Source organism: Cyanistes caeruleus, chromosome 3, assembly GCF_971803275.1.
Source record: "Cyanistes caeruleus chromosome 3, bCyaCae1.hap1.1, whole genome shotgun sequence".
NCBI classification, from domain to species: domain Eukaryota; kingdom Metazoa; phylum Chordata; class Aves; order Passeriformes; family Paridae; genus Cyanistes; species Cyanistes caeruleus.
Window position 1 is genome coordinate 43,993,180 of NC_141703.1, and position 72,089 is coordinate 44,065,268.

The window sequence follows — 72,089 nt, forward strand, 5'->3', positions numbered from 1 at the left end:
GTTTTGGAGTTGACGGGAGAATTTGTTTTAATGAAAATGAAGGGAAAAGACTGTATTTGCTTCAGAATAAAAATCTAGCAGTACTGTAAAAATTAGCTCTTTGTTGTTTTAGCATACTAAAGGATATGGCAATTTTTCCAATGCTAAGCAAAATAATTCAGGGTGCTGCAGATGTGGCTTCTGTGAGATGAAACTAGTAGTTGTTCCAGTGTCAGGCATAGACAGAGGCACTTTCAGATGAATCCAAGATGGACCCATCACTGGACAAAGCTGAGCTCATCGGTGACATTTGAGGCACTTCTGTGAGAGAATATTTAAGAAAGGCTAAAACCTGCTGTGCAACAGAAGCCAGAAGAGAGGAGTGAGCAAATATAAAAGAAACAGCCCTGCAGGCACCCAGGCCAGATAAAAAACTGGAGGAGGTACCCTAAGGGAAGAGCCAAGACTGAGCTGTAATCCTAGGAAATTGCCATGGTGTGACAGATATCCACACTGCAGTTCATGGGGACTCCATGCCAGAACAGGTCGATGTGCCCTGAAAGAAGCTGCAGCTCACAGAGAGTCCAAGCAAGAGAATAAAGTTATAAATTTGCAATAAAAATAATTTTCCTAAGTCAAGTTGGTTTTGCATATAATGATAGCTGGTGAATAATCTCCCTGTCATTATCTTCACTCATGAGATTTCCATTGTACTTTTTCATATTCAACTCAGGAAGTGAGTGATAGGGTAGCTTTGTTGGCATCTTGCCTTCAGACAGGATCAATCCACCCCAAAGTTCTTTGTAAAGGACCCATTTAATATTTGCCTCTCACTACTGACTACCAACAATCAAAAAATTACTTACTTTAATTGGATGTCTTTCTCATGATTGAAATTAGGTGAGTTAAAGAACAGCTTTAATCTATTCTCTGAAAATTGCAGACACTGCAATGGTGATCTCTTATTTAGAAACACTTCTGTCTGATAATCTAAAACTTAAAAAAAAACACCAAAACCACACAGGAAGTCTTTTTCATAGACAAAAAAACAGTCTGCTGATATTTCACAGAAGCATTACAGACAAAGTACAAACAGCTGGTGTCACAGGCATGCTTAAAGAAGATGGTGGAAATGTGCAAATGTTCCACAGTAATACTGACAAACTGTTGCCAAGGGATGCTTGTTGTTTTTTATGTAAGCTTTTGCGTAAAATATTAATTTATTTGTATTCTATGCTTTTGATTAGACTTTTAACCATTATGTCCTTTAGGTTATTAGTAAATGCTCTATATTTTTCAGAAAAACAAAATCAGTATGAGGAGTAAAGGTTTGTAAAAAAATGTTTTATGGGAAAAGACTGATCAAAATGAGATACAGAATTAGATCATAACTCTATTGACTGTAGAGTTCAAAGGGATGTTTTTAGATCAGTTTGCAAAATGAAAGTTTGCACATGTAAACAATATGTCACTCTGTTTCTTTGCTATTCAGATTTATTACCATTCATAAGCCTAAAATTACATTAAACCAAATGTAGTCTACTGCAAACTCAGGACATCTTAATGTGACTCTGCTTTTCTTTTCTGGAAAAGGCCATAACTCTACATTTTCTGTAGCTCTCACTTCTTGTGTGATGGAAAATAATGCAGTATTTTGTTGTAGGGTTTTAGTTAATTCTTGACTTCAAAATTGTTTCAACATTTGTTTTGAACAGTCAATATAATAGATTCCCCAGATTCTTCAGCTGATAGAAGTTTTAGGATCATTTCTGCAATCAGAAGTGGAAAAAAAAAGATAAACCTATACAAAACTATCCTACAATGTAATAGCTGCTTCTGGAAATATGAAATGCTTTTTAATAACTTCTGAGGTCATCAAATGGTATGCATTTTTTCACTTTGTGATAGAATAACACAGGATCAAAAAATAGCTTATTTAAATAATTAATTAATTAATAATTTAATAATTTGCTAGTTAATAGCAAAACAAGATCAAAAGAGAGCAGTGTTTTAATATTATTATGATTATGTATTATTATATTACATGGTTTGACAACAACAGAAGGCTCCAGCCATTACTGAATCTCTATTGAACTCTCTCTCCTGGAAAGAAGGAGCTTTTACTCTGCAATGAATATGAAGGTGACAAAGATACATGTCTGTGAGGGTGGCTTCTTCTCCAGGATAATTGAAGCTTCCAGGAGATTTCTTCTCTCGAGTGACTTTGGAACACCCAAAAAAATGGATTTATGAGTAATGAATACTAGTCTAAGATGACTCTGAAATAGATTTTGTTAAGGATTAATCATTAAAAGATGATTAACAAAAAATGGGATTCACATTCTCTCAAATTCTTCAAACTGTCTTTTTTGTAGGGTGTCACTCATACTGTACTTTACCCGAACTCCTGTCTGATGTTTTGCATCCATGTTCATACCTCCCTTACAGCAGCATGGAAGAAAGCACTAAATAAATCATCAGACAGGCCAAGCAAGAATTTAAAATCAGTTCCCATAGCTCTTGGGAATCCATGGGACAGTGGAAAACATTAATTTTTAACTCTTCCACTGGATATCAACAACAGAATTTTTACTGAATTCCTTCCTGCTTTTGTGTTCCAGTCATACACAAAATGAAATCTATTCTTTTTCTCAGCAGTTATTGCATTTGGAATTCATTATGTTTACCTTAAAATACCTAAGGCTACCCATTTTGTCCTTATCATTCTCTTAGCTCCCTCTGTCTGTAACAGAGATGAAAGATATCTGGGTCTTCCCATGCTTCCTTACTCCCCACAAACAAACACCCTCTCCCTTGGGATTGTCTCTGATGTGATTTCTGATTCTTATCTGTGTGTCTCTGATTCTTATCTAAGATAAGAACAGGAGGTGGAAATTTCAGGAGGCACTGTCTGGATGCTCACATCATGAATACATTCTGGAGGTAGGTGAGCCATGATGATTTCAATTGACTTTGGAACATATTGGCCTGCAAAAAGGTATAAAATGCTGCTGGAGACTGGGCCAACCAGGCAAATTGGTCTCCAGAGATGGCAGGCAGCTTCCACCTGAGCGCATTTCCCCCTGCCCTGACAGAAATGCTTGCAAGGTACATCCAACCCAAAGATGGAGAATACTCACTTTTGGACATGTGAGTAAAAGCACTAAGATTTGGTTCCATATAGAGATAAAATCCTAAAGTAGCCAGGTAGGTGCTTTGCTGCTTTGTAACTGGGAATTCTATAAAGCCAAAGGCTGCAAACCTGTATTTTTTTTCTAGTGAAACCTACATATATGATATACTGTATTAACAGTATTTAGATATCTTATTTGCAAAAGATCTAATCATAATCATCCACAAAAACAGAGCCATATTTCTTGTGCCTCAATGAGAGCTTTATCTCCACTACTCTGCTACACTGTACGGGGTATGAAAAGGACATTTGGTGGAAGTATTTTCTTCCTACACTATCTGTGAAAGAAGACTGGTAAGGTAAGAGCCTTCACTGTTATATGCCCAATGTCAAGCTGAAAAACAATGTTCCTGTGAACCTATAGGTGCTACACACCTTGGAGTAATATATTTGGGGTTAATTAAATTAACTTGGGGTAATTTAATTTTGGTGATTTCTTAGTGGCATTTTCCTCTGGGATCTTAAAACATCAGCATTAGCTCAGTGTGTTAAGTTGAATATCAAAGTCTTAATTCCATACCTGGATGTATGACAGTTTTCTTTCCTGTGATACTATGCAACTTGGCTATATATATGGCATGATAAAGAAGACAAACTGTAAGGGTTGAAGATTTTAAAATCCAAATGACCAGCTTATGACAACCCATAAAAATGTACTTGGGACATTACTTCAATGTCTAATATATACATTGAGAAGATAAATTGAGAAATGTACCTCAGATACATAATTTTTGAAAATTTAAAAAAAATACGTAAATATCTTATAGACAAAATATTTTATTTTTATATGTACAAATTTCTATTTTTATCACCTTTTATAAAAGGTTGTAAATATTTAATAAAAATGAGTGAAGATATGAAATGCTGTTAAATCATGACCTTGTGTTGGTGTGGCTAAGGTAAAAAGGTGCTAATAAAATGATCTAAATAAAAGGATATATGCACACAACTGACAATTTTAATGAGCCTTACCATCTGGAGAGAAAATATCTGCATCTTCATTGGAGGGTGATCTATTGACAAAGTTTATACTGTTAAAAAATACAGATCTAAATAGAAAACACTGTGACTAAATTTGACAAGCTGACTCAAAAATAAATATTTAATTGGAGAATTATCTATTAATCAATTAATCAATTTGGTTTATTTATTTATTTATTTAAGTCCTTCTGCTAAATTAAAGTAGTTCTTTCCTAGACTTTTACTTCTGCATCTGTTAACCAAAATGTTAATGTGTATTCATCACATAAATACAGGCAAAAGAAAGTGTCAGGTAGCTTTTCCAACCTATCCATCAATGGTCTAATATAATCTTTATTTAAAACTTACAAAAAGTAAGTCTGCAGCAATTAGGAAGAGAAGTGTTTCTCGACAGCCCTTTTTCATTGGGTGAAATTAATTCTACACATAGGACCAAGGTCTTACTTAATTCCTGAAACAAGCCATAAATTGGATGATTGTGTAAATTAGGATTGGATCTGATTAACTAAAGATTACTGAGTTATCTCATTGCTCACTGTAAGATATGCTTTCCTTCCCCTTTGGGCTTGCATTTTTTAGTGTGAAAACATAAATAATGGATATAGGGCTTTCATTTGTTTGTTTGTTTTACAGAAAAAAGCCCAAGCAATAACAATAGCATTAGAATTACACCATCACCTAAATTACATTTAAGTTTCACAGCTTCTAAAACCTGTTGGTGATGCTAATACTGTGTGCTCTTTTAAAGTCCCATATAAATCAAGATGTTATAAATTTTAAAATAGAAGTCACTGATCCTCTCTGAGTTTTTTATTGTCTTATCTGTCCTCCATCTCATGCTTTATCCTTGAAGCTATCTAGGGCAGGAATTGCTTTATACAGCTCCTAACACAAATGGTGGTGTGATCTATGCTTTGAGGTGCAAGTGAGATGGAGATGCAGTTCTGCTATGTTGATAGTTGGGAGACAGGAAAGAATTTCCTGCATTTTTGCTCATATTTCTGAAATTATGATAATCTCTAGGTATTAGTGAAATATAAAGAGATACATTGCCACTCTACATATCTCATGAAATCAAGGCATCATAGGACCCATTTTCTCAGAAGCAGGGGATGAAATGGATCTTTAAATCAAGTTGGGTTTTTTTATATGTATCCCCTCTGTTTTGTATTTCTCCCCAAGAAAGTTTGATACAGACTACTTTTTTCCTAAACAGTGGAATTATTTAAATGCCTTCCCAAATGTGTTATATATTATTTTCTACAGCTATAAATTAAATATTTCTACAGCCTATTCACTTACATTTAAATTGCCTTTGTCTTACTTGCCTAAAGTACAAAAGCTATGCATATTTACATGTTTTTACTTTAATTTTACTCATACATTCCATTGGAGATTTCTGGACAAACTATTTGAACCTACAAACATAATTTAAAAGTGTGTTCGATTTTTGACTGCCAGTGTTGTTTACTTTTTGACATATAGCCTGTGGAAAATCTAGTCCTAAAGACAAAATAGATAGCTGCTGAAACAGAAAACCACATTTTTCTTTCAGTTTCTTTGATTTTTCTGTATCACAAACTCAAATTTCTTGTTTAAAGCATCTATTTTTTAGTTTATGTTTGAAAGGTAATTATTACTATCTAATAAGGAAAATCTCAGAGATTTAAAAAAAAAAAAACACAGGAAAATAATAACTATTTTACTATGCTAATAACTTAATAGCACTTGAGTATAATATACTGAAGACCTTCAAAAGCTTTTGCACACCTCATTTTTCTCTCTCAGAGTGGATATGTCATATATTTTCTGTGAGTATCTGTTTTTTCTTCCATAAGAGTTTAATTTTCTTTGAAAGCTTGGCTTAGTTTTCCCTGGTTTGGCTTACTTCATGCTTTTTAGCTGGTTTAGCAATCTCATATGTCACCTGTCTCCTGTAAGGAAAGCCTAAAAACATTGGGGTTCTTCAGACTGGAAAAATCTTATTGTTACATCTCATCATTAACTATAGCATATAAACCTAATCTAGATTCTACATAAATCTGTTGTAGAGAGTTAGCTGTTTTAGGATGGAAATACATTTCAGGTTCATGTTAATGATACAAATATAGGTAAGTCAGTAGACCTCTACATGGTGCTCCCTTTTTCTTTTGGTTTCATAGATAAAAGCCTTATCAGTGAGAGATAAAAACAATTCTTTGTACTCTACCAAATGCATTCTTTCTTATTCATGAAAATACTTATCTTCTACCTAATTCAGTACTACCACTGCTATGAAAGTCCAGGGTGTAGTTCTTAGTATCTTACTTTTACCTAAATGATAGTAACAATAAAAAAAAATATTTCCACCTATATCTTGGGCATTAGATCTTCACCCATTTCTAAATCTCCCTAAGGGAAAATAAAATTGTGATTACAGGAATATTACACTAAATTAATTTAAAAACAATAAAGACTTAAAACAGTGGGAGGAGGAAATGAAGAGCCTGCTTGTCAGCATGTTGATTTAAGATTTGAGTAAACTCAAACAGGACGTTAAGAAATGAAGATCAGTCAAGCATATTATAGCATTAAACAATAACATCATTAATGTGTGCTTGAAACACATAGCAATGACAGAATTTCATGAAACAGAAAAGATTTAAGTTGTATTTGTTGAAATTTTGGAAATTAAAAGAATGAAAAAATAAAGATAAATTATTTTAAGAACTTTGTGGCCATTAGAACTGTTTCTTGACATTAGATTCTGGACATTAGGAAGAATTTAATGAAACATTGGAACAGACTTCCTAGAAAGGTGTTTGATGCTCCAAGCCTGTCAGTGTTTAAAAGGCATTTGGACAATGTTCTTAATAACATTATTTAAATTTATCTGCCTAGAATTGGTCAGGCAATTGGACTTGAGAGTCAGTTTTGGTTCCTTTCAACCAAAGGAACCTATTCTATTCTATTCTATTCTATTCTATTCTATTCTATTCTATTCTATTCTATTCTATTCTATTCTATTCTATTCTATTCTATTCTATTCTATTCTGAATTAGGAAGTGGGGCAGGAGAAAGTTCTTAAAACCCACAAGACTTCCTTTCAGAACACATAAACTGACTATTTAAAATAATTTCAATGTAAATCAGCAGCTTACTGCAGATAAATCTCATCACTATAGGTATTTTTTTCTGGGTTAGGGACATTGTGGACCTCTTGAGAAAATATTTAAAGCTGAACTGAATTGAGGGGCTTTTTCAGGTTGTTGAAGTACTAGTTTTTTTTAAGAAAATAGGTGTTTTAGGGAACAATGTGAGAAACATGGGTTTTAGAAATATTTTAGTGATAGAAGTTACTAGATAGAAGTATAAGAAATCTATTAGAATAATAAAAGTGATTCTAATAATAGGAATTACTATTGGTTCATCATTTCCCTGTGACATGAAGAACCAAGAGATACAGTCTAATTCTTCTCTCCTAGAGAACTGGCTCAGTGCTTCACAGCAGCTATTCCTGAATTATACAGATATCAATGAATTATGAATCAAATCATGACACAAAGTAATGTATTAAATAGTTGTGAAAAGATCATTTGAAACACTCTATTCTTACCAATAAAAGGCAGCATACCCTAGAGAAACTAAATACATGTGGTAATTGTGAAAGTTTGGTTAGAAAAGGATACTATCATCTAAATTTTTCCCCCTGCTTAAGCAGCCTTATGGCAGAAGGGCTATTGTTTCTGATGATTGTTATCACACGTCAGACAGAAGTAGCATGGTAGCTACAGATCTATTCTCTTGTTCACGTGACGATATTAGAAACTGCAGGAAAGAAAAAAGAAAAACATAATGTGTCATTCTCCTCCTCTACCAGATTTAAAATTCTTTGAAAGAGTCCAAGTGATGACATATGATGTTAAGAAACTTTTTCTTTTTCTCTTTTTTTTCTTTTTCTTTTTCTTTTTCTTTTTCTTTTTCTTTTTCTTTTTCTTTTTCTTTTTCTTTTTCTTTTTCTTTATCTTTTTCTTTTTCTTTTTCATTATTATCCAAGTACTATTCACAAAACTTTCCCATTGTCATAGCTTCTAATTTCCATGGAAAGTATCAGTCAAGCACTTTCTAATCTTATATCAAGGAAGGATATCAAATTCATAATGGAAACTGATGACATTTGATATAAGCCTGCATTCAGCATAAGTGAAACTTCAATTATTTTCATAAAATTTGAAGAATATTCACATATTTTATATTATCTGTCCCTCTTGTGTGAAAAAGCCCTTTTATTGAAAAGTGTAATTTCAAAAAGATCCTTTTAGCAAAATCCATACTTCTCAAGAGAAAGGTTTTTTTCTTGATGTATTTCTTGTATTAAAAAACACTTTTCCTGGTAACTACACTTGTAAGTAAATAGAAGGCTAAAAAATTCAGTGAAACAGTAGTACCAACAAAACACCTGACAGAAGTTACATTCATTTCCTACTTTTAGATGGATAATTCCATATTCTAAAAAATTTCACACTTTACTGAGGCAAATATTAATTGATTCAACCAGCATCTCTACTGTGCATTCATCCTCAAAGAGGTAGATTGGAAAATGATTGAGATTAATTCCCTTGAAGATTACAGAATCTAGCAACTCTCTACTTTCTAGCTCCCAGGGAATAAGCCTTACATTTAGACAGTTATATAAGTTGCTTGAAGTCAGTCTGTGTGACTAAACTATATGTAATAAAAATCTTTAAGCAACTAACTAACAGCCCAAACAAAACAAAACTGAGAGACAAATAAAAAAACCACACCAAAACAAAACAAGAAAAAAAGACACCCCCTACAAACTTTTGACTATTTTTCAGATGGAAATAATATGTAAGAATTATATAGATAGGAGGATTCTGAGATAACTGGAGGAAACAGAATTCTGCCTAAAATGCAATGCTTTAATACCAGTAAATATTATATATGAATTATTGATTTGAGTCTAAAATAATGAATCCTACAGTCTTCAACAGGCATATTTCCATTTCACTGAAAAAGATTACATAAGAACTGATCATAAAGTCATCAGAATTAGAGGTTAATAAGGTATAGCTAAATTAATCTGTCACAGCAAAATAATTCTATATTCTTGTCTAGAAAAACCTTTCCAATGCTTCCTACTCTGTTTAAAAAATAATGACATGTTGCTGATTCTGATAATCACATTTCCACTGTCAAACACAAAATTACTAGAATACATGCGATATTCACATCAGGTTGTTAAAACTATGTGCATTTCTCCTAATGTATGTACAGAAATAAAAATGTGTCCTATTACTACCGATTATACTAGAATTACAGAGTGGTTTTAATTGGAGTATTTTTTTTTTCTTAATGAGAACTTCTGTTTCCTCTTTTCTGCTAAAAATCAGTTCAGTAACTTCAGAGATATTTCTACTGCCATAGTAGTTTCACATTTCAAGACTTGCTAACATATTGTCCTGCTCCTTCCACTTCTTTAAGTCTGTTATACTTACCTTTTATTCTTTTTGTAAATCAAGACTACCAGGGCAGCCAGTCATTGCTGCTATTCAATTTACCAATGCTTTTAGCAAAATTAAATTCTTAAATTACAATTTGATTTATGTGTGCTTTGAACATCAGACAATTAAGTGCTCTGGAAAGTAAACTGATACAACTGATTAAAGGGTGGGATTTTGTCTAGGTAAAACCATCAATAGTACTGGAAAAGGCTTAGTAAGTTTCACAGGGGAACATCTTAAATGTCAGCATTCTGAAATTAGATCTAAGAAACTATCTGAAACAGTCATGCCATATCAAAGTTAAATGTTTCAGTGTTCCCTCATTGCCCAGAAGTTTCTCAAGAAAGACCATAAATATTTTAAGACATCATTTTGGATGAGGTAGCTTAAATGTATGTCAGGTGATGGTATCATGATAGCAGCACCAAGGCACATTGTTACAAAGAGTTTATCAACAGAATGATCAACAGAAAATCAAAAATTAATTCAAAATATTTCTGATTATTATACACACTTCAAAATAGTTCTCTATTTAGTTGAGATAGACATGCTACCATTCATGAAAGATGTACTTCAAATACAGTTAAAAATATTGATTTTTCCCCTCCAATAATTTCATAGTTTTAGCAGTCTTTTCTCATGACAGTGCTTGGAGTTGCAGAAATAAATAATAATTTAAAAAAATAAATGCTGGGTTGTAGCATTTTTGGCAGCCAGTGTGTTTGAGGTTTTTTGGGTTTGTTTTTTTGTTTTGTTTTTTTTTTTTTTAATAGTACTAGATTGTATGAAACAGCAGAAATAGCAGACCATTTTCTTGTTTTGTTTTGAGAATGTGGATATGTTTGTGCACACATGTGTGTGCAAGTGTGGGAGAAAGGTGGGAGAAAGATGGGAGAAAGATGTAACAAGTTGTATCACCAGGGGGCTTTTTTTTCTCCAATCTCCATAGTGACTGACAGCTAGTTATTTTAACAGATTCTAAGGAGCACTGGTCTTCACAAGTTTAATATATCTCACACACCAGGGAAGGCATTTTACTGTGCGTATGGCAGTTCTGACAATTCCTTGAGATACTATTCTGTTGAGAGCAGACCACTTTTAATGCATGCAATGCCAGACAAGAATAGCTCTGTAGCCCAGATTTTAATATACTTGAGTCTTAGACAGCAAAAATAATCCCCAATATACTGGCTACTATGTGAAAAACAGATTGTGATTTCCCCAAGTGTTTTCTTGGTTTAAAATTGAAAACTTAGAAAGAAAAATTGCTTCCTATTTATTGACTGAAGCTTTGTTACTGAAAAAAACACCTGGAACTTTTGGTTTGGTACTTAGAGTTATTCAGAGCTGTTACAGTACTGAAGTCTCCAAAAATGGTGTCTTTATTAATATTCACATCTATTTGCTATTCTGTGATGTGAATAAAAGCAATAGAATTAGAAAAGGAAAATAACCATTCTTCTCCTGAAAGAAATTTAAGACCCTTTCATGCCTTTAGTTCAAAGTTAAATGTTCAGGTTCAATTAAAAAATAATTTTATTTGCAGAATGAATCTCCTGAGAACAGTCTATTCTACTTAATATGATTTTATGTACTGAACTACTCTAGTTTTAAAGCAAGAAGGAAGTAAACTCATGCATTAAGTTTAGACCATCACTGCATGACGTGAATTACCTCATAAAAGTTCAAATAAAGTCATTCTGGATCTATGACTCTGAGCAGATCACATAGATCTGAACAAAGAATTTTCAATGTGATTAGTGTAAATCACACTTTCCATTTACAATCAAATATAGGGAATAGAAATCTGTAATCACAAAAACCCATACAGCTCATGGTAAGTAGATATGAAAGCTTCAGAATATAATAAAAATTCACAAACCATTTTTACTTCAGAGCAGTTTCATTTCTAACTATACATTGCCTACAGTGCCTCTGCTTAGAACACTGGGAAAGCCTATATTCTCTATAGGCCTGCAATCTTAATAAGATCAGATTTTCTTTTTATTTTGCAATGGATAACTTGCAAAGGGACTGTGAATAAGAATGTTTTAGGACAGCCAGGCAAAAAATCAAACTGCTACACTCACCTAAAAGAGAAAGAACTTCGTTAGAACCTCTATTCAAAACAATTCAGCATTCATTAATCCATGCAATGCAACAAGCCCAACAGACAGAAGAACAGAAAGCTCAAACTATATATGATATGTCAATCAACCACAAAGTGTAGAGGTGAGAGGAAAATTACTTTCTTAATTAGAACTAATTAGATAGTCAAATCTATAAATAAAGCAGCTTTTATAAAGGAAATAACTTGATAATTTTAAAGAAAAAATTTCCCATGTACTGATAATGAGAAGTTTGGAGGGCTGGTACAATTTGAAATATTTTGTAACATATATGCAATTCCTATTACAGATGGAAAGCTTTATAATCATCAAAAGTGTCATAGAAAGATGCAATATGCAGCAAAGACTTGATGCTCTATTAATCTCAGAAAAGTTGTAGAGAAGTGTTTTTCAGCACACTGTTAACACTTTCTAATAATGATCAAAATTGTAATACCACGTTTTCCAAATGCTCTGAATTTTCCTGCTAGTTAGGTCAATTTTCCTACATAAGCTGCTGTATATGTAATATTAAAAGGAGAGTACAAATCTCTAGGTGTAATTGCATATGCAACTTTTGATTTTTGATGTAGACTTTGACATCTGAATTTGTACATAATGTGTATATATGAAAGTTGGCGTATAGGTTGTGTAACCAAAAATATGAGCATAAAATTGTCAACACTTTTTTTTCCATCCAAATTATCATCCATATGCCTAATATATTTTCCTTTTATCTTCCTCCAGGCTTCAGGCTAAATTTGGTACTGCTTGGCAGATACCAACAAATGTGTGAAAGCAATAGAAACATTGTGTAATAACGACAAGAGAACAAAGCTATTGAAATAGTTATTTAGAGCATTCTTCCAGAGAATAAAAGATCCTTAATTAGCAACTATCAGGATATTGCTTTGCTAGAGATCATATATTTTGTCTTTTAATGCAGGTCATCATGGAATAATTTTGACATTCAGTGCAAAAATATCTTAATAGATGCGTTTACATTATAAAAACCAAACCGAAACAAAAAGCTCTTCTTAAAAGACAGACCTGATCCTGGCAGAATGAAAAGCTCAGAAACCCTTTCATATTTGACTACTACTAAAAAAATAAAAATAATTGCATTCCTTCAGAATGATAATGCATTGTTTTCTAAAGAATCTGTAGTAGTGAAAACATTATGATGAAGAAGCATCTCTGTAGTACCTGCTTAGATAAGGTAAACCTGTAAGAAAATATTACTCCTGATAGTATTAATATTTTTAAATGGCTGTTGGGGTTTTGGGGTCATTCTGCATTATATGTAGCTATACAGAAAAAGAGCCCTTCAGAATCTGAACTCCATTATGCTTTGAAATTTTATGTCTGCTGTATGTAACCTCTGTGTCAGTTGCTTTTGAGCCATGTTGTATGCTAAATGAGTGACAATAACCCCAATCAGGTTTCTCAGATGTAGAATATAAACTTAATTTAAAGGTATATTTTTACTATTCTGAAGTGCCTAACCTCAAGAATCAGACGAATGTACCCTGGACACATCTTTTGCACACCCTTTTACTCTGTCTGATCTAAATCAGGAGCAGACATAAACATCAACGGAGTTCACCAGTGCAAGACTTGTGGAGAAATCAAGGCCGCAGCTTGCATACAATTCTTCACAGGAAATCATTATGCACATCATTTGTAGGTTACACAACTTGGACATTAAGGGGGTTTTAGCACAAAAAGTTTAGGCCACTATTTTGTTGCAATCCTATAAGAAAAAACAGTGTGGAAACCTATACATGGGGAATTTTTTTCAATGTGTGTACTTATACATATACATTATATATATACATATATACATATATACGTATATACGTATATATATACACATATATACATATATATGTCTATATACATATATATATACATATATATATATATATATATACACAGACCAAAGTTAAAACATACTCATGGCTAATCACATTTTGATTTAAGTAAAACAAGTTACTAAAGTTACAGGAGCTATGTGTACATAATCAAGGACTAACACTTCGTATAATAAGAATAGTCAATGTTACTACTAATTCAGTTTTCTCTGTTATGTCCATCCTGTACTCCATCCTTGAAAACCAGTGGTCACTGTGTATAAACTAAGTATTCATACAGTTTATGATTGTACTAAGTTGACGATATCTCTAATGTCACTAGGCATACAATTATAAATGCTTTTCCCTCCAATCAATACCAACTTTCAGCCATTTCAGTAGGTTTTCAGCATGTCTGCTCGTTGTCTCTCTCTAATCCTACCTTGAAGCAGTTTTTTAAGCATGAGCTTCTCATTGGTGCTGTGATACCAAGTCCCAGCTAATCTTTAACTGAGGCCAAAAGAGTGGGCAGTAAGTGGCAGAACCCTTGTGATTCAATGCATGCCACGATGAAAGGTACCTGACATAGCAGACCTTCTTTGAGAGGGAGGAGAACAGACAGCAGGGAGAGGAAGATAGAAAGAAATGCCATCTCAGGCTTCTGAAACCTTGAAAGAAATGAACACCCTGCTGATGTCTTTAATAGTTCATAACAACAGCTGTCTTCCACTTGTGAATGTTTCCTATGATGTGGCGCTTCCTCATATGACATTCTTCAGTTCCATCTACCTCCTGTATTGCTTCACGCCTCACTGCACCACAGGAGGCATCATATTGCAAAAAATTCTTCTCTTGTGAAGTGCCTAAACACCACAGGAATAGTTTTTCTCTGTCAGAATGAAAGGAATCTTCATTGCATATTGCAGGTTTGGGATTTCTTTGGTTTTTTGTTTATGTTGTTTTTTTCCTTTGTTTCATTTGTTTGTTTTTTCCCCAAAAATATACCAGTAACCCTGAAAACTATCTGACACTGTAAACAGAAACTAACATTGAAACAGAACTCAGTTAAATTGCCACATGAATTACGGTAGCACTTGGCTGCATGATTTAGATCTAATGTGCTTTTAAGTACATGAGACTTTTATATACATATATGAGCATACATAGATGTCACTTACACCTATGATGCTGTTTAAATGAAAATGAAAAGTAAACACAGAAATGTGTGCCTATAATTATAAAGTTATGTATATATGATGTTATTTAATTTTTGTAATTCTCAGTCTTTAATACTGAAAACACATATTGTATCAATCTAAAGACAATCTTTGGATTATTCTGTTAAGTATCTCACTGCATTTCAGAGGTATTTTTTGATGTCTGCTTTCTTTACTGTTCATTGAAGGATAACGTACAAGGTGTTAGAGAGAAATACATGAACCAATTTTATGATCTCAAAAGCTCCAGTGACTACTGAGAAGGAATTTTTCCCATTTCATCAAACAATCAAAAACTGAAGGCTCAGTCCTGCAAATGCTTAGACATATGAAGAATTTTACACCTATTAGTAGCTCCTGGTAATATTATTAAATTTCTGGAAGTTAAATTTTTCAGAGCATGCAGATATAAATAAGAGCAATATACTAACTATTAAAAGTATTTTTTTTGCTATAGATATGCTCTTTAATAATACATTCTATTTGACAATAACCCATTTAAAAACACTCTATGAAAAAAAATTGCTTGGGGTTTTTTTTTTGAATATGACATTTTAAAAATCTATTAAAATAAATCTTAAAGTATTATTCAATTATATAAATTATTTCAAACCCTAAACAACATAATGCATTGGTAAAAAATCCATTGCCATAGCTTGCAATTAGGAGATGGCCGTGCATTAAAACGTGCATTTTATAATCTTAATTACTCTGATATACTAGTTAAACTTTAGAGTATAAAGCAGAACATTCTGTAAGATAGCATTCAGCTGTTTCCAACAGTCTAGATCAACCATTTGTTTATTACAGATTCTGTCAGGATTTGTTGGGTTTTTTTTTCAAAAAATGGTGACACATGTTCAGATGTTGAGGCTTTTGAAAAAGGCTTTAGTTCAATATAAAACTAGATCAGTGGAATGGCTCTCTTTTTATTTTAGTCAAAGTCATGTTTTGTTTGTCAGGAAGATTTTTGTTTACCAAATCCTAAAACAAGTTTGAAAAATAGTACTTTCCCAGGACGTCGATTGGGTTTTATATTGAGCATGTTCACAAAACCGAAAAAAAAGAAGAGGTATATTTACCTCACTTTCTAATACAAAGGTGGTACTTCCTATAATGGTTACAGATATGCCAATAAAAACATGTTTAATGGAAATTAATGAACAGTATTGTAGCACCCAGTAAAGTCTTACAAAATATTTATTAGTGAAGAAATACAATACAAAAGATTTTAAAGGTCAGATCCTACAATGCTTTGCTGAGCAAGGTGGAAGTCAGAAAAGAATGCAGAATCTGACACTAGCTAATTTATTTCTGTTATGAGACGGATGTGTGGTCTCTGTATTGCATTAGTCATTTAGGCCCAGATACTTAAAGGCATAAAACTTTATAATAAATTTTCTTTTTAGTAACTGTTATTTAGCCCTTTATTTTTTATATATACATATATATGTACATATATATATGTATTAAATAATTTGAAGTTTACAGAAGACATTGAAAATTTCTTTCCTTAGCAAAAGTGCACAGATTTCTTTGGGTGTTTGGACTGCAAAAACAGGCCTTAGGGAAGATCTAGCAGGAAACCTATTAAGTGACCATGAGATCACACACTAATCCTACCCTTAGGATAAAACCTAATCCTATCTTTTGACTGAAGTGCTAAATTCCTCCTGGCCTGTCATCAGCACTTGCATAATTACTTTTCTTAGGTTTGGGTATGTGTGTCTAAAAGTGACTGTGCAATATCAAGCTTAATATTCCAATAGCTCCAAGTCCAGGCACCAGATTTCACATCCTTATCTACTTCATTGTCTTTTTTCTTACACTCATCAATGACTCACTCTTTGTGAAGATAGTTTAACCCCTAATTTAACTCATTATGTTAAATTTCTATATTGTAACCTATGTTTTTGACATAATAATGACTTAATAAGAAGTATTAAGAATGTAATACTGTTATTGAAAGCACATACAAAAGAAAACAAAAGTAATTGGCTGCTAACTTCAGTGGTAGTCTTCCATATCTCTCTGTACCTTTCTGAAACTGTTCTGCCAAATTACTTTCACTTATGTCAAATTCTCACTGGAGATGTGAGATTTCTAGCCAGAAAGGTAAATATGGAAACATGGCACTTGTTCATTCCACATAGATTTAGTAACTTGCATATTTCAAGGTTCTAATTGTTAGAAAAGTTTGTAAAAGACTGTGTTTCTATGAGAGGATGACATTTAGATCTACTGATGAATTACATTCTGAGAGTGCTTTCTGCCATGTATTCAAAACTACTTGAAAGCCACAATTTTATGTAACAGATGCATACAATATGCTGTTATTTCTTAGGAAATCCCTTTTCTAAGCCACCTGAAAAATTTTTTGCTCAGGGATGACCCAGGGTACACTCTTTTTTATACAGGTACAGTATGAAAAAGAGAACATTATTTAAAAAGTGGTATTACATATATTTTGGGCTTTCTTTTTTGGGGGGCTTTTTTGGTGTTTATTCTTTGGGTTTTTTGTTGATTTTTTTGGGGGGGCATGGGTCTTTTTTTGTTGTTTTAATAAGGTAAATATATTATTCAAATTAATGATACAGAGAATTTCTGTCTGGTCAATAATGCAAAGATTTATCTTCTGTGATTTTGCTGGCAGATTTAGTAAATATTTATTGAGTAAGACTAGAAGGATTCAGCAAGACTAGAATTGAATTTATTTAGCTCTGTAATCTCAATTTATTTTTTTTTTAATACACAGCACGTGTATTTATCTGATTCAAAGACCTCAGTTGCTACATATTCTACTAGATAATTTCTGATGTTTAGTTATTCTTTGAGCTGCTTCTTTTTCAGTCCCATCTGAAAGCCTCTAACTAGAGACAAACAAAACAGTCCAAGAGCTATTTTTTCTGCTTTGATAAATAGCAATAATTTTTAAAATGTTAAATAATATAATTATTTTCTCATTCACCAATATAAATAATTTAGAAAAAAGTGCTGGGTGAAAAAGAATTCAGGCCTTTTCATAGTATTGCAGCTACCTGCATTAGTTCTCACGTGTATTTTTGTTTGGATCTATGTATGCTGTTTAATGGTTTTGTAGCTGAAAAATTTTATATGAAAGATACTTTAATTAAAAATAAAGAAAAATATCAGAATATGTGGTACAATGCTTAATTTCTACTGGAATTTCAGTTATATAAACATCAAATCGTGTCCTCCACATATCACAGCAACCAGCTCAATATGTAAATTGAACAAATATGGAAACATACACAAAATTCTGATAATAATATCAGGCTTTTTCAGGTAGAAATTAAAAACTAATCAGCAAAAGGATCCAATAATTATAGAATATTACTGGTACATCCATGTTATATTTTTCTGAAATTACTGCACCAAAATCATGCAAATCTGAACTCCAAAGTATGTGTACACAACTTATTAGTAATGCAAGCTGCATCAGTCATCAGACTTACTGGAACTAATGTTCAGATCTTCAGAAAAAAAAAATGCAAAAAATCTGTTTGGATGAAGACTCAAACAGAAATCTTAATCAAAATCAGTGCTATTAACACTAATATTGATTTGGACCATGTACCGCTTTAAAATCATACTTTTTTAAAAATTTGCAATCTGTATATGGTAATATTCACTTCCTGTCTTAAACCGCTGGGAGTATTGCTGTGTAAGTTGAACAGTTACACATTTTAGTAGCAGAAATGATGTTTGAATGCAGCTTTTATTAGCTTCCTAAGTACCCAGTGCTGTTCCCATTGGCAGTGCTCCCATTGACTTCAGTCAGGGCAGGAACAGGCCCTAATTTTGTAAGGCACTTTAGGATCCTTTGGGAAGAAAGGTGTTAGAAGAATACAAGCCATAATTATCAATTAATTGTCAACAAAGCACTCTCACAAATATCTCCCATGGTCACAGAACAACATATCTTAATTTCATATTTCAGTTTGCTTGTAGCAATTTTAATGCTGATACTGGATTTTTTTAAATTTTGATGCCTGTGTATTGGAAAAAAAAAACCACAACCAACCAACCAAACAAACAAACAAACAAAAAAACCCCACAATTTTTCTAAGATTAAATAAAATAATACCTGTCTCTCTTCTGACTGTGCTGCCCTATCTACAGCTAAAACATCCTTTTAATATAAGAATATGACATCAAGGGTTGAAAAGCTGTACATAACTAAAAAAATGCTTACCAGTTTAAGTTTTAGTGATAGTCTATGTATCAAATGCCCTATGTTCTGTATGTTTTTACTTCTGCATCTCTCAATTTAGACAGTTCAATTGAAATCTTTGATTTAACTTCTGGTAATAGAAATACCTGCTTTAAGAGTCTCTGTCCTGAGAATAGTTGTCTCCTTCTCAGTATTAGTAAACAACTTTGACAATGTTAATCTTTTTAATATTTAAAATGCAGAGATAAATATAAATTGACCATATTCTCAAAACACAAACTCACTAAAATGAGCTCCCTTTTAATCACTGTGGTCATTTAACTTGTTTTAACATGGAGAGGCCCAAGGCCTCTTAGCAATTGTTCACTCACCTCCTAAAAACCCTCTGAGTCCCAAAAATAGATATGACCTGATTTTTTCTGAGCTTAATGAAAACAATAACAACAATAAAAAAACTATTCTTATTGAAGTATTTGAATGACAGCTATTTAACATCTTTATAATTCATTCAAATCCTGCAATCTCTATTGAAGTAAAAAAAAAAACCCACCCCATTTTAGAAGACAAGACAAAAGGAAGACATTCAGAACCTATAGCTACCAATATTTTATATATATACCTTTTATATATAGTTCAAATATCTGAATAAATAAAAACATTCATTAAGCCTCCTAGTACCTTTCTGTCATTAGGCTTAAACATTATTATCAGTAACCTTTTCAAGCCAGCAACATTCAACTGAAAACAAAAAGTAAACACTTCAGAAACTGAAGTAGTTTCAGGTTTGAAGGTCCTCAGATCTTTTCAAACATATCAAAATGTTCTCAGATACAAACACCTAATTGTATATTTTCTGTGTGAGTAAATCCAGAAAAGACCTTTTCATAGGAAGAAAATGCTTTAGCAACAGTAATCATAATCCTAAAGTTTTTAGAAACATTTCCTTCTCCATTAGACAAACTAGAACTCAGATTAAGTATTGGTATAAGTCTGTATGTGTCAGACATATTTAAATTCAGAATTCCAAACATAAAAGTATGTATCACAAAAAATCCTGATTGAACCCAATGGGACAACTCACATCAATCAAATTTTCACATGTGGAAGGAGTCAGAAAATCAAAATCTATTTTGGAAATTTTGTCTTCATTGCCCCAGGAAACTATTAAATGGTTTTCTGTCTGGGTTATGAAGTAATACTGAGTTTTGATTAAGTGAACAAAGTGAACATATGTGAGGCCTTACATTGAAACACAGACCTGGAGACAAGGGCACCTAAGTCTAAGACAAACATAAAAGAAAACAGTTTCACTATGTAACTATAGATTAAAATTACATAGAATCAATCAGACCAAAGATGGGAATTTTTTTGGTATTTAACCATAGATTATTATATAGAGCAGTAAGTAATTCTCAAACTACTACACAGCAAATGAGTACTTTAACATGACAGAAAAATAAATCTGAGTTATTTGATCATAAGATAAAAAAGATAAATAGTATGAAGATAGACTGATGAGATGGGGTTTTTCTTCCTCCATAATTAAAACTCTGATCCTAACTAAATCTAACAAAAACTTCTTAGTAATCCAAAAAGTCTTAAGAAATATTTAATTACAGATAACACTAGGTATATAAAATATACTGAAAATTATAGAACACATTCATTGTAAAAAATGTGTGGATGAAAAAATATTGCCCATCATAAAGACATTCAATTATACTTCTAAAACCCATTGAATTTAGAATCATTATCTTAACTACTTCTCATATTTTTAGAAAAAACTTTTTGCAAGAGAGTAGTAACTTTTTATTCTTTAGGAAAAAGTATTCTTAAGGAAGAATTAATGTACATGTTAGTACAATATGCATTAGTAGACTCTTACCATTAAAAAATTATTAAGTAATATATTGCACGATTAAACTAATAGATTCTACTGTTCAACATGATATTATGGCACATTACCACTTAACTTGTTGGAAATTATTACTTGTCAGGCCAAAAATTAAAAATAAACATTTGAAACCAATCAGAAACTGTCAATAAGGAGACCACTTTATGGCCTAAATTACTCTGCTGGAAAGCTTCATTATTTAAGCACTTTCTAATTATATGACAAATCCTCTCGTTGAGAAAAGATGCATTAAAAAAAAAAAAATTAACTGGGGGAAAAAAACCCAAATCTGGTGTCCCACACGTACATGTAAATGCATGTTTATGCAGGTATGTATTTGTGTTACAATTTTACAGTAATGATGCTATAGGTAGATTTTTTAAAAAAAATCCTACTTAAAACATATTTTCCTTTGACAATGATGAGTTTTTTGCTTAAGGTGTTACATCTGCTACAAAAAAGCTACAAAACCAAACACACCTCTTCAGTGCCTCACAATGTAAGAATGGAGAAGGAGAGAAGAAATGCATATCATGTGATTTTCCTTAGAAAATCAATAGCTATTTAGAAGAGCACAATATTTTTCTTTAAAAGAAATAAACACACTGAAGAACAATACCTTAGATCCCTTTGCACACAACTGTGCTCTGTACTTAAAATAAAAAGCAGCCTTCAAAGCAAAGGCAGGCAGTTTGATTCAGTAATGTGTAGGAAAAAAAGAATGAGAAGGAAGCATAAAATTAAAATAAAAAATGTGTAACTGTTAAATCTTTCAAACAGTTAGAATGCTTTTAAATAATAATGTTGTAAACACGAAGAACCCATCAATATACAGCTTTTAAAATAATTTCCACCACCAGTATTGACTGCATTGTATGATATGTTTGAATGGAAGAAAGCAAAAAAATCAACCCTTAAAAGACCAAGCATAATTTAATCACTGAAAAAATAAAACAACTTTAAGAAAGAGCCAAGGCTGTAATGGATAGAGATTTGAAATACCTTTGTAGCAGGGATTTTTCTTATGCATGGTAGGCTAATAAACAGTCTCTAACAGGAAGAAACATACAGTGTAAAGACATTATATGCTTCCAAAAAAAGTAAAATCAATGAGAGAATTTTCACTCACTTCAAAACCATCAAATATACTGATTAGGCAATTTTTCCTTTGATGCACTTTTCATCATCACTAAAAGAAGATATTTATACTTGGGAATAAATGATTCAGCAGAATACGCATTCTTTGAAAGTGGTTCAAGTTCTTTGATGTTTGTGTAAGCATTTCTTACAAATTTGGAAACAGAAAAATGTACATATTCTTGAATTTTGAGCTTAATGTGAAGCATGTTGTAATCCAGATATTTTGTTTTGTTGTAAGTTACCAGATGCCATCTAACCAGATGTGCAACACTGAACATAACTACACATAAATTCATGGAACCATATCATTACATCACCTGTAAAGAGTTGTATGGATGGCTTAAAAAACAAAACAAACAAAAAAAAGAAACAAACAACTACTTAAAATTGCATAATTAAAAAATTCTAGATAAACTTAATAACATATTCAATTCAACTTAGAAAACTGCCAACCTGAAAATAATTTTAAAATCCTTAATTTTTCATATTTTAAAATAAAATTTAAATGATAAAATTGCATCATGGCTGAAGAGTACCAATGCTAAGAACAACCCTGCTTTAATTTTCAGCAGAAAGCAACTGCCACTGGGACTAACAGCTTTATTATAGTCGTAACTAAAAAACTGATTAGCTCACCTAAGTTCAGCATTTAGAAAGGAAACAAATCTTTGTCATTACTTGTAATAATTAATTGCATAATTAAACACCATTATGAATTCAGAATTTTAAAACTAAATTCAGACACCTAAGTGAGAGACCTTTCTAAGAACTCTTGTCTTTCTCAACAATACATTTGTTATGTGTCTATTTATCCATTTGACTGGACCGATGAATTGCTATAGTAGTAAAGTTACAGAAAGTCAATTTCAGGCCAGTTTTGCCATGTGATATTATGTCAAATCTAAAAGGTACAGGTTTAAAATACTGCAATATTAATACCCTTCAATCCATGTTCAGACACTTGAAAACTGATTTGAACCCAAACTTTTGTTCCTAGTAACCCCAACACAAAATTTATATTACTATATTAGAAAAGCTGAAGCATTGTATGACTGGACTGACTTTTTGGTGATTACATGGATATAGCATTTACCTCTTACATGCTCTATGAAGAACTTCTGTTTCATTCCAAGCCTAAAAGCTCTCACAATTCACATGGAAATATTCTTACATTATAGTAAAGACAATTTTAATTAAAGAAATGAAAGTAGATAAGTGTAGGTGTACATATATGTATATATGCAGACATATATATGTGCACATACACTTCATGTATACATACACACTTGTTTATTTTTTAAAGTACAGATGGTAAAAAAATATGTATGGTTAAAATAATTATCTAGTTGGTAATTAAACACTGTTTCCAAAATTCAAAAATTGGACTAGACTTCTACCTTTCAAGTTTGAAGAATTTAACTCAGTACTTTTGCTCTAAGCATTTTTGAATAAAATTGATATGACATCTGACAAATGCAATCTCATACTTTGTCCCCTTCCTCAAATATAAACTTTTTGCCACAGAATACAAAATTACCAAATGTGTTAATAATCTAGTTGTTCACAAAATCAGATATACTGTTGAAATCATCAGGAAAAAAAATATTTTATTACATGAAATATTGAACCACACAATTATTATTCAACCTTTTATCTTATCCTAATCTGGACATTTTTGGAAGATCACCCAGAACCATTTCATGATATACAAATAGTAATCGTGTGTCCGGCCAGAAAAAAAAATAATTTTTTGTTTGGACATGGCCTATAGTTTTCTGTAAAATTTAAAAACATTGTAAATATAAGCCTGCAAAATTGCAGCAAAAGTACTTGCATCTTCCATGGCAAAAACACCACAAAGGGAACAATTTTTATCAATAAGTATTGAATCTAATTCCAGGTTTTGGGACCGAGGGCACAGAATTAAATAGAGGTATGTTGTCTATTCATATGATCCATCATTCTGAAGAGCCACATGTATGTCTGTGGATGTAAACTGTACTTCCATATAATCAGGGATCCAAGATAAACTTTACAGTGCCGTTTTACATCAGTGTTCAGTTAATTTGTCAGCAGATTGGAAATCCATGTGATTCATTTTGGAGGTACAGAGAAGAACTACTAATGTTTATCATTACTGTATTCAAATTTTTCATTGTACAAAACACAAATACTAAGAGAATGGCTTATTTCAATGACAAAATGCCAGACTCACAAGAGCAAGGTAAATGTTTTGCAAGTTTCTCAAGTCAGTGGAATCCAGTTGTGTACTTACACAACTAGAAGCAAAATGTGGCCCATTAGCTGTAAGTTAAATAGTTAATTTGAGAACCATTCAATTACAAACTTCATTACACTTTATTTCTTTGTATATTCAATTAACTAGATGCCTCTTGTTCCTAGGACCTAAATGTACCTTTTTTTCTGTCCTATCTCTGCTCTGTTCAGTGTTTTAAGAATAAACAATTATTCTAAAGCATAACTGTGCTTAGCATTTCTGGAGTATCATCATACTGCTAGATATCCTGAAATGCAGCTGAATAATGAAAAAAATGCAAAGACTTATAATATTAGGATACTATTTATATATAAATGGACAAATACAAATATGTAAGACAGTATTGCAGGACTGTAAGGAGATCTGTGTGCTCTCTTTTCAGCAAAACACATTGCAAAGCTTCTTAGAAGTGTTGGGAAAAACAAATAGCGTGGCTGCTCCATTCAGAGTGCTGCTATCCTGCCCACTTCTCTCACAGAAATGCCTCACTTGTCTACTCCTCCATCCTCCTGACACTCCTTAGCTTGAGGTCCTACATTTTCCAGGGTAAGTGGATGCTGCAGAATAGAGGTACAAGCTCCCTACAATCAAATAATCAATAGAAATGTGACAACTGTTTGAAGGATGACAGCTATGGAATTGTGTCTGCCATTCACTCTCTCATCTCTCCCCATTTTTCTTGTTTAATGCCAGTAGTGCCAATAGCATTCTCAGTTCTGCATAAGACAGCAAAAGATTTCAGCCTCCTTCTCTGGTTTGGAGACGCTGTAATTCAGTATGCCAGTCTTTAACCTAATGAAAGGCTATTCAGGTTCCCTGGAGACACTGAGCAATATAAAGAACCTGCCCTCTAAAAATGAAGGAGCTCTTGTTTACCCTGTCCTTCAGGATGTAGTGCCTTAATGGACTCTGCCCCCTGAGAGGGAACCATATGCATTAAACAGACTCTTAAGTTTCTGTAAGAAACAACATGCTGGTCAGACATTTTAGCTCCAGCTAAACAGAGATCTAAACAACCTACAAAAGCAGGATCTTCCCTTCATATTTTCTAACAACCACAATTAGCTATTCCTGTCTTTACAGATATATCTTCTATATTGTGTTTACTGTGAGTCATAAGCTCATTTTTAGGCTCTTCTACAAATTTCAAAAATTATTTTAATAATTAAATTATTATGTGATATGAGGAACGATGCTTTCCTAAAGATGTTTTCCTAAAAGAATACCCCGAAGAAATACCTGTAAGCATTATAAAAAAATTAAAACATAAGAAAATGTTTAGAAATTAAATTCTGCAGTATGCAGTATCAACTGAACATGCTTTCACAACCTTAAGTGACCATTAAAATACTGGATGGTAAAGATATATGTATTAAAAAAAAAAAAAGGCGTGAGAATGTGGGCTCCAGAACTACCGAGGTGGAAGCTGTATTTTTGTCACTTTTAACTGATGAGAGGACTGACAGAACATCTGGTGTTTCAAACAGTGTGTAGGAATGTCTAGAAATCACAGGCTATATCTCCTGGGATTAACCACTGTAAATTCAGCTCATTTTGTTATAAATGAGAGTAAAATATGAAATAAGGGAAGGGAAGGGAAGGGAAGGGAAGGGAAGGGAAGGGAAGGGAAGGGAAGGGAAGGGAAGGGAAGGGAAGGGAAGGGAAGGGAAGGGAAGGGAAGGGAAGGGAAGGGAAGGGAAGGGAAGGGAAGGGAAGGGAAGGGAAGGGAAGGGAAGGGAAGGGAAGGGAAGGGAAGGGAAGGGAAGGGAAGGGAAGGGAAGGGAAGGGAAGGGAAGGGAAGGGAAGGGAAGGGAAGGGAAGGGAAGGGAAGGGAAGGGAAGGGAAGGGAAGGGAAGGGAAGGGAAGGGAAGGGAAGGGAAGGGAAGGGAAGGGAAGGGAAGGGAAGGGAAGGGAAGGGAAGGGAAGGGAAGGGAAGGGAAGGGAAGGGAAGGGAAGGGAAGGGAAGGGAAGGGAAGGGAAGGGAAGGTGCGGGAAGGGAAGGGAAGGTGCGGGAAGGGAAGGGAAGGGAAGGTGCGGGAAGGGAAGGGAAGGGAAGGGAAGGGAAGGGAAGGGAAGGGAAGGGAAGGGAAGGGAAGGGAAGGGAAGGGAAGGGAAGGGAAGGGAAGGGAAGGGAAGGTGCGGGAAGGGAAGGTGCGGGAAGGGAAGGTGCGGGAAGGGAAGGGAAGGTGCGGGAAGGGAAGGTGCGGGAAGGGAAGGTGCGGGAAGGGAAGGTGCGGGAAGGGAAGGTGCGGGAAGGGAAGGGAAGGTGCGGGAAGGGAAGGGAAGGGAAGGGAAGGGAAGGGAAGGGAAGGGAAGGGAAGGGAAGGTGCGGGAAGGGAAGGGAAGGGAAGGTGCGGGAAGGGAAGGGAAGGGAAGGGAAGGTGCGGGAAGGGAAGGGAAGGTGCGGGAAGGGAAGGGAAGGGAAGGTGCGGGAAGGTGCGGGAAGGGAAGGTGCGGGAAGGTGCGGGAAGGGAAGGGAAGGGAAGGTGCGGGAAGGGAAGGGAAGGGAAGGGAAGGGAAGGGAAGGGAAGGGAAGGGAAGGGAAGGGAAGGGAAGGGAAGGGAAGGGAAGGGAAGGGAAGGGAAGGGAAGGGAAGGGAAGGGAAGGGAAGGGAAGGGAAGGGAAGGGAAGGGAAGGGAAGGGAAGGGAAGGGAAGGGAAGGGAAGGGAAGGGAAGGGAAGGGAAGGGAAGGGAAGGGAAGGGAAGGGAAGGGAAGGGAAGGGAAGGGAAGGGAAGGGAAGGGAAGGGAAGGGAAGGGAAGGGAAGGGAAGGGAAGGGAAGGGAAGGGAAGGGAAGGGAAGGGAAGGGAAGGGAAGGGAAGGGAAGGGAAGGGAAGGGAAGGGAAGGGAAGGGAAGGGAAGGGAAGGGAAGGGAAGGGAAGGGAAGGGAAGGGAAGGGAAGGGAAGGGAAGGGAAGGGAAGGGAAGGGAAGGGAAGGGAAGGGAAGGGAAGGGAAGGGAAGGGAAGGGAAGGGAAGGGAAGGGAAGGGAAGGGAAGGGAAGGGAAGGGAAGGGAAGGGAAGGGAAGGGAAGGGAAGGGAAGGGAAGGGAAGGGAAGGGAAGGGAAGGGAAGGGAAGGGAAGGGAAGGGAAGGGAAGGGGTTTTACTTATGTTTTGTTTCAAATAATTACATTGAGAAACCAGGATTCTCTTCTACCTTTTTTTTGTTCATCACAGAATTTCATTCACTTATGCACTTTTGAAATGAAATGTGAGGCCACATGAATGATTCAGTAAGCTCAACATTACTTGTCAACTCCCCCCCAAAAAAACACAAAAAAAAGAAAAAAAAAAAAAAAAAAAAAGAGAAAAAAAAAGAATATAATATATCTGATAACCCGCTAAAAATAATATTCAGAATTCTCAAAATCAATTTCTTCAAATAAATTATTTTATCTGTTATCCTCTTTTTGAATTAGAGGCATACGTCCCTTTGCCAATTTCTATTCCTATCTACTTTTTCTTGCAATAATTATCCACAGATGATACATCATTTTAGCCGCTGAGTGGGAACTCCTACTTCCATTGAAGTCTTCATTCACAAATAACCCTTTCAGATATGTTTCAGGATGATTACTGACTAAAGAATATTATTTTTGACTCTGTATTCCTTTTAAAGGATTTATCTTCAGGTATGTACTTTCTGTAGGTAATTGATGTCAATTAATCTTTTTCTCCAGTAACACAAGCGATAACATGTTTTTTTCTACTGAAGGTGAGTCGTCAAAAAGATTTAAATTAATTGTTCTGGTTGTAGTGTAGACCATTAGAAAAATCCTTCATTAGCAGTTATTAAATGCATGTAAAACACATGGAAACAGCAGTACTACCGACCTCAGAAATGGCAGCGTCAGGATGCAAACATAAACAGAATGTCAAGGGATTTCTTTCAGCTATTTCTTACAAATCCAAGCAATTCCTGCTCATTTACTCATTTGCGGATGCTGCCTCTTTGTGGCAGAATGCCATGCGCAATGTACCTTTCACAATAAGGACCTCATCCTATGTTTGTACTGACACCTATGCAAACTCATAAACATGAGGTTAGAACCACACAGGAAAGATATATATATACACATGAAGAGACACAAAGTTTGCAGGAGCTTCTCCTTCAATCCTTTCTGAGCTAATCTTTCTCTGGCAAAGCCAGCGAGGCTGAAAATTTTCTTACTTATACCCATTTAACAACAGCATGCCTCTACTGAGCTTAAATGGAAGAACCAGGCCACTGGTTTCAGCAATAGTTATAAAGGCAGAGATTCAAAGTTAGGGCTGGAAAACTGCACCTCAGGCAGCCACACACACATCTCTCACTGGTGTCAATGGGAAGTCTGCAGGAGATGGAGAGCAGTGAACAGAATAGCCATTTGTTATGTCTCTTGTGACAAAAGAACACTTCTCAACTTTGCATTTCAAACTGAAATAACACTCTGCTTACTAAACTGTCCAAGCTAAATACAGTCATGCTTGTTTCTTTTTTTTTTTTTTTTTTTGCTTTTGCTCAGTGTAGGTGGCACAGAGGGAAGAACACACGCCAAGAAAACATTTTTCTTGAATTCCAACAGCCCAGTTATACAGCTTTGTTTTTGTAGAAAGTGACAGATTGTACATGGGTAGGAAAAGCAGAATAGAACAGAGCCCTTTTGCAATAAAAGATGTACCAGTGAGCAACTCTGGAAACAATATTAAATATAACCTAATGAAGAAAGAAAACACTTGTGAAATATCACTTACCCTGTTCCATATATTAAAGAACACCCCAGTAAGGAAACAAAATGTAAATATAAAACTATCCTATTCAATATGTTGTTGAAACACATATCATTGCGTTGCTTTCTGACCCATGTTATATATGCTGGTAATTACCACATGTCATGTTTCAAAAACAGAGAACACATTATGTTTGCCTAGAAACGTTAGATCTTTTTGATAAGCCTTAATTGCTAGTAAAGAGAATCCAACGTACAAACGGATTATTTTGGCCAGAAATTTGAAAGTTCAGATACTCATTACTTCAGGATCTTACATTTGAAATATTTACCAAGTGTTTATTCAGAAACTATTAAAAAATCACATGTGCTGGGATACATATGAGACATGAGTTGTCCCATCTTACAGTGATGCTGTGTTTATGAATATCCTTCCCATTGCCTGCTGCCCAAAGGGGTAAAGACATTTTATAGAGATTTGTACAGTCCATCATTTGGTCTTTCAGGATGCCAGTAAACATGTGGATCTGTACAAGTGCAATTGTACTCGACTAAACAATCATAAACTGGCTACAACAGTTGCAAAATCATTATATTTTGGTTAACTAATACAATTTTTTTAAAAAAAAAAAAGAAAAAAATGAAACCAACAAATCAAAAATGAAACTTTTTTTACTGATAAAATGAATGCCTTCTACATGTCCCTCACTAGTTTGCCCAACCAGACTCCTGAGCAGGAGGTTGCTGAAAGATACATTTTTTCAATAGAGAAAAATGATTTTTTTTTTCCTTTTGTGATCAGATTTTATATCTCAGATTGTCTGTTAGGATTTGGTCATAACTGGCATTATCTATAGAGATTTAAAAGGTCCTTCTGATACTATATCAGATTTGGGAAAAAAGCTCTCACTGTAGTGCAATACTTTAAAGCAATCCACAGACTTTGGACCCCAACCCGGGGAAAAAAAAAAAATAAACACTTAAACATCCCAGTATTTTTACTTATAAGAAGAATTCTGCATCCTCTATCTTAATTGTTTTGACTTTTGACTAACTTTGCTCAATGAGTGAGTCTCCAGAACCACACACATTGGTAAAGTTGTTCATGTGCTTAAGTGCCTGCAGGATGAAGGCCTAAGCTGGGACTTCTTTCACAAATAGAGATACTCAAGTGAGTTAAAAATTTGCAAGATTAGGCCCTAAAATAGTGAAGGAAAGAGAAATGCTAATGTGCATATAAAAATAGGTGCTACAATAAAATATTTTTTTTTATATTTCATCAATAAGTTATTTTCACTAACCAGTTATGGATCATATATCTCTGCACTCTTTAATGATTTGTCCACATCTACAGTGATCCCTTTAAAGATCATAATATATTTTTTTTTTTTTTAATTCAAAAGTCCAGAAAGTATACAAACACATCCTTAAAAAAAGGAAACCTTGTATTAAAGTCGGGGTGTGCTAATCTCTCCACAAAAGCCATTTAGACTCACCCATGGCTAAAAGGGGAAAATGTGCGCCGTACTCTTCAACCAGAAAGAAAACTAAAAATAACGTCTTTAAAAGAAAATAAGGAAAAAAAAAAAAAAGGAAAAAAAAAAGCACGACCTGAATGTGACCTGACAAGAAACCATGAAACCTCCTGCCACCTTCCCCAAACACACATGGACACCCACACAATGCCAGTGTTGTGCCCATTTTACACAATAGGTGGTTTCCGACTTCCAAACGCAGTAACAGAGAATAAAAAAAAACCAAAACCAAACCAAACTGAACAGCACACCCTTTCAGAATCATTCCCCGAAGCTGAAAAGTCCTGTGCCAAGGCACTTCACCCTACAATAAAATGAATTAAAGGGGGAAAAAGAGGAGGGGGGCGAGGTGTGTGTGTGTAGGGAGGTCAGCATTTAGGTTTCTTTGTTTTGCGTGTGGTTGTTAAATACAAATACTCTAGAGAAGGAGCTGCTGAGACTGGCGAGGGGACGGGGGGCGGGGGGGCTGTTTCTCAGAACTGGCTGAATGTGGTCTGTTTTTCCAGCACTTCGAGGTAGTCCGGCTCTGCGTTTAGTTTTGCTTTTAGCTCCAGATACTCGTTCCTGTTGGGCTCTACATAGACAGTACTCGGGGGGCTGTAGAGCACCGTCTCCCGGAGCCTGGCGTCCCCCGGCCCCGGGTGCAAGTACTGGTGGGCACGCCTAAGGTCATAGTTGGGGGAGTAGGTGTAGGCGGCGGGGAGCTTGGGGTAGTCGGGGAGGGTGGAGCCGGGTGTACCCAGCGTGGAGGGGGAGTGTTTGTCGGGCTCCAAAATGCCCCTGTAAAAGCGATCGGCGTCTTGCACCGGCGAGAGCAGCTCCTCCCGCGGCTCGATGGTGCTCACGCTGTACGCGGGGCTGCGCGCCGGCGCATCCTCCCCGCCGGGCGCCGGCGGCGGCGGGGGCGGCGGCGCGCCCCCCCCGGGTGGCAGGGGGTGGCTGCTGTAGGTCACCTTGAGCTCGTGAAGGTCTTTGTAATCCTCGCCCGAGTTGCCTTCCCGGGAGCGGTAGATGGGGTTTTTGCACATGTGGCCCAGGGGGTGCGGGATGTACTCGTAGACGTGGCCGGCGGGGGTCTTCACCTTGGGCAGCGCAGCGCCCCCACCGCCGCCGCTGCCGCCGCCGCGGTGGGGCGGGTGCTGCTGGAGGTGGGGGTGGTGGTGGTGGCCGCCGCCGCTGTAGACGCTGTACTGCATGTTGAAGGAGCTCACGTCGGAGTTGTTGGCGCTGGCGTGGTCCCCCTGGCCCTTCTTGCGCCGCTTCATCACCAGGACGAAGAGCCCCGCCGCCACGAAGACGGACATGATGAAGACGAGCAGCAGGCTGAGGATCAGCACCGAGAGCGGCACCGAGGAGCTGCCGGCGCCGCCCGCGGGCGCGGAGCCGCCCGCCGCCGGTGGAGGAGGAGGGGGTGGTCCTGGCTGGCAGCTGGCCCGGGGACGGCGTGGGCGTGGAGACGACGATGTCCGAGTAGTCGGGGCACAGCAGCTCCGCCCGGACGGCCCGCATGTCGCTCTGGGCAAACTTCTTAGGGGACTCGCAGATAACCTGGTCCACCAGGACACCGGTGTTGAGCTGTTCCAGCCACAGCTTCATGCCCACCACGTCGCAGGTGCAGTCCCAGGGGTTCTCGTGCAGGTCGATCTGCAGCAGGGATTTCAGCTGGTCCAACACCCCGCTCACTGGCAGGTAGGAGAAGTGGTTGCTCCGCAGGCTCAGCCTGTAGAGAGACAGACCAGAAAAAATGTTCCCTGGCAAAGACCTCAGCAGATTGTTGTTCAAAAACAAGAGCTGAAGGTTGGGGACAGATTCAAAGGTGCCTGCCTCTATCTCCCGGATGACGTTGTACTGCAGGAAGAGGTACTGCAGGCTTTGCAGCCCATAGAACAGCTCTGGGCTCAGCCGCTCGATCCGGTTCCCATTCAGGTACAGCCTTCGCAAATTAGTTAAATCCCCAAAAGCCCGGTCCTGAATGACCGAGATGCGATTATTGCCCAGATGCAGCAAATCCAGCCCAGTGGCATCCACAAAATCTGCCCTGCGTACCAGCGCAATGTAGTTTTCCGTCAAATACATCTTCTTAGGATTATAGGGTTTGGGCTGCAGTTCAGAAATGCTCTCAATCTTCCTCTCCTGACAATTGACATTGAGGCCCAGGTCAGAAATCTGCAAGTTGCAAGTGCAGGCAGTGGGGCACTCCAAAGGCACCGGGGATTTGGTCTGGTAGGCAATGCTGGGGCCATAGTTGCTGTATCCCAGGTCTTTCGAGGGCAGGCGGGAGGTGGGGCGCACCCTTGTCTTGTTGGGTTGGCGGGTCCCTTTGGGGGGCTTCAAGGGAGATTTGTAAACAGCTGAAGAAGAAGTGGCCACGGAGTTGACTGAGGCCGGGGTAGTGTGGAAATACCCTGTAGTGCTCAATGGTGTCTGAGGTCTCATTTCATAATCAGAGATGAGCCTCCTGGGACAGAGCTCCTGCTTAGAGACTTCATCCAAGTCTCGACCATGTAAGCGGAAAGGGGTCTCACAAACCACATCTCCCACCAGAGCGGAGTATGAGATACTGTCCAGCCAATCCTTTAGAGCAATCAACTCACAGGAGCAATTCCAGGGGTTTTCCTCCAGCTGCAGCTCCACCACTTTATCCATGTGCTGCAGGAGGCCCACATAGGGCAACAGCTTCAGCCGGTTGCCCCTCAGGTCCAGGTGAGTTAAGGGCACAAAACGGAAGAGGTTGTTGGGCAGACTGGAGAGGAGGTTATCATTGAGAATCAGCACCTGCAACAAATGCAGTTTGCTGAAGGCATTAGGTTCAATGACGCTAATATAATTATAATCAACCTGTAGGTATTCCAAACTCTCTAGCCCAAGGAAAGTGTCATCCCGTAAAAGTTCCAGCTTGTTATTGTTCAAGTGCAGCCTCCTTAAACCTCTCAGACCATGAAAGGCCCCAGTTTCGATGTCTTGTATGTCATTGCTCCCCAGATGCAAAATTGAAGCCCCCGTGTAATTGACAAACTGGTTTGGGTACAGCCTGTTCAAAAGGTTCCCAGACAACAAGAGGTGGTAAACGGGGAACCTTGGTGGACTGATCTCAAAAAGGCTGATGATCCCTCTGTTTTCACAGCTCACTGTTAAGATGCTGTCCTTCTCCTCACAAGGACACGCATTATCACAGATTTCCCCATAATACTCGATGCTTTCTGCCCAGGAAAGGACTAGTGATGTTAAAGCAAATGCGATCGTCTGCAGCATCCAGATATGCATTTTTTTGTTGAGGTCCTGTTCCAAAGTTACTGTAGAGCAGCAAGCATACATTTTATTTCCTGTAAGAATAAGGAGAAAAAAAAAAAAAAAAAAAAAAAAGAAAATAGCATAATAGGGATAGGGTAGCCCCATAACATTCAAAATGGAAACAAAGTTTATATATGTCTTCAGTGGGGTAGAGAATAGATTGTTCACCTATCAAAAAATCCCCCCCTCCTGTCACTTCTAAGTCCCATACTTTTGGAAACTGGCTGACATGCCTTGATTAAAGGGTTGATAGGCAGCTCCTTGCGAGTCAAATGCCTTCAGTGTCTAAAAAGGTGAGGTCACAGTAGGAATTGTTCTGATTCTGTTAGTGTGGGGTGAATTTCAATGCTTCTCTGGATTTCCTTTTCACAACCAGCCCCATAAATATACATAAAATGGCTGTCAGTTCAGTTTCACGTTTCTAATTTAAGAGAAAAGAAACACCATTTTACAAGGTTTCCCACCTCCCCTATTCCCCAGCTCCCTCTTCCCTTCAGAACCTCCCTGCTGAACCAGTGCACCAAGGTCTTCCCCTCCTTTTACCTTGATTTTTAACCGGTGGTGGAAATACCATGGTAGGAATCCAAAGAAAAATGCTCAGTGCTGAAAATGGCATCTTAATTCAACAGAGGGAATACTGACACATTCTCCACATCACACATTTCTTAAAACTCTTTTATGTTGGTGGTTTTTTTTCTAGCTATACATTTACAAAGCACACACCCACCCACACAGACATGCACACAAGCGCACACACATGCACACACGCGCGCACCCCCAGATGACTTTTGTGCAGGAATTCTTCTGTAATGAGATTAAATACATTAACCTCCTACTTCAGTGCACTTAACAGCTCTCTTCAATTACGGAAATTTTGTATCTTTACAAAAGCAAATAATATATAACAGATATTTGATCCTCTCCCAAGTTATACACAATGTAACAGAGCTCATTTCAAGCACAAGTCTTCTGTTTTCTCTCTCTCTCTCTCACACACATACACACACACACACACACACACACACACACACACACACACTCTGAAGAAATGTTTTAACCACTCACCCAAAATTTGTGAAAAACGTAAAACATGCAGGTCATCTTCGGAGTCTCATCCATATCTGACATAGCGCTTATTCCCAATGTTCTGCAAAACTAGCCTGGTAGAAGTGGAGAGATCTAAATAGGTCTCATGAAAATATCTCATTGCCAACACTCCAAACATCAGAGTTACTGATTATAAGCAGCGATGGCTGTCAGTGCTCTTCATCCTTTATGGGAGAAAACACCCAGGCTGATTAAAAGCCAAGGAGGGTAGAAGGGAAACCCTACCATTGACCTACGTCAGTAATTTAATGCCTGAATTCCACCTAGCTGGAAACAAATCCATTCCTTTTTTGCCATCTTTCTGACTCCTCGTGGCTTTCTTCTACTTCTGCTAGTCTAAAAGCAGTATGAATAGGGAAAATAAATGCATTTTGTGTGTCGGTAGGGGAAGACCAATAAATCATCAGGCTTAAATGCTGGGATCTTGGAGCAGGCTTGCATTTTCTATCGTCCACCTCAGAGCTCCAATCCTCATGACACAACTCTGGTTTGGAGGAACGCATCCTAAAAAACAAGAAGTCTCAGTACTGCAAGACATCTCCTGTGGCATCAGGTTCAAGGCTGCAAAACTAGCACTTGCAGCAAAGGCAATCATGCAGCAAGAAATCGGAAGTCTCCGTGAATCTCTCTCTAATTCTGACCAGACGTCAACTGGATCGGAATTACTCAAAGCAAAAAGGCTTCACTGCATAAAGGCAGCAGAAATCTTACTCAAAGGCATGTATCTAGCATATTTTTTCTCAGCTTGATCAGATCCATTCATCCATTAACCAACAGTTCTTCAGAGAAGAAAAAAAAACCCACAATGACAACCTATTGAAAACCTGCCCGGTCAGTGTTAAACTCCCAGACATTTTACAACTTTAATTCAATTATGGTTACCAAAGGAGGCAAATACAATTTTCCCTCCCTCTCCCTTTCCCTTTCCCCTTTCTCTGACAAGAAAAAAAAAAAGAAAAAAAAAGGCGGGGGATGGGAGGTAAAGAAAATAAAGTTGTAGCTGGCTATATGCAAGGTTGCAATCCCGCCCTGGAAACCCCTCTGTGATGACTGTGTGCTGCTGTTCTCCAGCTCCCTACAGAGGTTCAGATTGGGGGGGGCGGGGGGTGGGGGCGACGGGGGGGGAGGGGAGAAAAGGAAAGGGGTTGCATCGGGATTTTTCTTGCGTGTGTGTGGGGGGGTTTTTTTCGTTTTTTTTTTTTTTTTTTCCCCGAAGAGTTCAACCCTTAGATTACCGCACTGCATATCCGGCTGGAAGCAGCTTTCAGTACCGCCGACAGCAGCGGCGAGCGAGCAGCCCTAGCCGGACACTGCCACCCAACTGAGCAGCACCCCGAATTGGGAGGGATGGCTTTCGGGGGAGGGGGGCAAACGGCGGGGAACTGGGGGTGGAAAGCAACAGCAAGGAGAGACCCGGCGGGGAAGGGGCGGGGAACGAGGAAGGGAGGAAGAAAGGAGGAAAAGAGAGCGAGAGAAAAGTCAACCCCGGTACTTACTTCGCCCGAAATCTCCAGGGCCCAAGCATGGTGGCAGCCCATGAAGATGCCGACCCGCTGCGCGGGCGCTGCGCGGAGCCGCCGGGGCGGCGGAGGCGAGGATGGCAGCGCCGGGGAGCTCGGTGCGGAGCGCGCACGGGCACCCCCCGCACGCAGGCGGCGCCGAGGCACAGCGCGCGCTCAGGGGCGCGCACACGCGCGGGCACACGCGCCGCACACTCACACTCACACGCGCGCGCCCGCGCGCGCCCGGGCAGCCGCGGGGGCGCGCCCGCCACGCACGCGCGCTGTGGCGCGCGCCCGCACGGCGGGGGCGGCCGGCGGAGCGCCGCGCTGTGCCCGCGCCGCCGAGCGCAGCGGGGAGGCGGAGGGAGGGGAGCGAGGGCGGGGCGGCGGCGCCGAGCGGGTGCGGGGGGGCGCGGAGGGGGGCGGGAGCGCGGGGGTCGCGGGGGAGGGCCGCGCTGCGGGGCGGGTGTCCCCGGGTGACGGCGCGGCGGCGGCGGCGGCAGCGGCCGGCCCCGTGGGGCGTCGCGAAGCCCGCCCGTACGGGCACCCGGCGCACGGGCACACGCAGGCACACACATGCCGATACGAGCTCGGCGCGCCCGCCCCGCCGCTCCTCCGCCCCGCGCATCCCGGGGCTGCGCTCGCACTTTCACCAGCACCGGCCAACTTTCCCCGCGCTCCGCCAGCGCTCTGGACGCCGCTGCCGCTCCCGCACCCCTCGGGCCGAGGTCCGCAGCCGCCCCGTCCTCTCCCGCAGCGCTCGCTGGCCGCGGCCGGGCTGCGCGGAGCGGAGCAGCGGCGAGGGGGCGGCGGGAGCCGGTGGCCACCGCTGGCCGTGCGGGAGCCTCCGCTGCGTTGGCGGAGACCGCGGGGAATTGGGTGGTCGCGGTGAAACAACAAAGTCTCGGGTTTTGCTACGCTCGTTCTCCGACATCGGGGGCGCGGGCGTGTGTCGGAGCCGTTCAGCTTCACTTTTCTCCGCTGCCCACCCCAGCCGCGGTTCGCGGTGGGGAGCCGGGGCACGGATGCAACAGCAGCATCTAGGAGACTCTGTGGCAGCCCCTCATGCCCGCCGGGCCGCTCCCCGCGGCAGCGCCGGGGCCCGCCGAGCCGGCCGCGCTCCCGAGCGCTCCCGGCGGCCGCGGACTCCCGCGGGGCGCGGTGCGGCGCCTCCCGCCGCCGCCAGGTGGCAGCGCAGGGCGGCGGATGGGCCGCGAGGGGCGCCCGCGGGTGCGGCCCCCGGCTCGGGCAGAGCGGCGGGAGCGGCCGCGGAGGAGGCGGCGCCGCGGGGAGCGCCTTCCCTTCGGTGCCGGCGGGATAGCCGCTCTTTTGAGGTGTGCGTGCGGAACACAGAGAGGTTTTCGGTGCCGAGGCTGGCTGTAGCTCCGGGGATGTTTTTTTTTCCGATTAAATTTCGGGTTTTATTTTCGGCTAAATTGCGTGTTTGGCTGCTCAAAAAAAAAAAAAAAAAAAAAAAATTGGAAAAAAGAAAATGTGATTGCATACGTGCAAAGATGAGCACGTGTTCGCATTTGTGTGTTAATGTGCTGTCTAGATTGCAGTATGTAAATCTAATAGGTGTTAGACACACAGGAACACATGGAATACACCCCATGTGCACAGCACAGATGTTGGAATCCAGCTTTAACTCAAAGGTAATGCCAGATGTATTTGTCCCTCTGTTTTTCCTGTATGAGTGTAAGTACTGAACAGTATTCTGTCTATGTGATTTCTGAACATCTGTATCTTCAGCAGACCTCTGTTAACTCTTACCTTAACATCCCAACATGCTAAACCCCAAAGTTATTCTTAAAAAATCATCTCTTTTGTACTGTTCAGCCTTCCCTTAAAAGCATATTCATCTTCTCTGCAAACATAAAAGAAGTGTGACTCAAATCTTGTTTCCCTAGGCCTGAAGTGAGCAAGGTCTGGTATTTGGATGGAAGACAAATTTCTCATACAGACCAGGTAATTTCCCTGATCTTGTAGAAGCTCTTGGAAATCTTCTCAGTGGGACAGAGGACTTACCTTATTCTTAAAGGATCACTGACTTTCCTGTTTCGATGCAAACCCAGTTAATTCAGTGGAATGCCTTTAGATTGTGTTCCAAGGTGCTACTCTCAGTCAGGAAAAAATACCAAACCACACTCCATACACTTTTTTCCCCCCTACATACACTTTTTTAAGCTTTTCTAATATACAACATGGAATTTGTGATAGTGCAACAACAACAACAACAAAAAATCACAGATTCTAAACCGAACAGGACTTTCTTATGGCCTCACTATTTTTGAAAAATATCTTTCTTTTGAATTAATAATCCTGCATTTTGAATACATGGGGTTCTATGCATATATGCTTGCATTTTTTAGGCTTGTTATATTTATAGCATCTGCCTGTGTTTCTATGCTATTTTTCTCTCTGACACACAAAATTAGACACAAATAAATACTTTTTTATTCATAACAGAGAAAGATATTTTACATAACCTTGTCAGCAAGGCTGAGCTTAACTCCTTCTTGAAACTGTTTTAAAGAAGTTGACATTTCATAAGTCTGAAATCGTGTTAAAAGCTATCATGTTAAAGTCAACACTGTAGATATATTTCAGTTTAATTTTTCTGATCTTGTACTAGTGAGATATTAAAAAGCATAATAAGTAGAAAGTCTGATTTAATAAAATCTTACTTCCAAGTTGTTAGACTGCTAGATGGTTTTAGTTGTGTGTGGGAGATTTAAATAGTTATTAGTGTAGAACTATCATGCTGTTTTTCCATTCATTCTTATTCTTAGTCCAGAAGTATTTCTGGCAGTGAAAAGCTATATCTGAATATTTGAACTAGAACTGTCATTTTAAACCAAAGCAAAAACATCAGGCAGTAATAATACTAATTGATACTAAATTTGTGAAAAATATTTAATTTTTTTATTATAGTTTCCTCTTGTTAATTTATTTTTCACTTACCTTTTATTAAACTGGAAAATCCTAAACTCCTTTAAACTGAAATACTCAAGAGGAAAGATGGAAATAATTTGTATAATCCTCGTATGGAATACAAGTAGAGGGACCTGAGTAAGGAGGGAGCAAGAGTAAAGATAGTTCCACAAAAGCATATGAAGCATAGATGCATTATATGTACAGCTTGTAAATGTTCATGTCTACCCTCTTTCTATTATACTTCATACTTTTATATGTATATATTTATATATATATTTATAACATTGGCACCTGTCATGGAATCAGACACAGCAAAACAGGAATTTGGAGGTAACAAAGTTGTTGAGTGAAATATATTTGAACGGAAGGATAGACACTCTTTATGAAAGACAGAAAGTGTTGAAATAGTTTCATGTTAATAATGCCATAAAACATGTTAAGGAGTGAAGACTGTTAACAATAGTGCAATAAACATGTTAAATTTGAGGGTGAAGATGAGATAGTGTCCACTTGAATGAAAATCATTGAGCAAAAGGTAGGAAAAATACTTAATTAATACTTACAATACTTATTATGAATCTGCTGGTACAGATTTGAGCTGGAAAATAATGGACACAAGTATGGGGGGAGAATAAAGGTAAAGCTGAGATTGTGTGATCATGCAGATTTGTGGGATTTCTAATGGGTAAGCATCAGCAAAAATTCAGTGTTGGGGATGATATGAATTCGAACATGATAGAGGATAAGTTCTTTTATGGACCAAATACTGAACAAGCAAGAGAAAAGGATAATTCAGATGAAATTTTAGTAAATTATAGGATCTGCAGGATAAACTAATGATAGAAAATAATCTTAAATATAATGGTTTCAAGCTTTTCTACTTCGTGAGAAGTTTCAAGACAGAAGAATGTGAAGGATCTGTAACTGGAGGCCAGTATTTCAGAAAGGCAAACTGAGAGATAAAATCTTCAGTGAGTACTGGAAGAAGAATTCAGATAAGACAGATGCTATAGACAGAGAAAATATTATTTAATTTTTATAGTGAAGGAGAAGGAGAGAAACAAAATAGCCCACCTAAGCTGGAATGGAAATGAATCCCCAGAAGGTAAAAGCCTTAAGCAAGTTATTAAGAGTAAGCACAAAACCTAAAGAGAATGAAAAAGATATATTGATTAGCAAGAAGAAATCTGCATCAATAATTAGAAGGCATAAAACCAAACTGAGAATGATCAGAAACTTTGTTAAACCAGAACTTTCACAGAAACCTGAAATAGAGTAAAAAATTCTTAAACAATGTTAATAAAATGAGAACTTAAGAAGTGGGATTGTTGTTAAAGGATGGGGTGGACATTAAGAGTAAAGTAAGCCAAGACTAGAGAGGTACCAGAAAAGTTGCCTCTGTTTCTGGTAATAACATATGTAAATTTAGATATGTAGTGAAAGCAGGAATAGGGTAAGAGAAACCACATCTTCAGTGTATCACAGCACAAGCATTTATGGTCCAGAAGTTTTATGTCCTAGAATACTGAAAGGATCAGCTCCTTTGTAACACCCATAGCACTGATTTAAGCGTGTAAGGTAAGTGGCGTCTGGACAGAAGTTTTAGACAAAATTAGAGGTCTTTCTGAGAAACAGATGTGTTGAAATACATATATGTGCATATATATATAGGTATATATATGTACTGTGTAAATATTTTACAATTTTAGTCTTAATGTCTATATTTTAACATACCAATATTTCTAAATTCAATTAATGTGTATCTGTATATTGCTTTGGTCTAGGCTGATAGAAATAGTGTAAAATTGAATAATGCATTCTGAAAACTCATGAATGGAAACTTTTGCTATAAACTGGGAAGATCCAAGTCTATAAAAAAATTCCAGAAATTTAAAGCTAGTAGTCAGTCAGAAAGGGGTTATTGGTTGCTGTTATAAATGAAGTACTTATATAAAGGGAAAAGAAAAATGTGATTCTATGATGTATTAGGCAAGATGTCATAATAGGTAAGAAGGCATTATTAGTATTGTAAAGGATGTGCTTTTTCACGTGTTCCTGGTGTATTATGCATGGTTCTAGTCATACATTCAAAGAAGATACTAAAATGAAGTTTAAAGATCAAGAAGAAACTATGGTAAATCAGGGCAAGGAAAATGTGTCTACAGAAGAGATATTTAAAAAATGAAAATGGAATACATAGTCAAATAGATATTGAAATAACATGTTTGTCCTTACAAATGCATTTTTAGTTAAATGCTTGGAAAAAAAAAAACCCCAAAGAACAACAACAAACAAAAACCAAACCAGAATGTATTTGAACTAAAGAGGGATGCTGGCATGCCATCAAATGCTAATATATTGATTATAAAACCTAGAAAAGGGTAGATGTTTACTGACTGTCTGAGACTGGAGAAGTCTTCCAAGCAGGTAACCAGGCCAACAAAGTTTTTTTAAAATAGGACTTGAAAATAAAAATCTGTGTAATTAAATGGGACAGTTCCTGTTAGGAAAGAGACATTTGTGGCAAGCTGGAAAGGGGTTTTTGAAGAAGTTGGAATATGTTTTTTCTACATTTATACTGTATCTCTTTTCTGCCTGAGGGCTTACTGCAGGCTCTCAGGTCAGGTAGGATGTTTTCTCCCTTTATTGTATAATTTAGATTCTGAGTTATGTTAATTTCTTTCTTTCTTTTGTTCTGCTTTGTATAGTGGGACATGTTGCAACTCCTAGAACATTCTGCAAAGAATTTCTAACATTCCTTCTATTTGAGGGGGTCTCCACAGACCATTGGCAGTGCCCCTTTTTGTCTTCTTCCTCCCTTTTTCCTTTTTCCCAAAGGAAGATTTGAGGTTAGACTCTTGTTCTTTACTGCAAATGAAAGGTCTTGAGTCAGTGAGTAGTATCATCTAGACTAAAAGTTCTGTAGATCTCTCATTTTTTTTGGTTGCTGTTTTTAACTAAATATTTAGTATATTGTAACTCTCAGCATGGAGGATGTAGAAATGTGAATAGTCCCTTTCAGCAATATGCTTCTGTTACTACTTATGAAAAGCAAATTCAACTGAGTTTTTGAGATTATCTCAAAAATACTAGCTAATTTTTCAGACTATTCAGTAGAATATGGCATGGACTAAGTGCATACTGCAAAAAATCTCTCTGAAATTTCCTAAACTGTTCTGTCATTACACATTAGTTCTGACTTTACATTTATCTTATCTCCTTGCTACACTTAGAATTATCAAATGATTAAAATTACTTCATGTCAAATATGTCTAATAGAAGGTACCTAATCTATCTATAATAACTGAAATAAAAGGATTCTGATTTCTTCTGGATCTGAACAATTCCTCTGGGATAGCTTCTTGGTTTTTCTGGTGGAAGTTGTGGAGTGGGAAAAGAGGTTTATTAATATCCTTGCATTCAGGGGTAACCTTAAGGTACAAATCTACTACACTATTCTTTCTGCTTCAATTTTCTTACACTAAGCAAAATAGATATAAGAGGAGAAACTCAGAGAATTACCAGGTGTTTTCTGCCTTAATGGTTAAAACTTTCAATAGAAGGAGCAGGCTTTAAATTTCTACACCACATTAGTTAGCAGAATTTTGAATATAATCAGTATACTATCCCCAAACACAGAGACTGACCTGTCTCATCCTTGTTGACTTAGGGGAAGTTAAGTATCCCATGAGAATTTCTACTGAACTGTTCCTCACAAGCGACAAAAGCAGCAGAAGTCAGAAATTAAAAATCGGAGATTATGTATAAATTAGACTTCCAAGTGATTCAGTAGTAACAGCATTACCGTGTGAAATGTAATTTCTTATGTCTTTGAAAAAGATTGCTGCAAGAAATACAGCAAGAAATGTTGATCCTTGAGGCCCATGAATGTACCCAGCAAGAACTTTGGCAGTCTTAATGGTTTCTGGATCTCAGCTCTGTAAATGATAGGTAAGACTATTTATTTGTTTGTTTGTTTGTTAAGTTCACCCTGAATAACTTTAAGTGGATACAGGTGCTTAGCTTTATGTTTTGCCATTTAAATAATTTTTTGTAATCTATTTGAACACTCAGTAATTAATACAATAAGAAGATAAATCCGTAATCTATCTTCAAGAAGACGAAGGTACTCCTACACATTTCTACATCATATGTTTTAACACATATTTACAAAATATAACCATAATACATGTGTTAGTTTCAAATATTTATGTACATACATTCACGGGCTGTTTCTTACCAGCTTTCTCCTTACTTAAAATAAATATGAAAATTTATTTACAAAGTGATAATCAGAAATCAATCTTTTATTTTATGATTCTACCCAAGAGGCACTGTAACTGTGTTATGATGTATTAAAGGAAAGTGAGGAATATTTTGTTTTCTTTTGTATTTTTAAGTAAGTAGAGTCTCTCCAGTAAAAGTGCAAAAGCCTCAGAGTGAACTGAATTTGCATGTTTAGGCTACTCGGCGTGACCTGAATTTCATACCACTGGTGGCTCCTCCAGGTCTTCCTAGAGGGGAGTTTTCATCAGTTTCTGCCGCTAGGTGTCCCTGTATGTGTGCGGGAAAATCCGCACTTAAGTCAATGGAAAGATTCACTGAAGGAGGAGAAGAAATTGAGCTGGAGGAGCAGAAAAGATGATAGTAAACTACTTTCACGATTTTGAGCTCTGTTTGACAACTGTCTTTAATATTACTTAAGGGAAAATATGAATGGATTAATGATTGTGCAGTTATATTTCAGAACAAACTTTTTTAAAAAGAAAAATGGATAATAATGTGCTCTTAGATCTTATATAGTCTTTTTGTGAGACTGTCTATCTATCTGTCTATATATCTATCTATCTATATATATATCTATAGATAGATAGATAGATAGATAGGAAAAAATCTTCTGAAAACATTTCAGTCTGCTTTATGTTTGGTAAATTTATTATAATTTTAAAATTATTCATACCATTTGGTATAAAAAATGGGTTTTCACATAGTAAATGCAATTAATTATATATGTCAAAGAATGATGAAGAAATGTGTACTGTGATTAGCTTCTCTGGAACATCTTGATAAATGGAATGTTTCAGGAATTAAGAGCCTTTGTTGGATTGTGCAGCCCTCTAACCCTTAAAATTAATGTTTAAATAGATCACTAGTAGTGGAAAATAATGTGGTTTAGACCCCAATTCTTTTCATAATCAAGTGGCTATTAAATGTTATGCAAACATGCCTCTAGTGGGACAGTTGCTTAATCAAAGTCAGCAGCTATTATGACATGAAAGCTTTTAAAATTATTGCCTAATAATAATAATAATAACAAAAAATAAAAGTAAACATTAAAAGAGACATTTTCTTTCAGTTATAATAAATAGGATACTTGAACAGACACCTCAGAGTATTAAATAATAATTTTCTCTGACATCAAAAGGCTGAATGTACAATGAGAGGAGAATTATACTGATATTGTCCAGAAAACAGGGTTGTTGAGTAGTGTGTTCTCTTTTTCAAAATACAGACCTTTATTTAAAAGACAAGGAAGCAAAAAAAACCAAGCATTCATCCTTCTCAATACCATTCAAAACATGACTTGAGAAAAGCTACTTTTCTGAACCCGTAATTCCGAGCTTACTTCTTTTGAACTTGTAGAGAACAATAGCCCTTTTTCAGAGATGTCAGCACTGTTAAACACTTTACTTCTGGACTTCTTTATCACATATAGTCTAAGAATTTGGAATTATGGAAAGAGGTTTTATTTTAAAGGTATTTACTGTCAGCAGAATTTTGTTGGAATGGCTCTACTAGTTTAAAGGGAGTCATGGTCTTCATTTAAAATTTGAGCCATAGTCTTCTAATGCAAGAGTGAGTTGCAAGTCCACTGCACTGAAAACTTATGTATTGGTGAATACATTAATGAATCATAGCTTCATATTCTTCATTAAACTTGTGTACTTCAACACTGATATGATAATCTGGTATTTGTTTTGGATTTCCACTTGTCTATTTTGAATTAAGTTAAATTTCTGTGTATCTCTTCAGTTGATAAGACTTTGACAGACCAATAAAGCTATGAGACAAATTTATTAAAAAAAATGAAAACATGTCTTTAAAGATACTGTAGTGGGTTCCCATAGTCTTCGGACCACAGGCTGGGATTAGGCTACATGAGTTTCTATTGCTTGCAACTTTTTTACTGTAGGCAATGGAAGGACTAAAACTGGTGCTTTATCACTCAATAGGAAGGAATAGAACATGAGATTTGTGAGCAATGGATATTAAACATTATTGTAGACAGCTGGAAAACACAAATAAGAATCTGTGTTGTATAACACTAAAATAACTGAGTAATGCAAGTGTTTTATTGGTTTACCAATGAAGCTATGAGTTTCAATTAAAATTGTAGTGATATGTCTTAAAACTTCTATGTTGTGTATACTCCCTATATAAAGCATAAAGATATCTTGCAAGACACTAAAGATACATTGTATTGCATAAAGTCATCATAACTATATGATACACCTTAGTTAAGAATATCAAATTGCCCTGCAAGCATTGTTCATAGAATGCAAGCTCTACGAGTTATAATACACCAAGAACCTTCTCACACCCTTTGGTAAAGATCAGTATAGAGCTAGAATCTTCAGAGGAAGAAAGTCTGAAAAGCAGGTTATGTCTGCATAGAGGTGGTGTGAAAGTTATGCCTTAATGTAATTTCAGCTCTAGATTTCTATACATATTCCTGTGGAACATAAACATCCTACAAAGCCTGAGTAGAAAGCCACATGGGATTTTACCATGTTTATTGCTCTTATGGTGGTACCCAGTAGCTGCAGATGGCATTCTCCACTAGACATATCTGATCAGGTAGCATCAATCCATAGTGCTGTTCTATAATCTGTGACTTAGAGAAAATAGTTTGGAGTGAGAATGTCAGTCTTATTGACATCCAGTGGTAACTGAATAGTGGGAAATTACTTAACTGTACTTGGCTACCTGTAAATTTGAAGCCACGGTAGAAAAAGCAGATGAAAGAGAGGTGAAGGGGAATATTATCCTCAGTCTTTTATTTCAGGAATGGAAGGAAAGTGAGATCAGTTAACTGAAATGTTGCATGTGGAATGTTGAATACCTTATTAAATTAATTGATTTCTCAGAGCTCCCTTTCAGTATCTCATCCAGAATATGAATCAGATTCCTAATATAGTAATGTGTTGGAAATATTTGAAGTCCTTTTATGTCTTGCTTCAATCCTTTTTTTTTTTTTTTTTTCTTTAATGCAAATTCATGGCTGAAAATTGTGGCAACAGAGAATTTTATTAAGTAAGAGTATCAGTGCCTAAATCATGAAGTCTACCTTGCCTAGGAGGAACTTTACCATTTGAAGTCTATATAGGTTCTGCAAGCTTCAAGATTTGTTAAGAAGCTGTCTGCCTTTACAAAATGTTGCCTACTTCTGAAATGCATTATGTATGCATTACTAAATTAAATAAAATTATATTAAATAATCCCCTCCACTTGAACAATATCCCAATTATTGTAGGAAAAGCAAGAAATATTTTCATAGCTTTATAAAATGAAACTTACTTTTTAAAGGAGATGAGTACTATGTTTTGAAATAGTCTTACTAGGCAGCCATGGTGCTAAATCAGGGCCAATTCATCTCAAATACTTTCCTATAGATACTGATGTGAGATGGACGTCTCTCATGGATTGTTCTAATTACCTGAAGTCTTCTCTAAATACATGTCCTTCTCTACTGATTGAGGGGATGTAATGCATTAGCTTAGTGCCTGTTATCTAAAAGCAAGTGGACTTAATACATAATTATTATTATAATTATATTGAATGAATGGTCAGTCAATGTATAAAACTGGAGATACCTGAATATAACTATAAAGAGGTAAAAACATATTTAAACTTTATGTCATCTGTAGTCTTTCTAACATAGATGTGGATTTCTGGGAAATACAGTGCTGCTAATAATGGAGGTGATATTGTATCAATATCACCTCCATTGAGGTGAAATGAGGTGGATATTGTATCAAAATTCAGACTTGCATTAGCAAATTTCTTTTAAAAATTTAATATTGCAGGAAAAACCCCAAGTTCTCTATCAAAAATTATTTCATATTGTTGCTAGCAAGCCCTCATGAAAATTTCTGTACAACCAATTTATCTATTTGTATCTGTAATAATATATATTCCCTGTTTGTTTTTCTGTTAGATTGACGTGCATGAATATATGGATTATGGAACAGCTATCAGGATTGGTGTGATAACAGGCTTTTGTATCAGAAAGGGTTTTTGTCTATTTCCTTTTTGTTGTTACAAATTGATTAAAATCTCATGTACATGCCATAACAGGAAATCAATTTCCTTGCTTTGTGCTTACATTTTCTTATAATAGAAATTCCTGTTTATTTGACAAATTATATATTTAATGAAATGAGCAAATTAAATTTGTATTTTATTTCCTTTCATTACATATTTCTTTGTTCTCAGTAACATTTTTAACCAGCACTTTTTTTGTTTGTATAGACTTAATAGAGCTCAGTGGTTAACATTCACACCCAAGATGAAATGGAATAAGTGTCTTTGTTTTGCTGAAGGCAAAGTATAAAAAAAAATACAGAAAAATGTTGTCATCCCTTGCCTATGAAATTTGCAGATGTGACAGGATATTCCAAACAATAACTGCATGTGATTTATCAGTACCGACTGCTGATTGCAGTTTAATTTGCTGCACTAACACCCAAAATTCTACTGTAAAACACAGACCTTTTGTTTTGCATTCCTCCTTTTGACAAAAACTGATTTAATTGACTTGTGTGTCCCACGTGTTATCTTTATTCCAAATTCCTAGCTGGAAGAATGTAGCACAGTCATGAAAAACCTTCTGACCCTTCTGGATATGACAAATATATAATCTCAAGCCATTTAACATATACTGCTGCTTACAGCATACTTTCTCAAATAAAGACTGTATTTCTGAATATAAAATATATTACTTATGTAGAGTAAAAAGTAATGAATCTTCTCACTTCACAAAAAAAACCCCACAAAACACCTATTATCCAAATTACTGTATCGTTATTTAATATATCATTTAATTTTTCTTAGGAATAAAATCTGCATGCTAGAAATATACCCTTATATATTATCTTATATAAGAAATAGCTCTCTCCTAATGCCATACAATTTTTCTTCATCCTTTGCACACCTGAAAAACTTATTTATTTCCTTGAATACTTGCCTTGAATACTCTTCCACTAAGGATAGGATTCTTTCAATTGTTTTCATGAATGAAACTGTTAATTCAAGCTGCTACTTTACAAACTGCCAAAGCTTTAAAGAGTTTGCTTAACGATCTGACATGTACATGAGATAAATTAGCACCTAAAAAAATGCATCACGTGGTGTTTATTGTTGCCATTGTCATTTATCCCCTTTTTTTGCATAACTTCCAATAGAAGTTTGTTGGTAACAACAGATTCAGAAGTCAGAGCTTCAGTGAACTCATGTATTAAATCATCTTGAGATTAATTCATCTTGAGATGAACTTGTGGATAAATCCAGGAACTTGCATTCTTAAAGGACTCTGAGGTGGAATTCAGATATCTCAGAATGTAAGTGAAGACAGTTCCGCTCAGAAGAGCTCTCTGTGACACCTAATCCTGAAGAGGCAAGAAGTTGTTCCAGTGCGAGATGAGCTGTTCTTACTGGAAAAATTCAAGTACAGCAAGTAGGTTCTGGAGCATAATTTAAAGGAGGCTTATCTGCTCTAGGCTGTCCCTGTACTTAATGGTAAACAGGTGTTAAAAGCCTCCTTAAGATCTGAATCATCCTCTCAAGAAAGCTATTTCTTTCAGTTGACTATCCCTTTATCCCTCAGGGAAAGTAAGTATCTAAAATAATTTACAGGCTCATTTAGGGGCTGAATGCTAGATGGGAAGAAGTCAGGTTCAGGAATCTATTTTTGGCTATGCCAGAACTCACTAAAAATGAGTAAGCATCCATGCTGCTAACCTCCGTTCTGGAAATTAAGAGAAGCAGCTTACATGAAAGTTCTGCACTATTATGTTATATTCTTTAAAGGTTAGTAATAAAAAAATTGAGTTTGAGATTGTGTCTGTGGGAAGTCTTTAATCACAAACCAGATGAATTAACAACTCTTAGGGACAAAAGTTTCTGACACAGACAAAAATTATGTTTGACTGAGTCAGTCTGCTAAAAGAAATTTTTTTCTTAACCCATATCAAAATATTCCATGATGTATTATAATTCAGAACAAGCCTGTTTAAGAGTTAATTAGCCTTACATTGCTCCTTCACATCTCCCAAAGGAAGTACAATGCACATGAGAAATTCACATTTGGTTGCTGAGAAGTTTTATACTTAAAAGCAGCTCTTGACTTCCAGTCTCTTCATTGTTCTGCTGAGATTTTTCCCAGTGCTGTTTTTGACCTACTATAACTTTTCTGTGGTCAGTTTCTTTTTGGAGCATGGAGAATCAGAAACTGTCTTGTGTCAAATATTTAACTCTTTAGACTGGGTGACATGCCGTATGTTCACGTACTACAGCCTAATATATACCACAGAAAGATCTTGTAAGAGGTCTTTTCTTGTCATGTCCTTCAAAATACACCGTCCAACCAGAAAATAATAGACATTATGATGCTTATACCAATTCAGAGAGTGAGGAATATCTCCTCTTGACAGCCTTAACATTATGACTCATTATACCTAACATGTCCTGGTCTCCTCTCTTTACATCTTAATCAGATAATGGCACTTACTCTAATCCTGAGGAGGGTGGAAACAGGTGAGCTCTATGCTTCTATCAGTTATAAAGTTATCAGTTATAAAACTGATTATTGAAAAGCGATTAAAAACAACTGCTGTAAAAAGGCACTGACTTTGATAAAGGCCCACAGCATATTCAGTCTAAATGCTTTAAATTAATATCAAGGAATTTTGGCTTGGAGCACTGTAGGGGTTTTGTTTTGTTTTGTTTTTTTTCAGCATTCTGAAAACTGCTGACAGAATTTTTACTTTGTTTTTTCTTGTTATTCTGTTGTTGCTAGTCTCTTGATTATGGCATTATTCTGGTTTCTTTGTAAAACATCTAATATGATTTGATTATGTCATGAATCCTATATTTATTTTATTAAATAAAACATATTTTCTATGCTTAATATCTTGTGGTTTATCTTTTTTTTTGTTTTATTTTTATTTTTCTCCAGCTCTGTGATCTTGAGTTCCTCGGTAATTTGAAACTAAATTACTGGGGTTACAGGTCATTAAAAACAGAGTATTTGGCTCATCTGTCACATATATCTCATTCAAGGGATGAGTTCCAGGAAGAGTATACCACTCACATCATTCTAGTTTGTTGTAAAATGTGTTGAGACTACTCCTTTCACACAGAAACACAGAACACAGAAGTTCAGTGATAAAAAATTATGACCTATGAACTCCTGGGAACTTGATAACATGGTTATAATTGTCCCTTCAAATTGACAGGTTTCAAAATCACACTTCTTACTCAGAGAAAGCACTTTGTGTAGCAGGCTAAGCTTTTATATTCTATTAAAATATATATATATAAATATGTATATATTCTATGTATCTAAAGATTTAATTGTTTTCCTCTCTTTCAGTTGACATTTTCCATTTATAGTAATCAGTTAACCCTTCAAATGATCTGAGCAGAATTAACTCAGAATTCCACTCCTGGAATGCCTTTTTACTCTGAGTGTTCTCAGCGCTGAGTTTGGTTATATGGTAGCTCTATATAAGGTAGTTGACCTTTTCAAATTCTAAGCAAGAGCGGGGTTACTTTTTCAGTGATACAAGTTAACAATATAAAAAGAGCTGTATGAAGATGTGATGCTTAACATAGTGTTAGGAAGAATATTGGGACAGAGCCTTCACAGACTGACAACACTGATGAACAATGTTATAGTTTCCTTCAGTGACTTTTTTACTGAAGATGTGAAATGACTCAAAACTGAAGGTAAATGCTTGCAGTTATATCTTCGGGTTAAAAAATACATTTTTAAAGAACACAGGATTTGCAAATATCTTGAAAAGATAGTTTTGCAGTCAAGAGGAAAATCTCTTTGGTTCTATCAGAATAGAGAGTATAGATATTATTTCCTTTCCTTCCACTCCACATGCCTATCTTACATTTTCAGTTGAGAATAAGTGATCATAATTATCAGACTCTTGAATATTCTCATGTAAATAGGAACCAATCCCAGAGACTCTGAAGATTAATGTGAGATGAACTTTGAGATCCAGATGAGTTCTAGTGTGTGGCATTATATGTTTCCAGCTGATCACTTATGCAAGCTGCTCACCATTAAAATGTCAGGATTTGTAAATGCACCCGACTATAATTGCCAAAACTTTTAACTGAATAAGACTTCAAGATTCTGTTTCACAGCATGGAAGTTGCTACTTCTCTGGAATTAACTTTGTAATGAGGATAATTTAGGATTTAAAATCAGCCAGTTAATATATACTGAAAAAAAAATCTGAATATATTCTAAAATACCTACTGCTGAAATTAGTGAATATTAGTGAAAAATACTAAAAAATTGTATTTCCTGAATAAATTGTACTAAAGCAGGACAATTTTAATTCTTAAATGCATTTTTTTAGGGGTATACCCTTGTATTATATTTCAATTGTCTGTATTGCAGATATGTGATAGTACATACAAGGGCAAATACACATGCTTTCCTTTGCTTTATTTAGCCTATGGTCACATCATATTTCAAAGTCAGTGTTTTTTCTGTTCCTTAAAGATTTTTGGGGTCAGCCTGACCCTTGAATAAGGTTCTTCTCCACAGAAAATCGATCGTTTTGTGATAAGAGAAGAAGATGCTTGCAGCACCAGTTCAAGACAAACATCAAGAGGGTGTCTCTGCAGATGGCAGAGTGTGAATGAAATTCCTAGAGGTGTAACTCTTCTATATGGATATATTTATATGTGTGCATGTGTGTGTATTGGAGACCATATAAATATCTATCTCCTATGTATGTCTCTCCTTGATTGTACCTACAGGTATAGCTTTTGTGGAGTGGGGCAAATGTCTGCCCTGCTACCCAGTAGTAATGCATCGTTCCTCAGTCATCTGCCTTTTTTAAGATACTGCACAAGCAGAGAAGAAAAATGATCATACAGTTCCCAAGACACAGTGGCTGCATTTCCTCTTTGCCTACAAGCAGGATATGTGAATATAAGGATAATTTCTCTACATTCCCCACTACTAATTTGATCCCAGAACAGTAAAGAAGATGCCCTTCTAGATGAGATTTTTGTGCATTTTGTGCATGCTTAAAGTGTGTCATTCCCATGATAGGGAAAAACTAATCAAGAATATGATCAAAAGGCTTCCTTAACTGAAAGGGATTAAAAAAAGAAAATTCATGATGAAGGGCAATTTTAAAAATTACATTCCTTATCAAGAATAGTGTTGAAATCTCACAAATTTTAATGGAAATTAACACTGATTGAAAAGATACTGTTAAAACAAATACTGTTTCATGTGTATTGATCATGCTGTTAAAAAAATTAGTTTTTGTTTCTACCATCCTTCAACATTTTGAGTTATTTTTCTGGTGGGGTGCCTGAGTCCTTGAAACCTAGGTTACCGTTTACATTAACTCAATAGCAGTGTGCTGTCACGTGTTTTGACCCTGCATTTCTCTGGTACTCCTTCTGCCTACTGATATTCGCTAGGTTTAAGTATACAGGAAGTGCAAAACAGACAACTTGCAACCCTGATATAGGGAAAGAAAAATAGAGCCTCAGTAGATTTTACACACGTTTAGATGAGTAGTCTGCCATGCCGTCTCCTAGCATGCAGTTGGAGCATTTTTCAGCCACACAAGAGTAGCTGTTTTGGAGTATTTCCAGAAGCTCAGCTTTGAGTCAAAGACAGAAGTCTACATTTACAAAGAACCATTCACAGCTGTCAGAAGTTAGCTGTCTGCGGGACTCAAAGTACAGCTGCAGTTTTTCCAGAATACTGACAACTTCTGTGGCAACCAGAGTCTTTCACTAGTACTGGGATTTCTGAAGCTTTATCAAAAAAATTGTCAGTGCCCTATGCCTGTATATTCCATTTCTGTGGTTTTGTTTTGCTTTTATTGTTTCGTATTCCACAACTTACTGAATTATTTTTCTAAAGTTAGGAAATTATAAGATATGAACTTTTGAAATTAGATGCTTATTATCTCCAGGGGGTTGGGGTTTTAAGCTCCCAGAATGAACAGAAAGCATTAAAATCTGGGATTTTGTTTTTCTAAAACATGTACAATTGCATTTGTAGCCTTTATGAGGAAGCAGCAGCAATGTTTAAACCAAATAGGAGTCATGGGAATGTGTCTTCCAAATTTTGCTACAGTCAGAAATATATCCTCCTCTTTTTACTTCTGTAAGGATGGTATCTACAGCTCCATTTCTCCTGCAGACACCCCTAAATGTTCCTCATTTTCAGTTCATGTTGAATATTCAGAGAAACAAACATATTGTGATATAATGAAGTATAAAGTGCAAGTTCATTCCTCAGAAATGCAATAACCAGAAACAAAATGTTTGAGTTATACAATATTTTTTTGAATTATTTTTCTAATCCCCTTCTCTCTTTGTCTTTTTAAAAAGTTTGCATAATTATAGCAAGGAAATGAGAGCAATTGTGAACAGAAGCCATGCATTCTTACTTCTTCCATTAAGTACATAGTACACATTAGAATAAGATAAAGCAGTATAGGGTAAACACTAATTTTTTTGAATTATATCACAGAATATATAATCTTAAAGATATCTTAAAGATATTTATTGATATAAAGATATCAAAGAATATAATCTTAAAGAATATTTCAAATATGAAATCACAGAGAAAAAAAAACTACAACGAAGCCAGAGATTCCACCATAGATTTGACATGGCTCAAGAATTAAAATCAGGATAGAGTTTATGGCATGTATTTTACATCTAAAGCAGCTTCAACATTCTATTTTTGCTAAGTTTTTTATTCTTATTATTTTATTTTCCCTTAAGAGTAAATCTCATGTTCTCAAGCTTTCATTTTATATCTGGAAATTTTAGATGTCAGTGCAGAGGGGGGCTTACAAATCTAGCCAAGGAACCTTGCCCCAACTCTTTATTTTACTTTTGTGTTACTTGGAAATAGCTGAAAGCATTTGCCAGTTCATCCAGAGAATCACGGTTAAAAGGAAGAAGGGGAGTAAAAAGGGGGACGACATTTTAAGAATAGTGACTTCTCTTTTTTGTGCTTTTCCTGACACTGATCCACCACACTTGGGTGTTCCATATCACTTCTAACTTTATTATGTTATTGAGGCTGACCATGTAGTTTAGAAATGTAAAAGACTCTTGAGGTGCTGCAGTGAAAATCTCTCTGCAATCAGGGCTGGGTGTATCAGTCTGTCAAGCTGCTGTACTGTGTGCAGCACAGAAACTGACCTTTGTTCAGTGGGAGCATTTCTAGATATCCAGATGTATCCGTTTTTCTGAACACATTGAATTTGTCTTTAAAATCTCCTGACTTCCTGTTTTAATTTCTGGGGAAAAAAAAAATAAAAAAGAAAAAAAGAAAAGAAAAGAAAAGAAAAGAAAAGAAAAGAAAAGAAAAGAAAAGAAAAGAAAAGAAAAGAAAAGAAAAGAAAAGAAAAGAAAAGAAAAGAAAAGAAAAGAAAAGAAAAGAAAAGAAAAGAAAAGAAAAGAAAAGAAAAGAAAAGAAAAGAAAAGAAAAGAAAAGAAAAGAAAAGAAAAGAAAAGAAAAAACAGCTATATTAATGGAAATGACTTATAAATGCATGCTGTCAGTAGTTTTGATCTTAAAGAATTTTTTTTTAAGATCTTTTTTCTTCTAAGGTAATAAGCAGATGCCACAGGCCAGTGATTCTGGATGTCTCTGTGAGTCTGATGCACAAGATTTATTCAGGAGGATTATCTTTTGGATTTGAATATGTTGCCATATTTTGAATAGTGCTGCCTTGCTATATTTAACTATGCATCAGGATGCTACTCAGTGAAAATTACTTTCCCTTCCTCACTTGTTCATTTATAAAGTAGGTTTGGTGGTTTTGTTAGTTTTATACATTTACTATGTTTTTTCCTCTTCAATATTTTTTGAAGCCTGAACCAAATCACCATATTTTAATTATTCAGCATTATCAAATCTCTCTAAGCATTGCAACATATATATAAATGGGTGAAACAACCTCCATGATGTTTAAAGAAATATTGAAAAAACACCATTGTAAAAGGCTGTGAAAATCATCATACAAAGAGAATCAAAAAACATATTTTTTTTTCCAAAAAGAAAAGTTTTATTTCCAAAGATATCTTGGTAAGTATACTTTCTTCACATCCCTGAAAGATGGAGAGAAAACCCATGTTGACAGATATGTTCATAGCTCTACCCTGTGGAGACCAAGGCAATCTTTAACCCAAATAACATTATTATTGTACTGCCATCATGTTGCCAAAGGTTTCTAAGCAGCCTTGAGGCATTCACTTCCTCAGCCATTGGGAGCTCTTTATTTCATGAAATTTGACATGCCTATTTTGGGTAGAAAAGTCCTCAAATGGAGTCACCTTTCATCATCTCAGGACATGCAAGTTGTCAGAAGACTTGGCTTCCAAGGGGGTTATGAAAAACCAGATATTTTTCATTATTTGGAGCCTATATTTCACTTTGGTTACTGTTTATGCAGTAGAAGTGGAATGCTCAGGAAAAAAGCCATAAATCTTTACATGTTATTGCTGTTTCTCTGTGAAACCCCCCCCTTGTACTTTGTTTTGTAGAACAATAATAAAGTATCACTCAGTTTGTCACTTAGCAGCAGAAAATTTGATGATGGAAACTTTTTTCATTCATGTCTGATTAGTACTGGGAACTTGTTATAATTTTTTAGTCCTTGAGCAGTATTTTTATCCAGTTGCAAGAATTAAAAACTCATCGGCCAAAACAAAAACAATTTAATAAGTGAAGAGAAACAGGACAAAGCAAAACAAATAATGCAGAGGCGATTAATCACCACCTCCTCCTACCAAACTGGTGTCCAGCCAATTTCCAAGCAGTGCCTGCCCTTGAAAAACTATCCCTGGTTTAGACCTTTCCTCCTTTCTATTTTTTATTGCCTAGCGTGGTGTTATACGGTATTGAGTATCCCTTTCATGCATCTGAGTAACCTTCATGACTGTGTCCCACACCAGCCTCTTGCCCAGCCCTGGCCAGCTACCTGCAGGGATACAGAGAGTAAGAAACAGAGATCTCAGTGCTGTGCAGGCACTGCTCAGCAGTTAAAACATAGGTGTGCTGTCAACACCACTTAGATCACTAATCTGAAATGGCACCATGTGGGCTGCTGTGGAAAAGATTAACTCCATCCCAGCCAGTTGTATTATAATACATAATTTTTTTTTTAACATCGAAGTTTAACTTCTTGAACTATTTTTGTAAAAGAGTGGATTGTAACTACTGTCAAAGACATGACACTAGACTAGGTATATTCCCCTGGGTTCATATTGTATGACAATTGCTTCCTAACCCACAATTCCACAGAACTAATTGTGGAAAAGCAGTCTAGATGTTTAGGTCATAAAGTCTTTTAAGAAAATGAAATTCCAGGGAAGGAGTAAAAATCAGTTACATTATTCAAAATCAGTTGTTAAACAAAGTTTTAAATTATCTTCTTTTGAGAGCAGGGAGTCATAAAGAGTTTCACCAAAATTTGCATAAGATTTACCATAGTGCAAGCATAATAAATGCTTTCAGATAATCATAATCAAGGACTGAAATTAGAAAATATTCATCAAAACATATACTCAGAAAATTTTGTCTTTATTTCAATTTATTCTTCTGGAAACTAGAAGACGGTGACTTCCAGTAATTTTTATGGTATGTTTTAGAAAGTATGTCCTTAAACAGATGAACAAATAAGAATGAATGTATTAATATCTGTATATAATCACACACATTTGAGCACCAGTATATCACAAAATCACGGCATGGCTGAGCCTCGAAAGGTCATCTTGTCTGGCCACCTCCTCTGCTCAAGCAGGGCTACCTAGAATAGACAGTCCAAGAACATATTCAGATGGCTTTTGAATATGTCCAAGAGTGGAGGCTCCACAGCCTCTCTGGGTAACATACCTGTGCCTACAGTGTGCATCTACTGCATGCTAGCGATACTGGTGACAGCAGCTGAACATGAGCCAGCCCTGTGCCCTGGTGGCCAAGAAGGCCAGCAGCATCCTGGCCTGGATCAGGAATAGTGTGGCCAGCAGGAGCAGGGAAGTCATTCTCCCCCTGCACTCAGCACTGGTGAGGCCACAAGTGGAGTGCTGTGTCCAGTTCTGGGCCCCTCAATTTAGGAAGGACGTTGAGATGCTTGAGCGTGTCTAGAGGAGGCAATGAGGCTGGTGAGGGGCTTGGAACAAAGCTCTGTGAAGAATGGCTGAGGGAGCTGGGGTTGTTTAGCCTGGAGAAAAGGAGACTCAGGGGTGACCTTATCACTCTCTACAACTCCCTGAAAGGAGGCTGTAGGCAGGTGGGGGTCAGTCTCTTTAACAAGACAGCGACAAATAGAACCAGAGGACAAAGTCTCAAGCCACATCAAGGGAAATTTAGTTTGGATATTAGGAAAAAGCTTTTTACAGAAAGAGTGATAAAGTACTGCAATTGTCTGCTCGGGAAGGTGGTGGAGTCACCACCTCTGGATGTGTTTAAAAAAAGTCTGGATGTGGCACTTGGTGCCATAGTCTAGTGGAAGTGTTAGGGCTAAGTTGGACTTGATGATCTTGCAGGTATCTTGCAACCTAGTAAGTTTGTGATTCAGTGATCTATAATTCTGTTACAAATTTGTATCAAAGCAAAAACTGTGAACTCTGGAAAACAGCCAAACAAAAGATTATAAATTATTTTTAAGTGTAAAATACCTGATTATTTCCACTGGATATAGTTAATATACATGTATTACATCTTCAGTTTTTAATGTCAGTAGAAGTTTGTTCCATTAAATGCTATTTAAATAATTTTGAGAGAGAAAAAAATAATATAAAATTAAAACCATTTTTACTCATTTAGTGTTTGAACATCTTTGTATTGACAAAGTCTTGTCTTTTCAGGGCTACATATATTGAGTTAGTTTGACTCATTTTTTTTTTTTAACCAGACACTTTTATACCCCTTTCTCTCTCTGAAGATATATATTAAGACTGATGTACAGCTTTTCTTTTGTAATAATACAAGGATACTGTTTAATTTAAAATGGTTTTTATTAATGTTTATAAGTTTATTGGTTATGATCTTGAAAAACATTTATGAGGACATTTACTTATCCTCCTACTGATCTAATTTTCAGGTCTTCTGTTATGATGTGACTGAAGACTAAAATCAATAAATGATATATTTCCATGTTGAAATTTAGGCTGATTTTAGACGTTAGGGATTTATTTAATGAAAGTATTTTTCAGAAATATTTTATCAGAGTCTGCTATTGTCATTACAATTTTAGTTTTCACATGGCATTTGGAAGGACTTGATTGACCTAGTGATGATGTTCAAATCATAGAAACATAGAGTCATAAAGTAGGTTAAGTTAAAAGGGACCTTTGGGGGTCTTTCTTTCAATTCCCTACTAAACACAGGGCTAGCTTCTAACTATCGGATCTTATCAGTATTTTTGTAGACGTTGCTCTTGACACAATTATCAAGGGTGTAACTGAGAGTTTATTTGTGTCTATGAAGGAATTTCTCTTGACTTTTAATTAGCCTGGAGTCACTGATAAGAAATGTCTTTTGAGTTCCTTTGAAAATCAGCTTGCATTATTTTTGAATAATTAAGAATTTTACATAAGGTGGGGTGGGCTGAATATGGCTGGACTCCAGGTGCAAACCACAACTGCTCTATCAGTCCTCATACTCATCAGGACAGGGGAAGAAAAAAATATAAAAAGAGGCTCATGAGTCATGTTAGGGACATGGTAGACTTCTCTCATCACTACCAACATGGGCAAAAGAGACTTGCTTAGAGAAAATTAATTTAATTGTTTACCAATCAGTTCAGAGTAGGGTAATGAGAAAGAAAACAAAACCTTGAAATATCTTCCCTCCACCTTCTCCTTCTTATTGGGTTTAACTTCACCTTTAAATTCTCTACCTCCTCTACAACTGCAGCTCAGGGGAATGGGGAACAGAGGATTGCAGTTAATTCACCCTGTGTTGCCTCTGCTGCTCCTTCCTTCTCAATGTCATCCCCTTCTGCATTGTGCAGTACCACTCACAGGAGGCAGTCCTTCACAAATGTCTCCAACACATATCCTACCCCTGAGCTACATTCTTTAGGAATGACTCCAGCATGGCTCCTTCCGATAACATGCAGTTCTTCAGGACCAGACTGCTCCAGCATGGGTTCCCCACAGGATCACCTGTCCCAGGCTCCTAGAGGAGCCTTGTCCTCTATGGGCTTCCCATAGGATCATAGTCTTCATCAGGCATCCACCTGCTTCTACATGGGGTCCTTCAGAGACTGCAGGTTCCAAGAGAATTCCAAGGGTAACAGAGGGGCCTGTGCTTTAACAGGGTCTTTGTCGCCCTGAAAACTCAGCTTCTGAGGTTGCTGACATAGTTTTCTAAAGACTTTCCCAGGAGTAACTGTAAATATAGATATGTGTACATTCTTTCTGTTACACGTCTTGTGATGGGCATCTCTCATGGCCAGTGCAGTGGGAAAGTGTTATCCTGACCATCCAATCCCTGGCCGTGGTCAGAAGCCTGTAAATCCTGGAAGGAAAAATAAACTCTACTCTTTCTTCCACCACACCTTGACCTGTGTCCACGTGATCTATTCATCTTCAGCGGTAACAGGTCTTCACCACAGGCTGCTGGGGAATCTCTGCTCCAGCATTTCCTCCACCTCCTTCTCTGCTGAGTTTGGTGTCTGCAGAGTTGTTTGTCTCAAATATCTCACTCCTCTCTCTGGCTGTTGTTGCACAGCAGGTTTTTTTTTTTCCCCTTCATGACCATGTTATCACAGAGGTGCTGCCATTGTTGCTGACTGGCTTGGCTTTGGATCCATCTTGGAGCTGGCTGGCACTGGCTTTATCTCACATGGGGTAAGCTTCTGGCATCTTCAACTCCCTTATTCTTAACACCTTGCCATACAATCCTCATACAATGCATAATGTATTCTAAGTACAATATCCTGAGGGGCTATGGGACAAATATATTTCTTAGCCAGTAATTCACTACTTCTGTAAGACCCAGTTCTACCTTCTCTGGAAGTACCTGTACCAGAACTGTAACTAAGTCAAATAAAAGAGACTTTTATTTCCAGCATTCCCCTTTCTCCACTTTTACAAAAATGTCATTTGTTTTAGGGTTTGTTTAGAAAACAGAAAATTGCTTTTCCTGTCTCATGAAGTTCCTGCAATAATTCTACGATTCTCCAATCTCCAAGTGTGTGAATTCACTTACTGGTGATAGAGAAGAACAGACAGTTCTTAAATGTAGTTCACTTTATCCTAAAATACATTAGATAAGGTGCTAAAACCCTATTTTCCAATGAAGAGAAAACATTCCTCTTAGTATTAGCTAAAAATGTAACCAAGGTGTACCATATCACAAAGCCTACATATATACTGAAGACACATAAATTTCACTGAGATTATTCTTATCCAAAGAATAAAGTCCCCATTTGCTATTTATTTTTCTGAAGAATGTCAGGTTTGTGGTCAAGGACACTGCTGCGTTGTTATACCTCCAGGTTCTTTGAATTCTCCATATTGTAGCAGTGGTATTGACCCTTCTCTCTCAGTCTCTTTGTCTTCTTGTTGACAACAGATTCAGTACATCATGCTTTAGCCACATATTTTCACTTATAAATTTAATTTGAAGGGAGATATCAAGCTATTTCAGATCCTATGTTCTTCAATGAGTTCTGAAAAAAGGGGTAAAATTTTCATGTACTATTTCTTCTTTTTTTACTTTTAAAACCTTTTTCTTGGTAGTAACAATACAAGTAAATGTTTTCCTTTGCTTCTGAAAGTGAAAACCTTAAGGAAATTCCTTGTATTTTGGATTCTACTCTTTATTTAACTGGTTCATGTGTTTATTCTTTTGTAAAGGGTATCTCTCAGGTCTGGTAATATCTAATAATATCTATCTAATATCTATCTAATAGATGCTAGTTAATAATTTATTTTCTTCTTTAAAAAAAGAAAAACCCAAAGGTTTTATGTCCCTAGTTTTCTGCAATACTTTATTTCCAAGAGACTAATACTTGAAAAAGAACAAAATTATGTCTTTTGGCCTATAGACTTATGAAATTATCTTGAGTTGTGAGAGAAAAAAGACATGATCTCCATCCTAATGATGGAATCCCAGTCTTTCAGGGGTTTACAGGTTGTAAAATGAACCAGTATACTGAATAATCTATTTGGACTAAGACAATATAAACTAACAGCACAGTTAAAAATTTGTAAAAAATAACATAATAGGAATTAATAGTAACTATTTTATAAAAATTTAAATAGTAAAATTCAAACACTGAACAGTTGTTATTCCTTTCTTCTGCCTTCGTAGTATCTTACTTGGTTCTATTGCTTTGAAAGTATTTCATGTAGGAAGGTAAAATGCCTACTATATTTATCAGCATTTGGCCTTATATTTAAAGCATGTCCTGAGATTTATTTTAACATGTATAAAAAGTATGTGTTGTGTGTGGTTTGCCAGTACTATTTGCCTTGGTGTGTCTTATCTTGACACGATATTGCATGGTTTGTTTATTTCAGGAACACTGTAAAATATCTAGGCTGTCCTTTCATTTAATTCTGAAATCCTTATGTAACATCATTCTGATCTACCTTCTTTAACATTTGGTGTGTTGGTAGCACTTTTATTATTCTTAAACTGTGTTAGTAAGGAACATCCCACGACAAATTTAGCATTTTTAACATCATTAACAATGAAATTCGCACTAGTGCCAATATTGAAGCTTTTCCCCATTTAAAGGACTTTTTAAATAAAATACAAACAAAACCCCAAAAGCCTTAAAAGTCATATCTGTGTGTAAAGCACTGTAGGAATATTTGCTGTCATTCATAGTCATATATAATTTCAATCAGAGAATTGGCATAAGTTATAGTAGCAGACGTACTTTGAACAAAAATTGCTGTGTTCACAATCAAATAGGTCATCCAAAAATATTAGCTCAACCATATAGTTATTCCATTAAAAGTATATGAATTATCTGAGGTCAAATCTTTATAGACACACAAAAGTCTGTAGAGGCAGTTGCCAACAAAGCTTAAGCAGCGGAAAGTTGTAGTGAGTTAACACCTATAGACAGCTAATACTGCTTATTCACTGCTCCACAGTGGGACTGGGAGAAATGGGAGGGTTAAAATGATAATTAGGATAATGTAACATGGACTGTTATTTGTTGGTGTTTGGCAGTAGGGACAGATCTTGAAGTGCAGAGTGTGAGCAAAGTTCCTTCACTGTCCTTGCTTTTGACATAGAGAATAAAGTAGTTAACAATATAATGAGTTTTAAATAATGATGATAGTAATAGTAAGAAGAACAACTATAAGTGGTAACATGTACTATGTAGCCTAAGTGAAATCCAGCTGGTTTTTGAGAACAAATTAAAAAACCCTGACACCAAAACCAAGCCAAACAAAACAGCAAAGCTGATACAGCAATTGTGGTCCAAAAGTAAATATCTCCATGAATATAAGTAATTTTTTATTATAGCATTAGGTAATAAAAAAGAATAAATCAATAAATTTATATTTTTCTAGGCATCACTAGCTGATGATAATGTTTTAATGTAACCTTTTTTTGAAGAATAGTGTCAAACATTTAAGAAAAATGTGCATGAGAATACTATTAAAAAGATTGCTGTTGTAAATAGAGAAAATTCTGAGAATAAAGAAAATCAAATCCCTGAAACAGAATTTTAAATGCTTTAGAATTCTTATTCATCCTGTATAGCTGTAGAATCAAAATTCATGATTAATGGCTAACTGCAAAAATTTCAGGATCATAGAGAGCAATATTCTCTGCTAAGTAAGATAACAGTCCTTCTTTGTTGCCATGGCAAACACCCGCACATACCATTATACCCTTTTGTGTTATCACCAGCTAGTTAGAGTGCTCCTTTCAGGACCTGCATCTGAGACTTTTTTTTGATGGAGTCTGCTTCCTTGTACATTGGATAGTGCCACTGCAAGAGATACTGCTGATAAAAGCTGAAACCAGGATGGAATGATTTCCTTTCCCTAGCCATCAACTGAACAACTGTTTAGCTAGGAATTGGTTTAGCTGAGAAAAAGCAAGTCAGATTTATCTGTAGTTTAGTGCTATGTTAGGACAAGAGAGTCTCAGATTCTTGTCTTTGGACATGTTTTTTTTGGTATTTCATTTAAGTCACAGGGAAACTGCACCAATAACCTTTTATGAAGTGACCAGAACCCTGCGGCTTTTATAGGGCCAAGACAAAATGTTAAGTAGTCTGATTTCAACCTGAAGGTTCAAAGAATCTTTTTTATCATGTATGAAAAACAATTTAAGTAAACATGTATACCCATATAAAAAATAAATGAGAGCAGTCTAGAAAAAATTCTGCTAACATTGTTCAGTTTGTACATAAATGACTCCAAAATACACTACTGTATAATACACTTTTTTTTTCCTAGTCCTACTGTGTCAACAGTGTTTCTTGGTAAACAGAAGTTTTAATTAAGAATTAAATGTAGGTTGAGCCTGAGGAAAAATATAATTAAAAAATGATTATATTTTTTCTAGATTAGTTAAAGAATAATTGTGATATTCCTTTATGATTCTGTACTTTAGGAAACTATTTATATCACAGAAAATCAGTGCCAACTGCTCCAGTACATATGCTTGATGCTATTTGGCAACCATCCATCCTGCCTTCATAGTGATAGAGTCCTGAAATTTTGATCTGGCGTCACCAGTGCTTCTTGGAGAATGAAGTATGCCCTAGTGAATTGAAATCTCACAGATGTGAGACTGTTTATAAGCCACTGAAAGCTGTGTTTTAAACTATCTAACCTCTATACACACTATACTTTTTATGTCTACAGTAATGTTTATTACATTCTTTATAAATTAAAGATTTTCAAGGTATGTATTAACCAGTGATTCTTATCTCCATCTGTGCTTTCTGAAGAAATTTAATTTTCCCTGAATTAAGCTCAGGAGCTTCAGAGTAATTTCAAATTACTCTGCAATTTTTTTCTTTCTGTTGTGTTTTTTTCTTTTTTTCCTGAATTATAAGAATAAAATGATGCATATAGTACCTTAAAGCAATTTGTATTTAATTTTAACACATTAAATGTAAAACACATAAGATCAAGGCTGTACATTATTGCATCTTTTTTCTTCACAATTATTTATCCAGAAATTATATAGGATAAAATATTCAACATGTAACTTATGATCATGATTGATCATGAATAAGATCCAAGTTGGAAAAAATTAAGACTATGTAGGCAGCTTTTCTTAATACCAACAACAATTTTGTATTCTATACCTCACTGAAATAGCAAAGGTTTATGTGTTTAGGAGTTTGCATGATTCACATTAATTTTATTGACATGTGGGACTCTGATGGGAAGATGTTAGCTGGTCTATGTAATATAAATTTTTGGGAAGGATCAGCAGAAACAAGAAGGTGAAGAATTGACTGCAGCCCCCACTCCCTGTTTCCCTGTGCCACTGTAGGGAAGAGATAGACAATTGGTAATAATATTTAGCCTAAGAACAGGGAGGACGTTGTTTGCCGACTTGGGTTTACTCTCATTAGCCTACTCTGATTTTGTTGGCAATAAATTAAACTCATTTTCCAAAGCTGAGTCTGTTTTGCCATTTACAGTAATTGATGAGTGATCTTTTCCTGTTCTTGACACACAAACTTTTCATAATCTTCTCTCTTCCCTATCCAGCTCAGGAGAGAAGTGATAGGACAGCTTTGGTGGGCACCTAGCATCAATCCAAGGCCAAACCACTAGACTTCCCCATTTTTCTTCTTGGATAGTCCATCCTGTAGTGAAATTGTCAAGATGTAGGCTAAAATAAATTATTAGTTATGATAAGAACTTGTGGGGTTTTCCCCCACTTTTTTCTTCCATTCTAGGAAAGTAACCGGCAGGATTTATATGTCCTATTGAAATAAATCTGTAAAATGATGCAGTAAAAAATTAAAACATCTCCTAGATGTGACACTCCTTGACCACCAATATATCCTCTTAATTTTCAATGTGACTTATAGTATGCAATGAATTCAAGAGAGAGTCAAAAGGCAGTAGATCAATATCATCAATAGTTATATGACCTAATTAACGTACGTCAAAGGACACAGAAATCTGAGCTGGGACAGTAATTCTTAGTGCTTTGTTAATCAGGTCTTTAAAAAAAGTTAAAGAATTTACCCTGTAGACATTTTAATCTGCAGAAACTGATCAAATTCATGGGATAGCCTGAAATTACTTCTGAACAACTCATTTATACATAAAATTTGGAATCTGCCAAATATACAAGGGTGTATACTGTGAAGAGTGTGTTCCTTAATTTTCCAGCTCAGCTGACAAGTTGGCAACAGTTGTATTGTGATCTCAAAATCCTATTCACTGAGTTTGTATGAGGTTCTACAAACTCTCCTTATCAGTCTTTACCTACCCAGCATCAACATTTGCAATCCATTTTTGTGCTCTATATTGCTAGTGAAGTTCCTTTGTTAAAATATTCAAAGCAAGTGAAACAAAAACATTGCAAACATGGTTAGAATTAATTAGTTGCTTTTTACATGCACAATTTCACTCTTTCTCATTGTGCTTCTTTTTTACTGGATGTATTTTATTTCATGTGGTCATGTATAATAAATATTAAGCCATTCAGCTGTCTTCAGGCAAAAAAATCGACCTTCTCTGAAATAAAATCTCCATCTAATTATAAATAAGTATTCTCAAAAATGCTTTTGTTTTAATAGAGCCTATCAGAGATTTTCACATACCAGATAGGATGCCAGATAATTTCTCTATTTTTTAATTACATCCTACATTTTGGCCTAGTGCCTTAACTGAGCTCTTTATGCTCTCTTTTCAGAATTAGCACATGCCAAACACTGATTGCTTCATAGTCACTTGTGTCTGTCTTTCATTTCCTCTCAGATTTTGGAAAAGGATCCGCATTTCAATGTCGTCTGTGAAACCAAGACATGTCCATGCCATTCAGCTTACTGAGTTTATAGTATTCTATAGTATTTTAACACGTTTAGCATTAAAATTAGATATATATGTTCTTAGAATTGTGTATAACATAGAAATAGTAGAATGAAAAACTATGTGTGAGATTGATGGAGGAAATTTAAGCCTTCACATTATCCCTCACATCCAGCTTTCCTGCTGCGGCACCGATGCTATTCATGCTCTCTGAGCAGCAACTAACTCATGCCTTGATTTAGTGAGTTCAATTAATTAAATATTTGAAAGGCTCTAGGTTATCTGAGACAACTACATAACATTTGCATATACGAGATCTACTTTGTAGGAGACCCTTGCCTTTCTAGACAGGAAGAACTATTCCTCAGGTGTAGGCTCCTGTGTAAGACAAACAAAATGCTGTTTGTGTAAAAGATGCTTCATGTATCTGAAAGTCAGGGACAAGAAAGAAACAGAGAGGAAATTTCTTTCCCTAGTTAAAAGCAAAAAAACCCACCAACCAACCATCCAAAAATCCTGTGTTGTTGTCCTTTTTTTTCAAAGTTTTCACAAAAAGAAGAGGCGTGAGGGTGAGGTGAGGGTGAGGTGTTACGAACTAAAGGAGTTTCAGCTGTCCTGCCACTCCTTATTTGCAACACAGACGCCTTTTCCTTGACTTGTAAGTTGAAGTATAAACAACCTTGTTTTAGTAATGAAATAGAGAATTAAATATATGTTTCCAAAGAAATTACTAGTTTAGTTGTACTAGCTACTGAAAGTGCATGGGCATTTTTTTTTTCCACGATGCCATTTTGCAGTTTTTGTGGAAGTAGTCTCACAAAACTAGATTTGCAATATTCAGTAGTGAGAGTATCTACCAGAGGTGTAAGACATTGCTCATTGATCCAAAAATTACACCTTTCCTTTCCACTGAAGAATGCTGTAGTAGTGGTTTGAGGAGAGAAAAATTTCCATATAAGAATGTAAGATCTCTACAAATCCTTCATTAGTCAGACTATTGGGCTGCTCTCATGGCAGAACTCAGAGGTTGTCTCCTTCCATTACACAAATCTCAGAGGAGTTTGACAGAAAATAGTCTGCATGAAAACTTAGTTTCCAAGTTGGCTTTTTGAACTGTTTTTTTTCTCAATCTCTTGGCTACTTTGCAGCTGTTCTATTAGTACCTGCCTAACCAGAAATTACCAGAGTTTTAAATTTTATTTTCTGTAGAATTCCAATAGTGCAAATCTATAAAAAGACCCTAAATAAATTTTATGTCACCACAGTGCCTAGAGAGATTAAAGGTAAGCACAAAGACTTGGAGCCCTAGAAATAGAACAGATTGTGGCTTAGGGAACAAATCAATAGATCTTTCATAAGGCATACATTTTTAAATATTGTAACTTGTAACATAATCTAAAAATTAACAATATAAAACTTCTGCCTCAAACAGTTCCTAGAGGAAAAGATTAAAAAAAAAAGAATAATAAAATTTTAGTGCAAATCCTGGAATGATATTATATATTACAAATCAGGCTATGGTTATTATTTTTGATAAATACAGTTATTATAATTTAGTGATGTGGTGAGTTTGCAAACATAATTTCATGATTGTAAATATAATTTCATAATGTGATTTAGTATATTGTAAATATATTTTAGAACTTTCCAGTATAATTTAGATACATACCATAATTTATCCAGCATAAAATGTGCAGTGATACTGGATTATAATGACAGAAATTTTAAAAAAATACAAGGAAAAAAGAAGCTGCTATTGATTAATGAATCCTAGATATTCAGCTGTGAAGAAGTAGAGACGGGAAAAACAGCACATCTGTTTAACCTCATGGATCTTCAGAATCTGATAAAATTAATAATAATAATAATAAAAAAAGAGAGTGAAAAGGTATTTTAACACAGCTATTTATGAATTTGCAGTTGTATTTAAAATGCTTCTCTCATGGTGTTCTTGTTAATTTGTTATGATGTAATCTAGATCCACAGAGTATCCAGCCATATTAAAATTTAGCAAAGTTAGAAGAATATAATAGATATTAAATTAATTGATGTTCCAAGCAATGGAGTCAAACAAACCAAGAATAACAGTTACTTTAGGAAGAGCAAATATCTAAAGTTTTGAAGGGATTCATGTTTCCTAAAAGGGATATAATGTCATATCAGGCTTCTGTAAAAAAAGTTTAATTCAATTACATTACTCTGTGCAAGGGACAGGGTTCGTAAAATTTAATAAAAACGTTGTTGTTCTTCCTTCCCTTCACCTACTGAACTTAACAAAGGCAATAATATCTAATTTACAAAGTTCAGTCAAACTCACCTTTGCTATTGGATGGTATTTATAGTCTCTCCATGACTCCTGTGCCTGTACAAATGTCACTGATTCCCTAGGTTTGTGGAGTGATCACATACCACATTTTATTGAAATCCTTGCTGGGTAGGAAACAACTGTTTGAATTCACAATTTCACTTCTAAACATTCAGTAAGTTTATGGTGGGGTTGCCTTGAAAGAGAAGACACTCAAAAATTGTCTGACACACCAAAGCTCTGATGGTGAAAAAAACAGTGAAGGCCCATTGTGCTCTTTTCAAGCAAGAGAATCATGGAAGTATCATGAGCCGGAGCTGACACAGCCCAGCTTTGCACCTGCACTGCTCACTGTAAACACTGCCAATCCACTGACAATTTTCAAAAGAGATTTATTAATATCTAAAGAGTACATTCACCAGTTAGCCAGCTATACTCTTCTAACCTGAAGTCATCATAAATTGAAATTTCTAATGTTAATTAATTTAAAAAAATTGGATGCATACCTTTTAACATAATTTGCAGAAAGTAAATCTGAATGGACTGAAGAGTGAAACAGCTTTTTAGACATACCTATCTGACCTATTCTCTGTTAATGTCACTGAGAGAATGGATCTACCTATTTTTATACATCTCCTATCTTCTGTGCATTTATTCATAAAAGAGTGCATAAAATACAGTTACACTGCAATATTATCTCTGAAAATGAGGGTTGGCTTGAACTGCAATAAGATGTTTAATTCTTGGAAAATATTGGGCTCTGTCTTATCAAATTAGCTTTCCCCTTTCTTACATACTTCTTACGCCCCACCCTCCCCCTCAAAAAGAAAAAAAAAGCCCAGCTATCCTAATAAATATTTGATATACATAAACTGTATTTTGCAGTAATTTCATCACAGAATTGTTACTTTTTTTTAAATATAACATTTTAAGATACAGTATTCTGATGTTTTAGTGCAAAACTTTGCAAGGTATGGCAAAGATGACATATTGTTTCAAGTATACTAGCTAGCAATATAAGCAGTTGCTACAATATAGTTCTTCAGCCAAAGAAGCCAAAGATAACCTCTGCGCATCTAATGAGACTTTAATTAGCCTCATAATCAAGCCTTGTTTTTTATGAAGCTTGTAATATGAATTGAACAGCATGATATTTTTGAAAGAATATGCATAATTTCATTTAACAATTTTCTCTATTAGGGGAATGGTAGCCAAAAGTACATTAGCAACTGGAAACTTCTGTGATATCTGAATTCCTTTAATTCAGTTGGCATGAATTAATATATGCCATGTTTGTTGCAGCTTCAAATAAAGGACCTGGCTGTTTCAGCTGTCACTTGACTGAACAGGCCACCTTATGAGAGGGAATGTAGTCATGCCTTTACTACTCTACAGGTACTAAACTGTTCTACATTTTTGGTCAATTCTATTACCTGGTAAGGTTCAGGTTGCTTATATCTTATCTTGGCTTTTAGAAGGAGCTCAGAAGTCCATGCTGCATTTTCACTTAGCTTTTCCACTGAGAGGTTTCTAAGATTGCTCAGGAAGTGAAGTGACAGGAATTCTCCTTTCCATTGATTATAAATGAAAGACATATGTGTTGTTACTGTATTTTCAGAAAGTAGAAGAAAAAGTAATGTGTCATCTGTGGTTAATTCTATTTGGAATAACATTCTAGTTTCAAAGGAAAAAACAACAACAACATAGCTTCTAATTAAAAACATTATAAACATCCTGGGTAACCCAAAATGTTTTTGTATTGCATATCTGTCTGTGCCCCAAATTATTATTTGTGCTCTATCTGTTAGTATCATTTAGATACTGCTACATGGCAAATTCTGCAAATACCTGCCTAAAGCCACTCCATATGGTCGCCCCATCCTGCCAGCAGTGGAGCTGGAACTGGAACGGCACAGAGTCCAAGTCATCCCTTCAGCTGCTGCTAGGGACAGGATGAAGTCCCTCCATGTGTTTTAGCTGTTGACTGAATTTCAGCTGCTGGAATGTGCCAGCTGCCTTCGTGATCTGAACTGCCACTGCTGGAAGGAGAGGAGGGAGGAGGGCTTCCAGCACCTTTGTCTTTGTCTCCTCACACACAGCTGTCTCAGCGAGTGCCATCTTGGGGGAGGAGTTTCTCTGCCATTTTGGGTTTCTCTTTGTAACTTGTTATTATTACTCTTATTTTTCTTTCCTGATCCTATTTCAGGGCTTTTTTAGTAAACTATTTTTTCACTTATATCTACTCATATTTGTTTCTCATTATTGTGGAAAGGGATTGATAAAAATAAAAGGGAGGGAATTCATTTTGGAGTGTCCACCCCTTAAGTTATCTTAAACCAAGACAATAAAGAAAAAATTTTGTGACACATTTACACTACTATCTTTTACACCATCAACAAAACCTTTAATTCTGTGCTCTTACTCATCTGTAATGTTTCTTTTTGCTTTCCTTGCCTCTGTTTGTGACTTTGAAAGTCCAAGTTTATTTTAATAGGTTTGTAAGAATGGTTTGGTTCAATCATTCTTTGCTGCAGCAGAAGGGTAGTTATTAATGTGATTACAGCAACTTTAGTTTCCTCTACCTTCTGCAGTTCTCTTGACTCCTCTGGCAGGCTTTGCACCCTTAAACATTCCTACACTTTTATGCTGTGTTCTAGATATACAATGTGGATACTCCTTGTGCTCTAAGAATCATTCTGCTGAGCTGTTCCACCACTGCATGTTATTCCCGGCACAGGACTACAGAAAAGAGAAAAGAAGGGAGGAAGGAAGAAAGGAAGTAGGAAAGGAAGTAGGAAAGGAAGAAAGGAAGAGTGGTAAAATTGAGATCTCAGGGTCACCAGAAGGTCCCCAGAGGAGATTAAGAAATTTGCTTGGCTACTATTCAAAAGGAAATTAAAATAATTGTTTTCAAATATTTATACTCTCTATGAAAAGATGTAACTTGTAAACAGCTTACTGTTTTCTTTAGCACCTCAGAAAAATTAATTCTTTTGATAATAAAACAGAAAGGGGATCAGAATATATAGTTTTAAACTCTTCAAGCAGTTAATGAAACAATAAAAGTATGATTAAAGT

At 36.4% G+C, this 72,089-nt stretch overlaps 1 protein-coding gene and 1 long non-coding RNA gene across 2 annotated transcripts; one reads left to right on the forward strand and one right to left on the reverse strand.

The window, feature by feature from the left end:
• Positions 1 to 30,823: 30,823 nt before the first annotated feature.
• On the reverse strand, positions 30,824 to 36,612 carry SLITRK5 (SLIT and NTRK like family member 5). The gene is given in 3 exon segments (XM_086880900.1): positions 30,824 to 31,979; positions 31,981 to 33,907; positions 36,479 to 36,612. Coding segments are annotated over 2 exon segments (2,841 nt in total). The 5' UTR covers positions 33,900 to 33,907; positions 36,479 to 36,612; the 3' UTR covers positions 30,824 to 31,057.
• Positions 36,613 to 37,778: 1,166 nt separating this feature from the next.
• On the forward strand, positions 37,779 to 50,609 carry LOC111925690 (uncharacterized). The gene is made up of 3 exons (XR_002862405.2): positions 37,779 to 38,452; positions 43,262 to 43,372; positions 47,640 to 50,609. It is a non-coding gene; the product is annotated as an uncharacterized LOC111925690 (long non-coding RNA).
• Positions 50,610 to 72,089: the final 21,480 nt, after the last annotated feature.